The following is a 72,089-nucleotide window of genomic DNA, read 5'->3' as shown; positions in this document are numbered from 1 at the left end:
GTGAAACATCGTAGTTATTCGCAAACGTGACGTAGGATATCGAAATATGGCATGTTGAAACTTATCACTACCTGAATTAGTCATAATCCGTGTCGACATTATTGCCCATACCAAAGGGGACTCGTGACCACAGTCGCCCATACGACTTGAGTCTGTGGGCATGCGCACTGATGTCTCGCGCCGATAACGTAGTTTAGTTTTGAACTGTCAAAAGTGAAAGGCTAGGCTGCGAAAAGATAGTATTTTATTATTGGGCTCGCGAGAATAATTACCTACATATTAGTATTTTATATTTCACCAAAGCATTGCTATATATTTGTATCGTTCACCCAATTATTGTAAAATATGTCAATCCCATAAATAGTTACTTTTGCTGCACTTTTAGGATCACGTAATCATCCGCGAAACATCAAATAATAAAATTATGCTAACTTATGTCAAAATGCTTTTTCACTCAGTGATGCACTATTTATACGTAATTTCCGGTTAAAAAAAGAGCTTGTGAGATATATTTTACAAATTCTCACGCCATATAGGTATATTATCGTATGTTTAATGTTACTACCTACAAGCGTGAAGAGTTTACAATGCGAAAAAATGAATATGGTTGTATAGCTTAAAATTAATCAAAGACATAGAAAATGTATGTTATATTTTGACACATTATGACGTTTATAATATTATATCCATGGAGAATTAAAAAGTCGTAGGTGACATAACCTTACCTGATTTCAATTAAGATCACTTAATTGAAACCTCTCCTTTCTTTTGCTACTTTTGCACGACGAAGGACGTGAATTCATGTACCTATTTCCCGATTTCCATGTTTATTTTGATATTTCGTTTCGTATGTGACAGTGACCTTGAAAATCAAAATGTCAAAATGAATGAGTTTGCTCACGGAAAGAACATGGTAATTGCGGCAATTACCAATTTATAAACAATAAAGATGCCAAATTATTATATTATTCACAATGTTACTTAATACTCTGTTATCTTGAGTTCAATTAATTATGTTAATGTTTTATAATGGTTTGTAATGAATAAAAATACCTACATAAAAATAAATGTTATTGAAGACACTGTGTTTATTTTGTTAAATCTTGTTTTACAGTGTAATAATATTATATGGTTTCGCATTTATGTATGGTTATATTCTACGTACATATATCTATATTATATTATACTAAATCAATTGAATATTATAGGAATTATACACAAACATAACCAACAAAAATAATGATTTCGTTTGACATTTCATTTTTGATGTTTCATCTCTTAGACATCGATTTTCTCAGTTTTGGCGAGGTTGCCAACTGGTCACTCGCGAGTTAAAATAGTCCTTAGTGAGTGGCTTCCAAAATAGGTATTATACTATACGGCATGAAACGGGCGATACTAACTTGTCATACCGCACAGTTTTCACACACACGAGTCGATAGTTACGAATTCGGGCAGCTGAACCGCAATCAAAATATTTTGGCCCTTTTGATGTACGTGGTGCAGAACCAATGACATTTATATGGACGAATCATCTGGAAAATAAAATGACACTCACTTTGTGTCGGGTCTGCCGGATGGCGAAATTCATATTTTAATATAATAATATAATAAATTGTAAAAAAAAATCTACTAAACACTCCAAGAAAGATGGGATAACTTTTCATGTGTAAGTATTATTTATTATTGATAAAATGCCATTTTTAGATATTGACGAACGCTTATTCGATGCAATTCAATGACAGAACAATTTGACAGAAATGGCCGAACATTTTTACGCAGGCAGCGATGATTTCTCCGTTCCTATAAGGGCTCAACGCACAAATGGTGATTTATAAATTTGGTCCGTATTGTAATGACAGTAAGGTATATATTCGTTCAATTTTTCAAATATGGTAGTACTGTTTGCACCGTATTTCAGCTAATTGATTTGCATAAACGGACTGGTAATATTATTTTCAATTTATTATAAGTAATTAAACATATTTTTTGAAATCGTTTGTTTAATTTAAAATACTTTTTGTCGCGAAATCGATAAATTTATTGGGAAGTATATATTTTTATAATTGAATCGCTACAAATTAAAAAGTGAAATAATGAAGAAGGGAGAATAGTAGTATTATGTCAATGGATTTAGCGGTTTTATTGTCATTATTATCTCTCATTAAATTTTAGAGTTCCTCGCGAAGCAGAAAGGCGATTACATTGAACATATATACTTAGAGTATTAAGATGCGATCCATGTTGGACACCATCGGATGAATGTGTAATATATTCTGATCATTTTGATAGAAAACATTTCATCACGACAAGGAATGGACTTCGTCGATTAACAAAAGATGCGGTTGCCTTCTTTAGTGGTGATTATAAGATTGCATACAAATATCCAATTAATATTATAAAGAAATTTACTATATATAAATGCTATCATAAATTTACATAGTTGTTACAAAATGAATATATATACATAATATTGAAATACATATGAATACATACATACGAATGAATTTTGGCTGGTGATTACGCATACAATAATTAATTAATATATATATATAATATATCCTATGAGGTAACAAAACTGCGTCTGGGCTATTTTCGTTTTTAGACTCTATGAGCGTTTGGGAGACGAGAAAACGTAAAATTACATGAATTCAATACTGCGTCCGTATACCGGACGCCGAATTACAGTTGGACACAAGATTGAATGAAAGTGTCCTATTAGATGACGCAGTAATGATAGCGGGATGTATATATATTAAAATCATCAGACTTTTTCAGATGTAGGTATGTAATCACTTCCGTCGCGGCGGATATTCCAAATTCAAAATTTCTGATGTTTAATATTAAGTACCTGGGTACTTATTCATTTTGTAAAATGGAGTTCTGCCAAGTAAATGCTGACTGAATCATTAAATAATTTTATTGTTGTTTTAGTATATTGATATACAAACGAAAACACCATTATTGGAATTCGATAACGATGACGATTCACAAAATAGTGACTGTATTGAAAATCAAGCTAATGTTAGGGAAGTGGACCCGCCGATTGAATACCAAAGTGTGAATATGGATGATATGGATATCGGAGAAGACGCGCCAATAGAAATCCCCGTTTTAGGTGCAACACAGGTGAATATATTAAAATTAATAGATTAATGGTAGTTCCATAAATATTTGTACACATATTGCGACATAGGTTAATTCATTCACAATACTAATGATAAACTGTTTTTTATATATATTATATATATTAAAATCATCAGACTTTTTCAGATTTAGGTATGTAATCACTTCCGTCGCGGCGGATATTCCAAATTCAAAATTTCTGATGTTTAATATTAAGTACCTGGGTACTTATTCATTTTGTAAAATGGAGTTCTGCCAAGTAAATGTTGACTAAAATAATACATAATTTTATTGTTCTTTTAGTGTATTGATATACAAACGAAAACACCATTATTGGAATTCGATAACGATGACGATTCACAAAATAGTGACTGTATTGAAAATCAAGCAAATGTTTGCGAAGTGGACCAGCCGATTGAATACCAAAGTGTGAATATGGATGATATGGATATCAGAGAAGACGCGTCAATAGAAATCCCCGTTTTAGGTGCAACGCAGGTGAATATAATACTATTAATTGATAAATGGTAGTTCTATAAATATTTGTACACATATTGCGACATAGTGATACCAGATAAAGGTATCCCCCGGGATACTACCGCAGCCGACCGAAGCATCGGTTTTCCCAAAAGGACACCTCAGCCTACCTCCGCCCTAAAATTGTCTTTATGCAGTTCATTTCAGTCAAATAGCCATTGCAAATACCATTTAGATGACAACATTATTTTTGCCATAAGTTCTCTCTGGGTACGAACTATGGCAATACAGAAACCGGATGGCCGCAACCGCCGCCATCAGAGAGAGAGTTCCGCGGAAGGAGGGAGACGACCACTGACGCCTGGGTGAGCAATATAACCGGCCGGCGCCAGCCGGCTCGCCCCTCTTGTCCGCCAGCCCGTTGCCCCGAAAGGTCCTCGCAGAACCTCGCCGTGTCCCGCCATCTTGTTATTAATTAGGACGCCGCGAGTTGCCGATCCCGCCGTGTCCACTATTTTCCGAGTTTAGATATATCGCCGTATTCGCCATTTGTCGAGTTTGGATATATCGCTGCACGCCGCGAGTTGTCGAAATCGCCGTGTTCCGCCATCTTGTGAGTTCAGTTATCTATAACGGTACGCCGCGAGGGCCAACACCGCCGTATCCGCCATTTTTCGAGTTAAGATATATCGCTGCACGCCGCGAGCTGCCGATAACGCCGTGTTCCGCCATCTTGTGGAATCGACATTGTACAAGCTTGTCGCCTCGTGCCTGTTACCTCGTGGCTCCAGCGCCTGCGCCCCGTGCTGGCTCTCGCTTAATCTCAATTATCTCAGTCCATGTTAATACAGTTAATACAATAGTAATCTATCAATAAATGCCGACCTAACAATCCGTGTTTCAGTCTCCTGCCCCTCACTCTTGGCCTAAGCCCAGTGTCACGGCCCGCCGAATTCGTCTCACCAACGAAGGCCGGTGACAATAGGTTAATTCATTCTGAATATTATTGATAAATTGCTTATAAATATTTTTTTGTCCACGTTAGGGTATCTCAAAAATACTGGACAAACCTTTTTTTGAATTAAACAACGATGTGGAAGTAGATAAAAACAGTAGCATGCAAAAAAATGAAAAAATAAACATGACCATTTTTGAAACTCCTCGCAAAACCCGACTCAGAAAAGCTTTAAAACGAAAGTCGGAAGCAAATAAGAGATTTTTAAACAGAATAAGACTATTATAGCGACAAAATAACAGATTGAAGAAAAAAAATTCATCGTTGAAAAATATAATTGCAGATATTAAGAAATAGCGATATTTAAGCGAACGTGTCCAAACTGTCTACAAATGCAGAAACTGCAGAACTTTTTCACTGTATGTATTTAAAAAATAATAAAAACAAGAAACAACCTTTTAAGAAGTATCCGGTAGCCTTGCGAAAGTTTGCACTGACAATAAATTTTTACTCACCATCGGCGTATAAATATATAAGACGCGTATTTGACACGTGCATGCCGCACTCCTCCACGTTGTCGAGGTGGTATAAGAGCATCAACGGAGAACCTGGTTTTACCGCTGAAGCATTCGATTCTTTAAAACGGAAATCCCTTAGTAGTAAAAACAAAATTATATGTAGTATAATGGTTGACGAAGGCATCAAAAAATATGGGATGGGAAAAAGTACATCGGCTTCGTAAACATGGGGATGGGAGTGGAAGGTGATTGCCAACAACTAGCAACAGAAGCCTATGTCCTGTTGCTGGTTTGCATTAACGAAGAATGGAAGCTACCAGTGGGATATTTCTTAATTAATGGCCTTAATGGAGAAGAAAGGGCCAATATATTAAAAATTTGCTTGGAAAAATGTCATGAGGCTGGCATCGAAGCAGTATCAATAACGTTTGATGGTTGTCATGCCAATATGTCAGCCATGAAAATTCTGGGTTGTAAAATTGATGACCCAAACAATCTACAGACAACGTTCAAACACGCATCAACCCAAAAAAAAGTTGCTATATTTTTGGATCCATGCCATATGATTAAGTTAGTTAGGAATTGTTTAGAATGCGAAAAAATTATTTATGACAAAGACGGTAAGGAAATAAATTCGAAATATCTTGTGGAACTAAACAAAATTCAAGATGAAGCAGGATTAAATTTCGCGAATAAAATAACATCGAAACACATACTTTTCAGGAATCAAATAATGAAAGTAAAACTTGCAACGCAATTGTTAAGCCAAAGCGTTTCCACAGCAATTGAGCTATGTAGAGATACTTTAAAAAACCCTGAATTTAAAAATTCTGAACCCACTTGCCAATTTATAACAATTTTTAACAATTTGTTTGATATCCTCAACTCCCGCAACTTCAAACTAAAGGGATATAAATGTCCTATTACTGACATTAATAGGGTTGAGATTTTAACGTTATTAGAAAAAACTTCAGAATACATTTAATCATTAAAAATATCAGTCCGAACCAAGAAAACAGTAAAGATAAATAATATAAAACATATACAATATTCTGAATCGATCAGATCCATAATTGATAGCAGAAAAAAAAAGGATTCTTAGGATTACTTGTTTGCATAAATAGTTTAAAGAGTTTGTGTTATGATTTAGTAGATAAGGAAAAATATGTAGAATATATCCGTACGTATAAACTTAGTCAGGATCATATCGAATTATTCTTTGGTAATATTAGGAAACAAGGTGGCCATAATAACAATCCAAATGCTCTTCAATTTAAAAAGCATTCAAAAAGATACTCAATCACTTAGAGCTAGAACACATTACAATTTTAAATTGCTCGTCATCACCGATTGACAGTATAAATAGAACATCGGAAAAATATCGCTTTGACGATGGCAATGAGGAGTCTGAGATGTCATTTGATGAAACATTACATATGATGGCAATTGATCCAATATGCCAAAAATTAAACACGGATACTACACAACAGACATTCTCACACAACACGCATCAAATTATTTCTTATATATCCGGGTTCGTTGTGAAATGTTTACTAAAACAATTAAAGTGTGAGGAATGTATCACAACTCTTGTATCGCCCACTAAAATGTGGTTCCATAAACTAATTACTCTAAAAGATATGGGAAATTTGTGCTACCCATCTGATGATGTCTTCCAAACCTGTTTTAAAAGCGAATCTGTAATACGACGACTTATGAAAGAAAATGACGGAAAATCAATATTGCCAAAGCATACAATGGATCACATAACAACGTACATTTTGGCACTATTTGTGGGGTCAAATATTTTTCATTCTATAGATAATCATTCTACGTTACAACCTGCTTTATATAATCATAGGTTACACTTGATTCGAGCCATAATATGTAAGTATACAAACGTTAGATTACACTATATAGCAAAAATAGATACAATTAGGCAAAAAATAAATACTAAACGGCAAATATACAATAAATTATTACATTTTCAAAGCGTTTAACGAGTACAAAAAATGTGTTCTCCTCGTTTCATTTTCCTGATTAGTCCTAACTTTTTATGACGGCGTTTTTTTTTTTTTTTTTTTAAATATATTTACTTAGTTAATTGCATGCAGAACTATATTTTAAATTAAAGATATCATCTGTTTTTTTTTACTCCCGAATATTTCCATTTACTTTCTTCTGTTTTATCTGTTAACTTAATTATTGTTGTTCATTACGGTTATTTCTTCTTAGAACGCCATAATGAATCGTAATAGAATTGTTATCATTGTCATACTTGAATAGTATTTTCCACTTTTTATGTTTGCCAATAAACCGATACTGGTTTCGTTATTAATCTCATATCATGTGCTCCATTTACTTTTTATGAATATTTCTATTTACTTTCTGTTGTTTTCTCTGTTTGCTTGCTCTCTGAATTATTAAAACATGCACCTATAATATAACGTTAATCGTGTATTTTTTATAACTTGATTCTTGATTTTATTGTCATTTCTTGTTATGATTCTATAATATTTAAATAAACAGTAATAGAATTGTAATCATTTTCATGCTGAAATAATATTTTCCCTAATAAACTGATACTCGTTTTGTCATTAAAACATTTTCAACGGTCAATTTTCAGTTTCAAAATATTCTTATTAAACGCCGCGTCAAATATACCAAATTATTATATTGCAATTCAATAACCATCATATGTTATTGTTTAATCTCAAACATCTTAAGCAAAGATAAGCAATATGATCAAAACGTGAAAATCTAACTACATATTCGTTGATATTTATTTGTACACTGTATGGTTTGTTGGCGCCATAGCAAAGAATATTTTGTATGGACAAACAACTTTTCTCAAAACTACGTAATATTCGTATTTCTTTCATAATTTGGCGCCTCTCATAATGTGGCGCTCCTAAGCAACGTTTGGTCTGCTTATCGTGTATTTTTTATAACTTGTTTCTTGATATTTTTTGTTTTCATTGTTTATGTCATAGTAATTAAATTAACAATACCATTGTTATCATTACCATGATTTGATAATATACAGGTTTCGTTGTTATACATTTTCCACGGATCAACTTTCAGTTGAAAATGTCGTAATGATGAAACTGGTATCGCCTGTTTGAAAATAAATGTGCGAAGGTACATACGTCAAACATACAATAAAACATATTTTTATAACTTGTTTTTATCTCGAATAAATGGCGTTCAATTAAAATTTAATTGTGTTTAACTATTTTTTTTTTTTGTTATATTTATCTACCTCCGTTCTCTTATATTATTATCATAGGTACCTACTTACTTTTGTATTCATACTTCGAAACTGTGTTATTAATTGATAAAAGGCATTTATTTATTATACACGGCGCAACAAAATGAATAATAATATAAATATATAAAGTTATTAATTAAGGGCAAAATTCCCAGTTTGCGCCTGGAAGTGTTTCACTGACTTGCGTCGAATCTCCGAGAAGATTTAAGTAACCCGAGAATCTATTTCTAACACGATGACAGTAATACGCCATTACAATAAAGGCTATATTACTCAAAATTCTCGAAGCCTGATATCGTATGATGGAAATGCAACGTCATATGGTCACGTGACGTCTACCTATACATCTGTGAATGAGTTTCATGCACTATTTCTCATGCTCGCCGATATGAAATGAGTTGCCCATTTAATATGTCATTGGTGCAAAGTGACTCTCTGCGTGGATACTTGTTTTGAGACCGCATCATATTGATACCTCCACGTTTCTACGTGAATGGAGGACCCCTTTAGGGTAAAGTACGAGCGAAGATATGGATGCCACATTCATGGTTCTTATAGTCCGCCAAGCCAAAGTCCTTCTATCGCCGCTCTATAAATAAGATGCTTTGTATTAATAAACTATAAATGTTCAAATTACCAGATGGGCGAGATAAAGGTTGGTCACGCAAGATTAGTATGATCCGAGTCTCGAAGGGAATAATTTTAGTTTTTTTAAAAAACCATACCTAATGCTGTTCCTTTTGAGCCCAATTCCCCGAATTCAGTAACACGGCTACCTGGCGGGTAAAAAAACCCATGGCGGGTAAAAGCCGAAGGTACCCGCCGCGGGCCAGAATGATAGAGAGGGGTGAATGTTCGGGGGTAGATTGAGAGGGACAGCGATAAAACCAAAAAAAGGAGACATGGCCGCGGTAGGTGTCCAGGCTGGCAAGGCAGGAAGATCCAGCCTTCGACCCCTGACGGGCTTCGTGACCCGCTTAGAGTCGACTCTGTGAAAAAAATATAATTTGTGCTGTTTACCTACTTTCTTTTAAAACGATTTCTGTATCGACAGGAATCTATCCGGTTAGTCAAAAGTGATCGAGTACGTACCGACTTCTCGTATCAGTTAAGTGACGTGGCTCACGATCTGTTCATTTTTCGTTGTCTACACAAGGCCCATAGCTGTCTGAAGAATTTAAAAATCGAAGAAATTAACTCAGATAACCCTTCTATAAATAATAGTGTAGCCGAGCTATCACTGTGAAAAAAAATATAAATGAATCGACCCGTAAAAATTTAATTAATATTCAGCGATCTTTTGACCGACCTTTGATCTCAAATGTGCCTGTAACATTATAAGCTGTGAAAACTTAATAATTGTGAATTGTGTTGTGTATGTAACTTTTTGTGAACCCTAATTAATAATAAACACTGTTGACCTTTGCGTCGATTAATTGGTGCGTTCATCATTTTTATCACCCCGACGTCCTATATTTACACCAACTGTCAAGACCTACAGTACACTGAACGTGCTCTACCAAACTAAAAACCAGCTTCTATTGACCGCCCTGAACTATTTAAATCACTGAGCTAGTCGAAGGGTGGAAGCTGGTCGTGTGACTCACTCGTACCGACCGAAGGCACGCTACCAGGGCGACATTGACGCCCGGTCGACTGGAGAGTTGAGCGCGGAGGTCGGATCGGCGTGTGCGGCCCCGACTCCCCTCCCTACCCGGACTTCCGGGGAGTCAATACGATAGAAGTCAAATCTAGTTTCAGTTTAAATCTTAGTGTGTGTACATACTTTTAATAATAAACTTACATAAACAATTACTTTTGACATATAATTTAGTCCGTATGTGCCCATTACCCTGATGTGCTATAAACATTTTAATTTTATTATTATGGATAAATGGCGGCATAATCGGCACACTCTTCATTTATTTGGTAAATTTTTATAAATAAACTAATACATTTTCAAAAATGATATTATTAGAAAGTTTTATTTTTGCAATAAAATTCACGGCGTGCAAGGTACCGCCATACATATACATAATAGTAATAAAACCATACTTTTTCATTATTTATTAATCAATTTCTGTTTTCAAATTAACACATTTTAAGCGGGAAGGGTATTTCTACCCGCGCGCCGTACTGGTGCATGTCGGCGGGACGGGTAGAAATACCTTTTACACCGGCTCCATTTGAAGTGCGGGTAAGGTATTTCTACCCGATTATTGCATACGAATATTTTATGTCAACAACTTGAAAATGTTTCAAACTACACACCGTCGTTTCATTTACTTACACACACACACTCTTGCGCAGCCCATATGAGAGCTTGTACGTAATAAGGAAATTTGTTTAGAGTCAATAAATCGGCGAACTGTAATTCTGTAGACTATAAGAATGCTGAAACTAAATCCGTCTTCTTTTCACACTTGTTTATTTTTTGATGGGTGAGCAGGAAGACAACATTTTGTGAAACATCAATGTATTCTTTAAACATGGTTTGTTTGCTGTACTGTGAATGCGATTATATGAATATTTTTATGATGTGTGATAAATACATATGCCTCCTTCACATACTATAATATTATCCTTTGTGAGCGAGTGAAAAGACGACAATTCGTGATCGACGGAATGCATTCTTCGCACTTGTAATATTGTGTGGTCAGATAACGCTGGTATGCGAGCGGAGCAAAACCAATGATGTCTGTAATCTACTACAATCTATATTGAATATCAGTATTGAATTTTCAGTTTTGAAATACGGCGCTATAGAACGGGTGTGTTTTTACAATTGAAATATTATTAAATAATCGATATTTTATTTAATCTTTCAAAAATGGCTTCAGACAATTATGAAAGCGATGACGAAATTTTGCCGATAATTTATCTGCCTATTCTGGTGAAGATTTACCTGAATTAGGCAGCGACAGCGATAGTGAAGAGTTCCCTCGCACGAGAAGGGTACCAGTGATACCGTTACAAATCAGTCATGGAATGGTCTGAAATAGACAATCCACCGCATATTGAACCATTTTTAGGTAACATTGGTGTTTGCGTAGCACCAAACAATTCTGAAAATGTGATGGATATAGTTAGTTTATTTATTGGAGATGATGAAGACACTTTATTGGAGATGGAGATGATGAGGATGGGCACGACAATTACCTTCCAAACGAAAAAGGAGAAAAATACAAAGAGTGTCGGATTTTTTTCCTTAACACATTTGGCATAAAAGAAGATATTTATAAACGATGGACAAAACAAATGGACAATTTGGACACTTCCAAATAACTATATAGAAAACAGCACTCCAAGCAGTGTACATGAAGTATCATTTACCAAGGGACATCGACAAGATAAAATCAAGGACGTCAGGAAATGGCTCAATCCAATACCTTTAGTACCCAACCACTATTGTAGAGCTTCCTCCAATAGAAAGTATGGTGTTCGGATTCAAGCTCGACAATGTAAACGAATAAGATTATGAATTAAACATAAATAAAAAGGAAGAAGGTCGTATTGCCAAGGGTGAAGCTAAAGAAAGTGCCAACAGCAAAAGAATGGTCATCACCATGGATTTTCAAAGTGTTTTGCTATGTCCGAAGATATTAGCATCATCCGCATATTACAAACAAAAACTTCAACTTCACAACTTTACCATCCATCAGTTAAATGATGCAGATGTAATTCTTTATGCTTGGCATGAAGCAGATGGTAATATAACGGCCAATGAATTCACATCTTGCATTATTGACTATTTAAGAAAATTGTCCAACGAATACAAAGAAATTGTAATGATATCGGACGGTTGTAACTATCAAAATAGGAACAAGGTTCTCGGGAGTGCATTGAGCGATTTCGCAAAATCCTACAATAAAGTGATAAAACAGTTGTATCTAGAAAAATGGCAGACGCTGTGCATTCAACTTGACTTGGACTTGACCAAATAATGAATATATTGTTTAAGGAGAATTATTATTGTTCTAACTAATGTTGCCGTTGTAAATGAGGCAACTTCCTTAACTTGTAATTTCACCTAATAATAAAAAATAATAAACTTTAGAACATTACTTTAAGCCGCCGATTTTCTCACCTTCCGATTACATTGCGAGAATGCATTTAGCTCGGCCTAGACAGACAGCCATACAAAGTAAATTCTATTCATTACCATTTCTTTTAGATACTGATAATGATATCTTTTACATACTGGCACAATTCCAACTCACCAGATTACAGGATTACTGGAAAACTTATCGATTGTTCAGTATTCCAATATTCATTGGACAAATAATGTCAAGGAATCCATTTTTGTTGATAATGCGATGCCTTCATTTTTCGGATAATAATGAAAACAGAGATTGATGGTACATAATCGGTAGGCTTGACTTACTTAAAAAAAGTATGTCTTTCTGAATGTAAAACAACCTGTAAATACGACAACGCAGATTATTCATTAGAGCTTAACACACAATTATTAAAACATTTGTCAACCCCTGGTTTACATAAATATATATATATAGATAACATAAGAAAATATGACAAAAACATATATTATAAACATGTTAGGCACACAAGGTGTTCATTAACTTTAGACTAGTTTCACTGCAAGGAATATATCACAAGATTGTATGAACCAATTCTCATTAGTGACCTCCCATTTTTCTTGGCGTTATCATATGAACATAAATGAAAGGATCTAGTCATTAAAAATAATATGGACTCTCAGTAAACAAGAAGTCCAGACACTTGGGATAACACACCACGGTATGGAGAGGTGCATGGTGGGCATAGCCCGTAGAGGACAAAAAAACAAAATAAGTGGACAAGGCGACAAACAAGAATGTGTGATGTAAATTAACTAATAATCATAAATGCAGGACAGGAAGAAGAAACATTAGACAAATCTACTTCTTCGAAAGCTAGACGCTAGCGCCAGTCCAACGCACACAACCGAGAGGAATGCAATCAGCTTGTATCATTGTAATCAGCAATATTACTAATCTTATCGCCTAAAGATCCTAACATAACCTTTTGAACCAACATGACATGAGTAGGTACTATACAACCTTGTAATTCCAAAGCAGTGACACAATATCATCAGTCAGACATTAAATCCACATTTATTTCACAAACTTGTATGAATAGATGCATTAGTCTGCTTCTGCTTCCTCTGTGTCGTCATCGCCGTCCAGAACGAGTGGGATTATGTGGTACTCGATGAACATCTGATGCTGCCCTTCCTTTTCAATCATCTCCTGCACCAGCAACACTCCTCGAGAGTCACACTTCATAGCCACCTGAAAGTAAACAAAAAGCTCAAAGACTTGGATACATACTAAGATATAATGTACCAAGATATTTCTAAGAAAGAAGTCATAATTCCAGGGAAATAGCCGCCAAAAGTAGAGTAGAATAATGATGAATGTCACAAATACATGACCTATTTTCTTAGACTAATATTCTTAGTTGATTAATCATGCACAAGAACAATGCTGTACGGCACGTGCTGTTCATCGTTGTTCTCGTATAAAAATTTTATTCGCAAGAAAAACGCTATAAGGCACATACATGCTATGCTGTTCATCATTATTCTCCTACAGGAATTATTGCTTATTGATTTTTTAATTAAGGATTATTTTTATAATAAATTATTATTCAATTGTGTACCCTGTATGAATAACTACATCTTTGAAATAAAATAATAATTTTATTTGTTTTATTTATTGTATATTTTATTTTGCAAATGTGCCATTCATCGTTGTTCGTTCACACTCTACAATTAACCAAACCGTAACAGTTTGGATACGCTATGGACAATCAAACAAAAATAATACACATTTTTTCAGTCGTAATTATTTGTTTTCATTGAATTAAGAATACATAATATTACAGATGGTACATGCATAGTTAGTTTTTGTAAATTCATTAAGCCCTGCCTAATTCAAACCGTAATAGGTTAAAAAAAAATTATTCTTGAATCTATAAAATATCTAAAATTATTTATAATCTATTGACATAATTTTAGATATTTTGTAAATAGACGAATATTTTTAGAATTACGTATTTTGTCTTACGCAGGTTTAATTGAATTTTAAAAATGAACCAAAACCAAGGCCTGAACAAAAACGATGCATGAGTGCGAGTGAGAAAGTATTCGGCACCCTTACAATCTCTGCGAAACGCGCTAGAGGAAGATAAAAGGTCTACATATGTGTGAGCTAGTTTCCAAAAGTATCGCCGGCAAATCGGGGCGAAACGCTTCACATAGCGTCGATAACCTACGAGCTCGTGTTGCTAAAATTGTTATTTTTTGTGTTAAACATAAAGTCAGTGGTAAATATTTTTAGTTAATTAAGTAGAAAAGATGGTTCTGTGTGTTGTCTTAAAATGTGGTGTAGCCGTACTGATAAGGAAGAAGATGGTATTACGTTTCATAGGTAAGTTGATACATGTCCGTGATAATTTATTTGTATATTATTATATATTTTAATATCAGTGACCTAGTGTTTCTTTAAAATAACTTAAATTATGGATATCTTTATCTAATGGTTGCATTTTGACCGCTTAAAAATACTATATAACGTAAAAAAATAGAAAATTATATTTTAATTCTGAGCGTCTAGTGCGAGCACTAGCGAAATGGTCTATGGTCTCGAACATTGTAGACGAATGCGTTTGCTCGCCCACAAACCAAACGCAAGGCACGCGGCTTCATTTAGCAATGCAACGGGTTGCGTCTAGATGTATTTATAGTCTCAGACCAACACTATTTGCAATTTGTTGTAATGAAAACATACATATGACTGACAAACTTTAGTGTGCACCATTTATGTCAGATTTTAACAGCCTATTTCCACCCTTCACCACTGAAGTAACTCGAAGTACAATTACAAACCTGGGAAGCCATCGAGAGGGCCCTCATGATGAGCCGGAGGTGAGAGAACTTATAACGAAGGTTGACGGCTTCCTCGCAGAAAAAACTGTGGAACATGTCCGATGTCTTGGAAATTTCCACTCGGGACTCATCTTAAGGAAACAAGACAAAATTATCATCAATGTTAATACATAATATCGTCACCGTACTGGCAGAAGTTGGTAAGTAACATATTGATAGTTCTGAGAAAACAGCAAATGAAAATTTGAACTTTTAGGATAGAGCCTCTAGCTTCAATATATACGGTTTCGTTGATCGTTATAATTTCAAAATATAAATTGATTTATGCTAATCTGATACAAATAAAGTTTGGTATAAATAAATGAACAAATGATATTCATTTTATAGGTTTTTATTTAAAAGGTTGCACTTACAAAGTTTTGCTTCTCAAAGAATGAGTGCAAGTATAAGAATAGATACTAAGATGTGAATTAGAAATAACCAGTGGATAGATGAAATGAAATCAAATTATAATAAAATATCAACATTAACATGTAAAAATATTATAAAATTCGACATAAATGGATGTGAAATAAATAAATAAACATAAAAAGGTTGTCGATATGGAAACAATGTTTTCACAAAAAAAAAATCACAAGTTACAGAATCATTGGCACATTTATTTAAACAGAAAAATGTTGTAAAGTCACAATCAATCTTAAAAAAATTATTATAAAAATTAAACCACAAAAATATTGACTTAAGGTAAAAAAAATCTATATTTTCCTCGTTATCTTCTGTTTCCGTTTCTGGAAGTGTGTCCACCGGTAAACTTTTATACCATCCATGCAGTTCTGTTGAAATCATTCCTAAGTCGTTCGAGATCCTTTTTCTTAGCAATCGATATAGGAAGTAGACTTTGTTTAAATTATTTCCAGATTCAAGACTTCTTGCGGCTCTACTTCTTGTAATTTTCGTAAATATTTTTTTATATTCACCATTAAGATCGTATTGATATTGAATTATTATATTATTTTTCAAATTTTAAACATTTTATTTTTAGCCAATAAACTGTGTTTCTATCCTCATCTATTTTTCTATTACTAATTGTACCCTTGCGTAATGCGGCAAAATCGAAAATTTCAGAAAAACTAACTGCTTTGTCTTATGAGGGCGAGCAGATTTACGATTTCTCGTGGAACGGACAGAGCGGAAAATATTCAGCAAATCAATCATAGAATACCCAGACACATGTTTTTTCTATGTTCGATTGCGCTGTGGGCAGAATCTAGTTACATATGTGTATGACCTGATTCTAGGAATATTTGCTCGATTGTATATATTTCTGTGGTAGTTACGATATGTAGGAGAAGTGCTGCAATATTCTGATTTCTTTTCTATCCGCCGCATGTATCATAGAATAATCTCATGTAGTGAATTTCAGAAAGCAGCTGCTTAATCCAGTAAAATAAAGCACTTCCTCTTTTTCCATTCAATTTAGTCCAAGAGATGCAATATGCATCGTTTGGTGAAACAGCTTCGTAGACGGTCAAGTTATAAACATTATTTTTCCTTGAATAATACATTTGGGAAATTGAATTAGAAGGAATTTGCAAAATACTTTGCATGTCAAAATAAATGTAGCAGATATGAAATTACGATCTGTCTCGCATCGATTTTTTTATTAATTTTATCAATTTCTTTTGCTTCATTACATTCCACCTATCTCAGCTTATGACATTGATATTCAACCTCTAAAGAAGCTCTTTCTGTACCAATTGCATTTTGATACATTTGACAAAGAGTGCAGAGATCTTTTTTGGTTTATAAAACGAGAGGTTTTGAGAGGAGAGACAACTTTCTCGTCCTTATATTCAGCAACATTTATAACTCGTACACTTTAGCAATAGAGAGTGACGCATCGAAATATTTTTTCGAAGTTGTTTTCCGGCAATAATGTGATTCAGTCACAGGAAACTTTTAAATGTGATTTTTAACCCTAGTGACCGTTTCTTCGGGGGTTTTGTTTTTGGGGTGTGTTTTCCTCGTTGGTCAGGTTTTCCATTTAGACCTAAGGATTTTTTTGCCTTGAACGCATTTATTATAGGTCCATCACTAATGTGCAAAGTGCTCATAAAGAATTTTTGACACACACGATGAGCAGTTCCATTGTTTTCCAAGTAATATGATCTGGATAATTTATGATTCGGTCTAATATTCGCATTTTTTTTCGAACAGGAGAATTTTCATTAATATTATTAAGGTAATCCTTTTGTCTTGAATAATCTAAACACCAAAATGATCGACAAATCTCATTTCCAGAAAATAGGTATATTTGTGCATCGAAATCTACATGTATCAAAATTAACTTCTTTATGCAATTTGCCTGGCATTTCATGATCTCTTCCTTTCTTGGTTTTTTATGGGAATCCATTTTTACGGAGAGATTTATTAACGTTGAATGCCCAATTACTGACAATTACAGCGAACTGACATATACGTAAGATTGACGTTCGACACATTGCTGTCAGGCATAAATCAGTAAGTGCACACCTACCAACTTCTTCCAGTCTATTTTCTTGATAGTAAAGAATATTATGAGTGGCTTTTAACGGGAAGTGACTTTACTAACAATTGCTTGTGTATAATTTGCATTAATGTACTTACTGATAAAATAAATTGCTATTTTTGACAAACTGGAATAAAAATTTCACCTACTGAGTTATTCCAGACGAAGATTTGATACTCAAAAATCTCGCTGTACACTTGACTCATTTTTCTCAATTTTGTCACCTACCAACTTCTGCCAGTACGGTAATATATTCTATAGGGCGTCATCAATTTTTAGTTGAGGTCACAAAACTCTAGAAACATCTCCACTCCAGGCTTTTGAAGAATAGCGTCTTTGATAAAAACAACATTGATACAATAGTATTAATATGTATAGTTTTTGGTTTTTTGTGTTGCAACTCGGATGCTGTCTTCGAGATCCAAGCGATTTCTGTTCGTTGTTTTCAAAGGGAAAAGATATTGTACACAAAGGTAGGTAGGTTATTTGCAAAAGGCAGCAGCATATCAGTCATTTCCACATGACGCGTACAACTTTAAAAGTTGGACAGATACATATTTCCCATATTATATAGTAGACGTCAATTTGCATTGTTTTGGGGAATCAAATTTTTACCTCATTCCCCAATTCCTGAATTAGATGAATTAAATTATCTCTTACCTGAGGCCCAACTGTGGTAATGGTAAAATGCGGATAGTCAGGAGATATTTGCATCTGGATGACCTCGGAAGACTTCTCCAGGTCGCTAAGCACGGCCAGCAGCTGTGGTCCCTTAACCAGCAGAGTGGCTTGCTCTGACATGTCCTCGTCCCCTTTGAAGTACATCAACTCATCCGCTTCTTGCATTTTTATTTCACAGTCTGTCACCACATCGTCACCAGTCAGAGGTTCCAACCTAAATAAACACGATTTACTTAGCATGTAGATGGCATTTATATTCCTTTTTTTGAAAAGGGAGTTTCGACTATTTATGCAAAATTTAAATAAACATTGTTTGCACCAATATTGTCATAAAACTTTTACCAAATATTCCCGGACATATACCTCTCCAATCATTTATGTCAAAAGACACATCACCAATAATTGTTTAGTTACAATTCAACCGCCGCCACGTCAACAGTTTTCAATCGTAAACTCATTGCATGTTTATATAACTATACCTCTGCTTGTCCCACTCGAAGACGATAGATTATCCGCATGGGAGGCGAACTTAGCCTCTGAGGGCCTCGAAAATTGGGTAAAGTGAGCAGAGCATCTCCCACCTGGAGCCAGTCTCGGGTACCGTACATAGAAAGCCCCAAACAGACTGAGAACCATGGTAAGGCGCACCCGAGACAACATGGTGAAGTGGGGGTTCTCTGATGACCAAACCAGCATGTGAGTTGAAATGCAAATCATGGAGCACCTATTTTCATGCAAGGCTTGCCCGGTAAGCTGCAACTTCGACGAGATCCTACAAGCCGAGGAAAATGGTGTTGCCTTCGCTAACTTCTGGAGCGACACATTGTAGCTAGTGAAAACCCGACACGACGATGAAAACGAACATGTTCATTGTTGAACTGCGTTGCGCGACGACGTGGTGTCAGCAATGAACGTGTTAACCATTAGCAGAAACAAGTGCAGGGTGACTCGTCGCAAGAGCGATAAATATAACAAAAATCAAACCAAGTGTACGAGTGCGTGATCCGGTATCCAGCGGGATTGCTCCAGTAAGCCTTTGAAATCTTTCTTGGTTAAACCATATGCCTACGAATTGGTGAAGAAGACTTACACAAGGAAGAGAGGTCACCCGTTGCCCTTATAGTACATCTTGAGACTGCAATCCTCGGACGATCCGAAGATGTTGAGACATTCTGTTAGCACTGTTAGGTTGACTGAGAACTCCACATTGTACTTCTCGGGCACTCGGTATTGGTTGAAGTTGACCACAGAGATGTACGCGGAGGCCTGCACGCACTTACTCAGCTCGACCGTGAACTTGAGGCCTTGTTGCTAAGCACAGAACGTGGCCCACTGCTAGAGGATTAAAAAAATAGTTATTGTTGTATTAATGGCATAAACCAGCAATTTCCAAACTGGGAGACGCGGAGGGTTGCAAAGGGAGGTGCGAAAAGTTTAACACAATTAATTTAGCCACAGGCTGGCAATTTATAGAACAGCCGCTGGTTATAAACTACATAAAAAACAGTCCTATAAAAGGTTGTTTGCAAACCTGTCTGAAAAAATGTAGACTAATTTTATAATACTTCACTTCTATACTATTGAGAAGCGCACTGGCTATCTCGTGAAAAAATTAAATAAAAGGGTCAAATCATAATGTTGAAATTTGAGGCAAATTTGTTTAAGAATGATAATTTTGTTGTTAAACACGTCTATTTGGTTGAAATTTAAAAAAAATTGAGTGAATAAATCAATGCAAGAACCACTAATGATAAAGTGAAGGCATTCATAAAAAAAATGGAGCTTTGGAAAAAATAAGTTCGCTATGTTTCCACTTTTAAATGATTTCTGCGCCAGATATATTGAAGCAAACATAAATCTATTTACCGAGTTCTTGGTTAGTTTGCTAATGCACGTTTCACATTATTTCATTAATAGTAAAAAAAATCGGTATGTACTTATGTATGCGCGTTAGAAGATATATTTCTATGGCATAATAAAATTTGTGATAACCTAGATTCTTCGACTAGCTCTGGTGTGGTGATTTAGAATCAGGTTCACAAAATAAATAAAAGTGATTCATTGGTTCATCGAACTATCTGAATTATTTGTTTTTCTTATTGGTAGGAAGTTGAAATGGAGTGCCGCTGGTTTAAAATTATCTTGTTGCTTCATTCCGTATTTATTAATATTATTTACTGTTACTATTTAAATTATCTTGTTAAATTACACCTCAGAATAAGGAACGCTTATTGGAGCTCCGCTGGTTTAAAATTGTTTTATTGCTTCATTCCATGATTATTAATATTATTTAATATTACTATTTTAATTATCATGTCAAATTACACACTGTTTAAATTTGGTAGACGTACTGAGAAGCAACACGATGGTATAATGTTACATAGTTAAGTTCATAATAATAAAATCGTGGTTCTACTGCATTTTGCTGAACGGCCAACAATCCAGGATAATCCTAATTCTTCACTCAATACCAAATTAATCTTTAAAATGATTGGTGTTGAAAATTGAACAAATACGAGGGCATTGGTGACTAAGTAGAGTAAAATTTCAACTTAAATATGACAGAAATGTAAAACGGTTTGAAGCTAGATTCGGTTTATTATTTTATGACAATCCGGCCATAAAACGCGAATGTCCTCAAATATTACTAATATACAGTTTCATTTACGTGACACAACTTTAATGCATTGAAAATAACATGATATTCTCCAACATGTATTTAAATTTCTCCACACTCGAAAATCGCACCGCACCTACTTAGTCACACGCAGAAGCCTACCTCCCTTATATTCAACATTCGGCAGATAAGGTTTCATTCACAAATGATTCACATTTATTTCTGTTCCCGAACAGATTATTGATAAGTTATGTTCAAAGGACAGTAAAAATAGATTGCCATGATTGATCCTAAGCGGAACAAATAGTCCTCCACAGGTTGGAGATTGTATTAAAACTTTTTCTACGAGGAACAATAATTGATACCCATTTATTAGTCCAACCTTTGTTTTTATGAATATAATAATGACATTTAATACACCATGTCCATAGGATATACTCCAAGGTAGTTCAAATGCCTAAGAAACCTATATCCTTTCATACAAAGCAGTTAAATGTTTGAATCCTGATCAATGCACACATGAAAACTACCCATTTAATATACAGTCGAACCCGGTTACTACGATCTCGGACGTAATGAGGAGACATACGTTGACATTTTGGTTTATGATTTTCTCCATACTTATTCACTGTTATAAAGAGCAACTCATCGGATATAACGAGCTAAAATATGGTCAAAAAATTTCTTAAAACTGTTAATGTGTCAATCGTTTAAAAACATTTCGACCATAAGCAATAAAATACGACCTGACAGGAAGCCGACATGATCGCATAATGTTTATGACATTAGTGTCTAATTACCTACCTAATTGTTGAAATAAGTTAAAAGATCCAAGGTTTGTGAAGTCAGTAGGTACAATAAACAACTTTTTTTGTAGTTTATGAATGCCATGCTTGTTTCAGGGATTTTTATGATGGTGTTCAGATTTTTTATTTTCGACTTTTTGTGTTATGTGACCCCTCATTTAAAAATACCTATTCTTTGATATGATGAGTAACACTTATAACGAGCATATTCAGCCCGTCCCACCTTCCTCGTAATAACCAAGTTCGACTGTAATATAATTTTATATACTTACCGACCTCTTGAAAAATGGTGGCCTTCAGAACAAAGCAGAGCATCTTCACATTGTCGAGAAGCGCAGTAAAAATGTATTCAGGACCTCCCAGAAATTCATCTTGCATATCAAACATCATTTTGATGTTTTATAAATTAATTGTCTATGTGATAAAATGATTTTTTTGCTTGTGAACACTTCGATTGTTTGTAAGACAAAAAAATCAGGACCAAGTAGTGTTAGAGCCTGATGCAGAAACATTTGTCTTAACTAAGATTTCCTCAGGACAAAACACTATGCACAAACATCGTCCTTAGCTAAGATCATGTTGTCTATGGTTCACCTCGTCTTAAAGCTTCGTTCGTTTTTTCTATTGAAAATAATACCATATTGAAAAATTCTCTTTCCTATAGTTTAGGTAAATTATTTTATAATTGTTAAACGATGACAAAAATATGACAACTGCACTTTATAAATGCAATAACTATAAATACATATTAATATTTAATTATAATACTCTTATGTTTCCGTTGTAAGTCATTATACGTGATTCTACAGGCACCGCAAGATATTTTTTTAACATGGCAACACTCTTGTTTTTTGCACGGTATTACGCAGCAAAAAAAAAGAATAGGCCTGTCTATCCATTGAAAAAGTATCGATACATGGAATGGGTATCGTATTGAAAGAAAGTATCGTCCTTTAAGGAAAGGGTGGCCCACACAACCTGAACCGGGCCCCCACTCCCCAGGCCAGGATTTTTAAGATGACTTAGGGTTAAAAGCAATGTGACGCTCAATATTAGCGTTTTCAAAATGAATGCTGTATTTTGAAAACGTTACAAGTCAGTATTGTGTTTTAGTCAAAATAGTGAAAACAATCCTATAGGTATAAAAATAAATAGGTAGGTAGATGTAAAATATATTATTTTATAGCAAATGTTAACCGTTGTCTTTAAAAAAACTACTAACATTTATGTATTTAGGTAATATGAAGATTTTTGCACTGTCACTGTTTCTTAAAATGTGTCAAGCAACGTTTTCGAAATACAGCATTCTAATGGTGTTCGAGGTAAAATGAAGGATATTCACTGTATTTTTAGTGATTTTGTGTATTTTTTAATATATCTCTATATTAAAAGGTCCGCAGTCTCCATTCACTGCGGACCATTTAATTAATATTTAATTATCACATTTAAATAACATGCTAAGTATATCTGTCCACCTGATGGGCAACGCACCAGTTGCGTTGGACGCAGTGAATGGGTCATTTTTATACGACGCGAGTCGGTGTGTCAATTGTATTTACCATTGGTGAGCGTGCATAGTGCCCGAAGATGCCGAAAGGCGATACCCGTGTCGCAAAAAACGATTCAAATGGAATAGTACAAAACTTAAAACCATTAGAATTTATATCTATTTGAATTGTGGAGTTGTCAAGTATCGCGACATACGATAATAAAAAAAATGCTTCATACTACTATTGTTAAAATCGTTGAAATAAATAGTGCGCAGGCGACTTTTTTAGTATTAGAGCAAATTTGTGATGTGTGTTTATCTCACTTATCTGATTGACCCCCAGGCTAGAGCCCTGTTAGCCCCACAGGTTAGTTACTGTTTAGTTACCACACTGTTAGTTACATGTTTGTAATTATCGTTGTCAAATTATGGTTGTTTGCGAAGAATTATTTATAATCTTATTATATAGGTATCCATCGTTATCGAAAGAAATTATCAATAGCAAAATATCGATGTATCTTTCATAAAGTATTGATACTTCAAAATATCGATATTTTTGTTACGGTCCTGCACTCATGCGTAATACGGAAGGGGGCGTGTTCATAACAAAAATAGTCTATGGTTAAGGATTCCTTAACTCTATACTCAGGATTGTCTATAGTTAAGTCATCCTTTTCGGTGACTTATCCTTAGGAACGATTTCTTAGATTCTGCATTCCGCTCTTAGTGTTTTATTTAATTCTGAAGCAAATCATCAACTGCTTATATAGAATTCGTTATGGTATCATACTGGATCTGCGCAACACTCTGCTCCACGCACTTCCCAAGCACCCGCGTGGTACTCAAGGCGAGCACATGTTTGCACGTAAATTCCGACGCAGACATCAACACTTTGTATTGAAACGCAGGACACGGGCAGTAGTTTATCTTCCGAACAAGTCAATAGATTTGGTCCGAGTGTCCCAGTCTTGCGTTGGGTCTATTGATGATCTCGCATGCGCGTTCAAATATGCCGCCGAATGTTGAATAGAGCAGGACATCGTTATCATATACTGAAAAAAAAAACAAATCCAAATTAAGTAATTAATAGTTTTATAAAAAAATTTGACAAGATTTTATTTTTAAATTAGCTTCTACACACCAGCATCGGGAAATTTGTATGTATGCAGTTGGCCGTATCACAATTCACTGTGAGATGTTATATCCGAAATAGATGACTGTATAGTAAAGATCAAAACCGTAATAAAATGGAAAAAAATACAAGAAAATGGGTAGATAAGTAAATTAGAAATACAGTATACTCTCGGTAATCTGCCGCTCAATTATCTGACAACTACTATAATCCGCCGTTATTTTTACTAGTTCGGATGAGACGGGTTTATTTTGGAAACTTCTCCGTAAAACATACGTTCATCGCGAAGAAAGTAATGTACCAGGGTGGAAAGTGCCCAAGGACCGACCGCATTACATTAAAATTATGCCGTGCTCCAATGCAAACTGGACACACAAAATGAAGCTTTTGGTCATGGGGAAAGCCAGGAAACCTAAGCCATTCAAGAATATCTGCCTCACTGAACGAATGGTTGTGTCAAGTAGTAATTTACTGTTTAATATTTAGTTAATAAACTTAGTTTATAAATATGTATAATTTAGTAAAAACTTGATTTTGATTATAAATAAAACCGTAATTTGCTAGTACAAATTTCTCAGTAGGTACCTATAACATTAAACATTTTTCGCGAAATCATTAGGTTAATAAACAATGACTACCTACATGTTGAAAAGGTGTGCATTGGTGATGGAGTTGTGACCTAGCACCTCAATCACGAAAAACGGCCATTTTGAAAACGGATTGAGACAGGCAATGCGCACGCTACGCAAGCATTATGATGCGTTGATCTAGCGATCGAAAAAATGCGGTAATGAAAGTGTTTTGTTCAAACCAAAAGTTACAGCAGGCTGCAGGTTTTTGGTCTCAAAAGACCACATCACAAAAATATAATAAATGGGAGTACTATAAAATTACCAACTTTAAAGATGGTCCACTGACACGAGAGCCAGTCGCTGCAACATGTCGCAACGGCTTGTGGATGGGACTATTTCGACGCACCCCTGTTTACCTACGATGGCTGATGCAATTCATTTACTGTCGAATACCATATTTATATTACTTAAGCCTCAATGACATTGAGCTACTTTACAAGCTGCTTGTTGGCGAATTTACAATCTGCTTGTAAACTAGCCCAATGTCATCATCGAACAAGCTAAAGCCTAGTACCCACGTACGTTCTTCGATGGTTTTGCTCGATCGAGCATGAAGACTTGGAAGCATACTCGTCGTTGCGTCCACACAGTCGAACAACTCACACGAGCCTTGCTGGTTGTGTCCTCACTCAAATTACATCGAGCAAGAATTACAGACCTTCAATCTTTTTCGGATAGCGCAATTTGTTTGATGTCGAACAAAAAACCATCAGCCAAATGGTACACACGTTGAGACATGTTGGAATGAGCGTAAAACCATCGAGCAAGAATGTACATGTGTACTTACTATAACAGGCAAATTGTAAACAATCTACCGAGAAAAGTTGAAAGCCATTCAACTTTACACGTTACAAGCTGGCGTGTGGTCCTAATGTGTCTGCGCAGTAGAGCAATAGTAGCGACCTCCGGCAAAAAACGAGCTACTCAATACGCCCTACGTACCAAAGATATAGATTCGCAAGAGTCGAACAAAATTATTCCCGCTAAACAGCGCCATCTCTGAGCTGTACCTGAACTACGATCGAAAAAGCCCGCCAATTTTGAAAATATATTTTAATTAAAAATTGGATTATAAAATAACATACCATACACTCAATTATTATCGAAGTTATATATTTTTATTTTTCGTACTTATTTCTACAGTCATATTTAAATTGAGTATGTCATAAAGACAAACCCGATATTAAATATAATTGTGGAAATAAGTAAGAAAAATTAAAATATATAATTACATAATAATTAAGTGTATGTTATTTTATAATTCAAAGTCTTCAAGTAAATAATAGCAGTGAAAATAATAAAAGACGATTATTTAAATTACTTCATAAATATTATATTCTTCACATACATAAATTGGAACATCTCAGACACAAACCTATTGAAAACATATTCATAATATTATGTAGGTATTATACAAATAATATGGATAGTATTTATGTCGGGTTGAACAGGCAAACAGCTTGTAACTCATTTGATGCATCAGCTGTAGCGCGTAGTCGAGTCAGGTCCATTTGGATGTGATGAGAAGATGCATGAACGGTCGCATTCTTGAACTCCTTGTTACTAGAAAAAAATGTAAACAAATAATAATAACTCACTTCGTAAGAAAGGTGATCATGGTAAATACTAAGAGAAGAAAAAGCGAGACTTGAAAACGCAAGTACTAAACGATTAAAGAATACGTAAAAACTATTCGCCGGTACGTACGTATTACATTAAATAAAATGCAGAAATTAATGATGCAATCGCTAAACCGTAGACATTATAAAAAAGGCCATCTTTACCTATCTTAATGTTTTTGAAATTCCACAGCTTAGTGGCCAAAACCGGCCAATGCCGCCCCTCTGAATTGGATCTGACTAAAGGCTGCCCGGACCATTTTCTTGAACTCCTTGTTACTAGAAAAATATGTAAACAAATAATAATAACTCACTTCGTAAGAAAGTTGATCATGGTAAATACTAAGAGAAGAAAAAGCGAGACTTGAAAACGCAAGTACTAAACGATTAATGAATACGTAAATACTAATCGCCAGTACGTACGTATTACATTAAATTCTTTTTTCTTTTTCTTTCGACCACGTCCGATCTTAATAGGATCATATGGGCCTCCACAGAGTGGAGGTTTGTATTGACAGATTACGAGAAATGGATGTCAGCCATTTGCTCAACCTATTAGGTCCATACCCTGACACACACACAAATTGAAAAACAATATGTGTACTTGCCAGACCCAGGATTCGAGCCTGGGACCCATGGCGTTATAGTCCAACGGTTAAGCCTCTCGGCCACCGTGGGCGTTACATTAAATAAAATGTACAAATTAATAATTCTAACGCTAAAACGTAGACATTATAAAAAAGGCCATCTTTACTTATCTTAATGTTTTTGAAATTCCACAGCTTAGTGTTGACCGTTGACGGTGGTTTGCCTAAAAGTTTAAGTTTTCTATTCGCGATTAAACGGATCCATTGCCGTCGTTCATGATCTGCCTTCGGTAGGATGTAACAAGGCACACCCTTCACCTCACAGCCAGGCACCCAACAACTTCGAGGCACCTGAAATTTTTTGAATGACAATAGGATCATCATGTAGGTAACCTATAATTGGTTTGAAGTACACTTTTCATGGACTATTTTTTTATGACATAACATAACGAATAAAAGAGAATGATTACATAATTTATTAACATGCTTTAAACGACAGTTACGTGTGATAACTCAATGAATTTTTTTGGTTTAGTGAACTCGAATGACTCTAATGCTTGATTGAATTCTTAATATTAAGATAACAGTTACTGGCTATCGTTTTTATATCAGGATAAAATTAATGCATATAAGACGATGTTTTGTATTTGTAAGAATAGAATATCAGTCTGGAAGTCTATTGGTTTATATTCGTAAAATTATTACAATAGTCAGTATGCCAAATGGTTTGTCATGTAAGTATAATAAACACAATGCCAAAATACATACCGATATAATATTAATTCAGGGCAGTCGAATACTATAATCACAGATAACTATAATAACACAATTTTATTGATTGTATTGATAAGTAATATGTAGATATCATAAGATTTTTTAGAGCTGAAATAGTGAACACGTATATCTTTGAGTGAAATGACAGTTTGACGTTTGACAGTTATTTTTAAATAACTTCAGTTGCTAGAGTATGGTATTTGCAAAGACTTCATACTAATCAAATCCGTTAATTTGATTGGCTTTCACTAATCTGAGCATCGTACTAGCAAATCATAGGGATGGGCGAAATTAGAGATGGGCGAACGATTTTTTGTTAATTTACGGCCGTCATACAGCCATCTATGAGCTGTACATGGTACTATAGGCTGATCAGCGGGTATAATTTTTGTATGGCTCTTTCGCCCCCCTGGATACTTCTACGTACCTACAATACGCTAGCTTGTTGGCTTGAGCGAGTGGAAAGTTTTGTGTGTCATCATGACAATCCCACTAGCTGACTCGCTTGCTTTTAAATTCGTCAACAAGCAGCTTGTAAAGTAGCTCAATTAAGGCTTTATGCAGCGGGACCCGGCTTTCCCGCTTAATACCCATATAATATACAATACGCATGTACACATACACCCTACAAAGACTGCGTTTATAGAAGCCCAACAGCAGTTATGACAAAAATAGCGGGAATTGCCGTTCGGGATCAGAAAATGTTATGCATTCGTCAAATTTACAGCACCGGCAGTAAGATACGTCGCGGCCATGAACAGATCATAACAATAAAATCATCGAAGCGAGAAACCATTAAAACTAACCTTAATATTTAAACGTTAGCAGCACTTTCACAGTTTACATAGATAAGTAAAAAAAGACTGCGAAAAACAAAAGCAATGCATTTAAAATATTGGCAACTTACATTTGGAATCGGAGAACAATTTATTCTCCAAGGAATTCAGAATACCGGCAGCGATCTGCTGTACTTCAAAATACAACATGGCGATTATGGCGGGCTACAATTCACTCACAATTCCATCGGAGCGGACGGCCACGACGAACATCTTCAAACCAAACAGCAACAAACTGTTTGTTATTTTGTTTTTGAAAGAATACTTGCAGACAGTGTTGCCAAGTCAAAATTTTAAATTTCAGTAGAATGTGTAAAAAAAATTCAGTAGATTCGACAAAATATCAGTAGATTTCTGTTTTAGGAAAAAAAATTCGCCGCGGGCCGCAGGTTCCCAATTTTTCATAGTCGGCTTGTTTTTTTTAGGAAAATTATTTCGCCGCGGGCCGCAGGTTCCCTATTTTTCATGGTCGGCTCGTTTTTTTAGGAGAAAAATTTTGAAGTTCCCAAGTTTTCAAAGATGGCTAATTTTTTTCCCGGCTGGTGGGAATTTTGTGAAATGGAGAAATATCAGTAGATTTCAGAAAATATCAGTAGATTCAGTATATTGCCAAAAATATCAGTAGATCTACTGAAATTTCAGTAGACATGGCAACGCTGCTTGCAGAGTTGCAGCAGTGCTGCCAACAGATGCAGTGTTGCCATATTTTTGTCACCGAAGTATAAAACCAAAGAGATTGAACACATAAAAACTGTATTAGGCAAAGGCAAATTAGGATTCGAAAGAATAATGCAAATGGAAGTATTTTATGTTTAATAGCAAGACAAAAAACACAATATTTTGAACAAATCAACACAAATATGTGAAAAAATAATTACCTGCAGTTAATTACAAACCAAAAAAACTTTATTATATTACCTACATAACTTTAATAGACATATACACATGTGTATTTTGACATATCTTCTTAATATATAAAAATCAATGTTTGTTTGTTCGTATTTTATGCGCCGCCATACCGTTTATCCGATTGCGATAAAACTTTGTCAGCTTATTGCTTGCACTTGCGCGAAGGTTATAGGCATAGTAACTGACAAAAGGTCATATATATAAAAATGAATGTCTGTCCCGTATGCGTTCCTATACCATTCATTCGATTGCGATGAAACTTTCGTGAGTTATTGTGTGTACACCTGCGAAGGGTTCCGAATTAGAAAAAATATCGTTTTCTTCTGAATTCTATCTCCTTCATTCGCATGGTTCATATACAATTCATCTGATTGCAATGAAACTTTCGTCAGTTGTTGTGCGCATACCCGCAAAGGTTTCTGAATCAGAAAAACCATCTTCTTCTTGTTCTTCTTCATTCTATTTTCTTTTATTCGTATGGTTCCTATACCATTGATCCAATTGCAATAGAACTTTCGTCAGTTGTTGTGCCAACACCCGCGAAGGTTTCTAAATTAGTTAAACCATCTTCTTCTTCTATTCGTATGTGTTCCTATACCATTCATCCGATTGCAATGAAATTTTGATCAGGTGTTGTGCTCACGCCCGCAATGGTTTCTGAATTAGAAAAACCATCTTCTTCTTCTATTCGTATGCGTTCTTATACCATTCATCCGATTGCGATGACACTTTTGTCAGTTGTTGTGCGCACACCCGCGAAGGTTTCTATTTTAGTATTAAGTATATAAAATACAAAGTTTGTTGTTTGTTTGTTCCGTCCAATTTTGAATTTTTTTACTACATATTAATACTATTAATAACGTTTGCATATTTTGGATTGTAATTCAATTTAGGGTTCTTTTGTTTGACCTTTACTCCTAGAATTATTTTCATATTACCATATTGTATTACACAGATATTTTAATATTTAAAAGATATTTACTTATTATTATTTTTTAAATATCTAAGATAAATGTATCCATGAAGCGACCTTGTGCGAAACAGGGTACTTCAGCTTGCTTTTTATAAAATTACTTGTTTATATAAACCTATTAGACACAAAATACAGGTACCTATGTTGAAAATTTGATTAAGTATATAGTTAATTACCAATATTTTTTTGTATCTATTTGCATAATATTATCAGAAAACCCCTGCACATATTATTATATGAATAATATATTTATACAAACAAAATATAACATTACGAAATTGCTACCTGCCTACCTATATATTATACTCCATTACATACTTCATATAAATAAAAAAATTTAGATAATAGGAATCATCGAGTTTCAAAAAGCAATCTGGAAGGTTTTTCAAGTTTCGAGTAAATCATGGAAAACGATTGTGCATGTCACATGAAGCATTAGATGTATTCTTTTTTTGTAACTGTCTTCAAATGTGTTACCTACTAAATGTGATATAACTTTTTAATTTGTATGCAGATAACTTATAACACAAAATATATTCGTTTAAATACTGTGCAGAATGGGTTTTGAAATTCATTGTCGAATAGAGTGGATTCTGAATCTCACTTTTATGAACAGAGTTGTTTTTGACACTCACTTTGCTAAAATAATATAGTGCTGAAATTCCAGTGGTGCGTCATGTGATTTTAAAGAATATAAATTTATGTTAACTACTTTTATCATGAAATTAAATACCAATAATATTTGAAATTTAATTTAATTATACGTTTCAATTTTTTAAAACATATTGTATGGAATTAATTAAGTACCTATTTAAAAAGAACTAAATCGATGATTTTTTTGGCAAAAAACGCTTGGGAGTTTTCACATATGCTAGACTTAATCAGGATGGAGTAAGGGATGTTTTTATAGATCAGAAAATAACACGAAAAATTAAAGTATCTAATCATAATGAAAAAAGTCAGGGATGCATATGGGTTATTTACCAAAAATTACGCGGTAACACGGATTGAAGTGTCAAATTGTGTTTACCTTTCTTTGCGTTGCATACTTCTTGTAACTGGGTTCCTTGAGGTTACAGGAAGAGAATTCGTAACACTTATCACATAACCATCCATTATATACGATTGAAAACGACAAAATATCAATAGCAAACTTGAGCGATTTACCTCACCAAGTATAGATTCAGTACTGCGGCCATATAGCATTTTTGTATGAATCGCGACTCCAGCTGATTGGCCGATATCCAGCGCTCGAAATGGACAGAAACGCACCGGAGCGCCGTTGTGGTTCGTGGAATTCCAAAATATACCGTTCCGGCTCGTGGATTCATTTAAAATTGCGTTGCGGTTCGTTAGATTGAGGTATTTATGTGTGAATGTATCTTTTAAAGTTTTTCTCAAAATTAAAAATTAACGAAGTTATGTCATGCCGGGCGTGCAAGGGTTAAAAATAAAATTTATGACATCCCTAAATTTCTTTCAATTTTCTTTTTTGTGTCGATACATCCGTGTCTAAGTGCATTGTCTAAACACTCCAAATAATTGCATACTTACATAAAAAAAAGTAACTACAGCTGCAAGCTACAAAAGAATTGTGCCTTTGCTGACAATGTTTGAAAACCTTTTGTACTTAAATAACTTAAATTCAATAAAAAATAAAGATGTCACCTACATATTTGTATAATAATTTCTAAAGTATGAAATATCTCAGTACAGTCTCGCTTTTACCTTTGACTGGTATGCATTGCGAATTTACTTACCTACTAATTTATTACTTATATTTTATTGTGAGTGATAAAACTTATTTATTTTCATCGCCATCTAATCGCCGTGTTAATTTTATACCCACGTCTATTTTTGCGGGCAAAATTTTCGGTGGTAAAATTAATATGATAAAGTTTGGTAATTTAAATCGTACAATTCCGCTAAAATCTACTTATTAGTGATAATCGCTTGTTTTTTAAAACATTTTGTATTATTTAAATTTGTTCTCTTGAAATTTGGTTAAACATCTCAGCAGGCGATACCTTTCTATATATTACATATAAGTATATTTTTTGTCGTTGGTATCCAAACTGATTTAACATATAATGCTGTTGACCAGTGGCCACAAGCAGAATTTTTTCGTTTTGAAAATGATAAATATGAGTGGATATTTATAAATTTTATGAAGGTTTAATTAAGTAGTATGTACTTCGTGTAAATCTGCTAAAAAATTAAGAATTCACTCCGATAAGCATTTAAGATCGACAATACAGTTGAAACAGGGTTTTCTGATTCAATGTCATTTCGACAATTGACTCGACGTGTTAAAAATATTTATGACGTGTCGTAAACCCTTATTTTTACAATGAGTAATAAATAAATGCACCATTATGCCATTTTCCTACAAAAATGTTTTTGGTATGAAACTATTGAATAGCCTACCGTAATTAGTTTATTTTTAAGGGACCTTTCTATTGTGTTATTACATACGTTGTAACTTGCTACTTTAAAAATAATAGAAATAATAGATACCTACTATGTAGAGAACTTTTAGTTAATTTTTGTTTGTAAATTTGTTTAAAAAAAAAAGGAATATCCTCCAATAAAATTTTATTACTATCATAATAATAAATTATTGTTCTGTATTATCATTATCCATCACCGTGGCAATAATAATGACTATAATGAGACTAGGTAAGGACAAACATCACAAATTGAATCGTTTAGTTTAAAATACACTCACAAATTAGGTAAGTATGTGTTCAGTGCGGACAACAAATTTAATAATTTTAGATGGTAGTCATAGATTAAATAAATACGGTGGTAAGTTCTTTAATCTGTGGTGGTAAGTGTACGTATATTACAATAATGGTAACCAAAGCATCGTCATTGTAACATATAGGTCATGGTCTCCACAACGAGGGGCTGAAAGGGCTCTAGCCTGGGAGCCCGTGCTCAGGAGGAGCCCGGCGAGGCGAATCGACCAGATAAGTGAGATAAACACACATCACAAATTTGCTTTAATAGTAAAAAAAAGAATTTTCTTACAATACTATTATTTATAGTTATGTGGTTATACGAAACAATTCTTAATTGTTTATCAATACTCGACATCTCCATAATTCGTATGGATGTTTTAAAATATACAATAAAACACTAAATATACAGATTATTGTTACCCCGTACATACTGCCTTTATTCTTAGCGATAAGAAGGGGGCCCCACCAAAGATCCTAGCCTGGGGGCCAGCTTCACGATGTGGGGCCTATGGTATAGGTTAATACATACACTACAATATTAGTCCTTATAATGTTGAATATAGGTAGGTACCTACTGATTAATGACAATTTTATATTATTCTATAGGAATCGTGTTTAACAACTCGAGTTGCACCTTCCGTCATGTTTTATCTTATATAATTAATGATACTTCTTCTTCTACCCTGTCATGTCCTAATATTGGGGCATAGGGCAAGCATTGGCGCCACTTCCCTCGGTCCATCGCCATGCGCCTCCCGCCATGTCAGACCTGCAGCAAATAGGTCGCTTTTGTAGCACCGCTGCAGGGTGAGGGAGAGGCGGCCACGGCGATGGAACCCTTGAGGCTGTGTCACAAGGGTACGAAGTGCCGCACTCTTTGGCGGCATCCAGAATACGTGTCCCAGCCACGTACATCGTCTCTTCGTGATAACTTCAATCACCGAAGGCTGCTGTGCTCACGAACTCGGGTATTTGTAACGCGGTCGTACCAATGTACCCCTAAGATTCGGCGGAGACATCGATTCTCAAAGCTCAAAAGCCGATAATTAATGATACACCATTGGTAATTTAAAATGCTATAATTACGTAGTTTGGTGATGATGGCTTGAAGCTTTTCTTAGTAGTAGGTATGGCGTAATGGCCCTTATGGTGGAGAAGGTCCAAAAGAAATCTTTGAGGATCCTTTGTTTGAAGCTGTGTGGATGCCATCCATGGCTTTATCCGATTGATTTATCTTAAGAACGCTTACACACTGTGTTCAACCAAATCGCTTCCGATATTGGTATATTCCTCCTGCGTGAGAACGAGTTTATGTGAACGATTTATAAATTCTTAGTTTGATAACTTCTTAAATAATTAAATGGCGTAGTTAGCTTTATCGGTATACTGATATGTACTGTATACATTTTGTATTTACTCGTCTATGTATAGGTACTTACTATTTTTTCTAATAGTTGCTGCATCTATTTCTTTATTTTTAAACACTATTTTAATACTATTTCTTTAATTTTTTTAAAAATATTCTGTGCTCGTCTTGAATCTATAATCTGTAAAATTTGTTATATGTAAATTAATTTTTAATTTGAATCTTTATGGTAGGTATGTGGATATGTTGTTTTTTAAGTTTAATTAATTAACAAACTGAGCTATCCCAAATGAGACAGTAATATAAGTTATAAACAGTGACGAGTGGTGGTAGAAGTAACATGCCTGCTGATTATGAGTGGTAGATAAAGTAAGAGTAAATAATAATACAATTCTTGACGGTATACTTTGTTGAGACGAGGTTCTTTCGCCTGCGGCGCTGACAATCCTTGCCCACTTGCTCAATATACATCCGCGTAAGAAGTTCAAAGTTTATTGTTGCATTTATACATCCAACGTACGTACATATGTAAAGAAAAAAATTAAGCATACCGTTTTTTCGAAAAATTATAGAGCGTTCCTGTTCGTGAAATTTTCCATTTCGAGCACTGCCGATATCACTTTGCTTGAAAAACGTAAAAAAATCCGTTGACTTTGGTTAAAAATGAAATTTCCTGAATTCTTCGGTAGGTAAGTGTTTTGGTCAGAAGAGGTACCTAAATAAAAAGGGGTCTCAGAGTTTTTTAAAATTCTCCGTTATTTTTTTTCGTGAAAAACAAAAAACCTGGTACATTTTCAACAGAATATGACAACGCGTTCTAGGTACCGATATGTTTTCCCCAAATACTATCATTATGGAGGCTCTGTGCTATAATTTCACTATGAAAAGATGGCAACATAGATATGAAGCATAGACAAATCGGACGATTTATGTTATCTATGGTTTTGTTTTTTGTTTGTTTATTCGCTTTTTGTATGCATTACGAACGAGAGTTTGTTTTTAGTTTGGTGATATTAAAGCTGTTTGATTAATAAATTGAATAAATACGTGAAGCAAATGGAGTCGCAGAGCGCACACAAGGCTGGTCCTGCAAAGGTGATACCGCCAAAAGAACGGATTCTTCGGGTCAAACAGGAGGAACTAAAAAACGATAATGGCGTTGATAAAGACTTGACCGGCAGCTTTGAAAAACGTGTTTCGGGAAGCGTAAACGCTGTTGTCATGCAAGTGACAGCCATGGAAGCAGGCGATAGAGAGAGCGGCTTTGGCGAGGACACACCTAAAATTGAGAGTTCTTCAATTACGACGCCCAAAGAACCAAAAACAGGTGTCTATTATGATGTTATTTTTCTATAATTTAATCATGATGGATTCGTGTGTAAGGTACCCGCGGTTATCACGGCTGACGACTATAGTCCGACAAGATAAAATGGTACATTACGGTTATACCGGACACGATACGCGAAGCATTTAACAATTTTACAAGTTAAGGGCTTGCGCAGACAGAGCGCGGTCAGGCGGTCTGCGTTCCGCGTTCGGAGTTCGGCGTTCTTTGTACTGTATGGACTTCATACTGTATGGGTACACAGCCGGCGGTCAGACCGCGCCGGTCAATTGGAACGCTGGAGTTCTGGAGTTCTATGCCCGGAATTACAAAGAACGCCGTACCTCCCGTCCAGTCCCGTCATAGATAAGTCCCGTTGCAATAATGTCGTCTGAGAAATTGATTGATTTAGTGAGAGAGAGGAGATTATTGTATGATCTCAGTGACATCAATTATAAAAATCGTCAATTAAAAGGCGAAGCGTGGGTAAAAATCGCCAAGGAAATGGGAACCAGGAATGGTAAGTGAAAAGAATATGTTTTTATTATCACTTTTATTGTTTGTAGGTTATGGATACATGAATGAACAATATCTCGGTATTATTTACCTACAGAGCTGTTTAATGATTAAAATACGAAATAAACTCTTGGTATTATTTACCTACAGAGCTGTTTACTGATTAAAATAAACTCTAGAACTCTAACCTAACTGCATACACTGAAAAAATGCTCCTGCTATTTGTTAGGTTATGGATACATGAATGAACAATATCTCAGTATTATTAACCTACAGAGCTGTTCACTGATTAAAATACGAAATAAACTCTTGGTATTATTTACCTACAGAGCTATTTACTGATTAAAATAAGAAATAAACTCTTGGTATTATTTACCTACAGAGCTGTTTACTGATTAAAATACGAAATAAACTCTTGGTATTATTTACCTACAGAGCTGTTTACTGATTAAAATACGAAATAAACTCTTGGTATTATTTACCTACAGAGCTGTTTACTGATTAAAATACGAAATAAACTCTAACCTAACTGCATACGCTGAAAAAATGCTCCTGCTATTTGTTTATAGGTTATGGATACATGAATGAACAATATCTCGGTATTATTTACCTACAGAGCTGTTTACTGATTAAAATACGAAATAAACTCTTCCCTAACTGCATACGCTGAAGAATTGCTCCTGCTATTTGTTGGTTGAAAAGACGTCAAGGCCTGTGCGTTGTGAGATGAAATATGTTCTTCTTCATTTATATCAAGTTCTCCTTTTACTTTAAGGTAGTTGTGCAAGCAACAAGCAGCCTTGACAATATCAACCACAGTATCTACATCTAATTCAAATGCTCTTAAAAATACCCTCCATTTTTGAACCAAAATACCAAATGTACTCTCTACTATACGTCTTGCACTACTAAGTCTGTGATTATAGTTTTTTACTCTTTCATCACGAATAGCTATATCCGTTCCAAAAGGTCTCATCAAAAATGTTTCCAATTTGAAACCTCCATCTCCAATAAAAACGTGAGGCACTGGTTGTATTCTACCTGGTAATGGTTTTGGCCCAGGAATGTCCCATTGATTGTTAATAAGCTTGCCGTAAAAAGAAGACCTTTGGAAAATTGTGCTGTCACTATCTTTTAGTGGATTGTGTATTTTATCGATTCACCGAAACAATATTATACACATTCGTGTAAATATAAAATATGAACTAGTATAATCTTTTCTTTTGAATAAATTATTCCCTTTAATGGACAGTATTAATTATCTATTTGGTCATATTTTTAGAATACGGTAATATTTATATAGGTATTGATTTTATATACAATAAATTTAAACATGCCACAAAATTATATTTACATCAATCATAATAATTAATTACTTACTATGATATTATTAAAATATATACTTAAATTTTATTTAGATTTACCGACATTGTCATTCACAATTAGGTATATTAATTTATGTTGTGATATTATTAAAATATATACTTAAATTTTATTTAGATTTACCGACATTGTCATTCACAATTAGGTATATTAATTTATGTTGTGAACGTCTTAAATTAATAATTTGTAACCAAAATTTGTACCAAAGATAACTGTATGGCCGCCATTACGTATTAACTGGCATGTTCAACCTGTTACGAAAACTGTACGTCTGTGGCGGCCTAATGGCCTCTTCAGACGCTTGGCTGGGAGTGAGGTCTTGCAGATAATATCGCTTGGCCTTGCTCGTCCCACTCCCTAATGGAGGCTTCTTCATGTTACGGGACAAGCAAGACTGCAGATTCTGCCATTTTTCTTTGCATTCTGAAACTGAAATATAAAATATTATATACCAGTATGAAAACGTAATAGAATTGTATTTTACAGGTATGTGGTGGCATTTAAAACGACATGATACGCATGGGGCTTGAACTTTTTTAGCATTGCCAACCGTCCCTGAAGCTCCAATATATTCCTTTCGGGCATTATATCCCTTCTTGTATATATTTTTCGCCCAATTGCCTTCATTGTGCATACGCTTAGGTGTTCTCTTCTATTGTGACATTGTCGCATATACCTAGCTTGTTCTTCAGAAGTCGTTGGTAGTACTGAAAGAATATTAAAAGTATTAGTCCATGAAATAAAAAGATATCAGTGGCGAAGGCTCCATACTAGGCGATTATTTAAAGCCTACCTTCTAAGAAAAACAATATATCTTCAAGTATTTAATTTATATTAAAATAGGTAAGTAAATAAAAAATATGTATGCAAAATATAAAACAATTAGGAGTCATCCATCGTCAGAATTTAGAATACCGCTTAATTTAGTTGAAATATTATTGAACTATCAGTCATCGTTCGTTCAATAAATTTAGGCATCTATTATATTAACTTATTTCTTAAATTACTTATTACTTGTTTGTAAATTTTATGTAGATCCAATTTCCATAAGTATTATACCTACATTTGTTAAAATTCAATCGTCTCTTATTTCCTCCTTATAATATTACTCACTAAAATGAATTCGAATCTGGAATTATGGCGCCCAGGTTAACTTAATAATTTTGTTCTTAGTTTTCATTCTTTTACCAGTCACTTTATATATTATACGATCGGCTTTTTTATAGTCGGTAGTTTTAAATTCTTTTAAGGTTGATAGATTACGCGTCAAAGTGATAAGTGACACAATTACCTGCGCCCTGTTTTACCGTCGTCTCATGCGAACGGCTGGCAGCCAAGGCGTCAAGTTAGCTTCTTTATTACTATATTCATATTCTCTATCTTACACATTTACTATATTTTGTAACTGTGACATCGAAAATCACAATTACAAAATTCTATACATAACAATATCCAACAAAGAACTAAGAAAGAAATTGAACATACAGGGATTTTGATAAATAGCTTACCATGATGCGTATAATAGTCAGTCAGTCCTTCTTATGGTAGAAGTAGTTGGCAACCGCTGCTTATTTCTTGAACTGTGTTTGAAACGACAAGGCAACTTATCTCACCATTACTCGCGATAGACACTAACTCTTCTGTAACAATTAATAAATCTTGCTCTACAAACTCACACATACAATAACTTGAATAGTAAGACGGTATAAAGATTATCAGATATTTAATTAAGGGGGAAGGTGTTCCATGTCAGCTATTTTCTGGTATTTTCGGAGGTTAAGCCTGAATCTTACGTAAGATTTATAGAAAAACTATTTATATAATTATGAAGCTTATTCATCGGCAAATATTTATGTTAAACATTTGATAACTGCATAAAGTATTTTTATGACGTAAAATAATATTCTTTGGAACCTTGAAATGTAATAATTGATAACGAAGCCATATTTTTGTGACATTAATAGACTGTGTTGATAACCGTTTTTTCCACTAAATATTATGTCAAAACGTTTATTATAGATAGCTTTAATGTTATCAAACATAATGTAGTAAAATATATTCAGTATAATTATAATATTTGCAGTTTCTGTTCCCTCTAAATCTAACGGAATCGACTAGACATTTTGTTATTAAAATATGCTATAATTATAGACATTCCAAATAATCTAAAGCTACGTATCAGAAGGGTTATCATTAATCATTGAATAAATGATGAAACATCTTGTTAATTATAAATTTATAATACTAAATAGTGAAATATTTTAAACGACAATTTCCGTGAAATTTTCGACAAGCTAATCTTCCATTAGAATCGCCTACGAACTGGCGCATGATGTCTAGTATTTATAGCTCGTATTATTTTCACTGTATATGTCCAAAAAAATACGCCAACACACTAGTATTGTACACAAATTTGTTTGTAACACTAAATGCTACAAATTGAGCACAAAAATAGGTTAAATAAACGGATATTCAAGCGTATTATAGCAAACGTAAAATCATTTTGACAGAAGGATCGGAAAGCAAAAAAAATCTGAAGAAATTTGTGTTTGCGTAAATTCTACGTAATGTCATACTAAATCATACATTCTAATTTTTAACACTGTTGCAATCTATTTTGCCTAATATTGCAACATAGCAGTTAGTTTTCTGTCCCTTTCTACAACTATCTCCCTCTTCATTCAAAATAATTATGATTGTAGTAGGTATGTATTTTATAAATTGTGATAGATTTTATTTTATTTCAGTGAAATATATCGGGTCGTCCAGTATTGCCATATCTACTAAAATATTATTGGATTGATATTTTAGTAAATAAGTGAATGAAGTTTTTCACCATTTGTATCTACTATTAGTTTTACTATTTTTATTTAATAAATAATACACATGAGGTTTTACGAATTTCACATTTGTTATTAAACATACTTACATAATTTAGAACACCCCAAACACATCGCGAAGTAAAAATATCTATATTTTTTACTTAGCCAAATTATGAATCTACCTAGGTTAGGTACCTACTGATATTTATATTACAGAAAATTTAACTTTTACTAAATTATGAATTTGCGAGATTATAATAATACAGATGATTTTAAAGAATACTTTCATCAAATAATAACATAATAATGGATGCCTGTACTTACATAATATTTTCCAATGAAATATTTTTTTCTTTTAAATTAACTTTAATTTCGAAAGTTTAGTCTGGCAATACTATGAACGTCATTTATTTCAGCGGGAATGCGAAATTTTCATCCTAGGTTTTTGACATAGGTACCTAACAATATTATCACAATTATTTATATCGATTGTACTTACAAAAAATGCCACGAACTCACTATCCGATGGCTGGAAGTTCCAAAAAAAGACGTAGGAGAAAAGATGGAAATATTAATACATTAAAAACACAAAGGTTTGAAATTATCATTTTATAATTTGACATAATTATACATAGTTGAAAAAACCACATTTCACAGAAAATTTTGGTTCACAATATTTATTTATCTTGCAAAAGGAAGTTTTGCGTATTACTTATTAATACACACAATTAAGTATAATGATCATTTGTACTTATATTATGTTTGTGCCATGTCTTATTCGAAATTAGTGTGTCTGTGACAAAAATTATAATCTGGTACAATAATTAATAGCAGCTATACATTTTGTTTTCTGTTAACTATCTACTAAACTAATATTTTTGAATGTATTATAGTATTGATATATTGCCGAAGACTATGCCTGAGCATGGAAATCCTCAAAGCATACTACCTGAACCAGAATTTCATCCCACATTTGAACACGAACACGAAGAATTTATTATAGAAAATGAAATTGAAGATTCAAGCCCTAAATTCCGTGTAGAAGGCCGTAGAATTATAGACTTTTCATATTTTTTCCAACAACTTCAATTAATTAGCCACCATGATTCTCCATTTAATTGTAATTTATCACATTTAGAAATTTTTGGGGAAAATCGGGATAACTTTAGTAGTACATTTTTTATTCAATGTAAACTTTGTGGTAAAAAATTAAAATTATATACCACTGAAATGAACAAAAACAAAATGAATCTGTGTGACGCATTTGTATCCAGTATAATCAGTATCGGCAGTGGATTTTCAAATCTGGAAGAAATGTGTTCAGCAATTGACGTACCATCGATTACAGCAAGAACATACAGAAAGAGTCAACAGAAGGTGTACGAGTGGTTTGAAGAAACCAAAAATAAGAGTATGGAAAACGCTGCGAAAGAAGAGCGACAACTTGCAATCGAAAATGGTGACGTCGATTCTTCTGGTATTCCCATGATATAAGTTGTTGCAGACGGCTGTTGGTCGAAACGTTCATACAGATGCAATTATTCCGCAGCATCTGGCGCTGCCACGATCATTGGTCAAAGAACCGGAAAGATTTTGTACATGTCAGTGAAAAATAAATATTGCGATTTGTGCGCCAAAGCTAAAAATAAAAATATCCCTGCTCAACAACATAAATGCTTTTTAAATTACACCGGTCCGTCAGCTGGAATGGAATCTACAGCAATATTAGAAGGCTTTAAAGAATCTATTAATACACATGGATTGATTTATTCAAAATTGATTGCTGATGGAGATTCCAGCACATACAAAAAAATTCTTGATTGTCACCCATATCCGAATGTAACTGTCGAGAAAGTTGAATGTAAAAACCATTTAATTAGAAATTATTGTGGCAAAATAGAGGCATTAACCAAAGACACAAGATATCCCTTGAATGTAAGAAAAATCATTGCGTCAAGAAAAAGACGTCTGCGGAAAGCCGTCATAGGTGCAATCAAGTATAGAAAACTACAAGATAGTACTTTCGAAGAAAAGGTTATCGCTTTGAAAAAAGATTTAATTAATGGACCGCACCATGTTTTTGGAGACCATACTTCTTGTCTACCATATTTTTGTACAAATGAACCAAATACAGAGGACATGCTTGATGTAAATTATGTACCAGCATTAAAAGAATGCAGTCTATTTTCTCAATTAATGATATATAATTCTCGTTTGGTGCTAAATTCAAAAAGTTTAATTTATAATTTTTCTACTAATATTTCAGAATCTTTTAATAACATGATTGCAAAATTTGTAGGCGGCAAGAGAATTAACTACTCTCAAAGACAATCGTACATGGGACGATGTGCAGCGGCGGTAATCGCATTTAATACAAATAAGTTACATTGCACAATTCAAAAACAAGTTTATAAAAATAGCCCAAAAGCCTTCATAAATCGCTTAGAATCAAGAAGGTTGAAAATAAATAAAAAAAAAATAGGAAAACCTTGGCGAAAACCAATACATTCTGTTCCTTTATCTAATCCAGATTATGGAGAGAGTTGCCAAAAACCTGATATGGACAAAAATCAATATCAATTGTTAAAAGAAACTTTTTTGAAAAAACTCAAACTGACAAACTATGAGAGGAGGGATATAGAAAGACGCACTGTATTACAATCTGAATGTGCAGAATGGCTAGAAAGGCGACGAAACCTTCTTACTGCCTCTGTTTTTGGAAAGGTGTGTAAGCGGCGAGAAAATACAAAATTTGGGCCTTTGGTAAAACGTTTATTATATAGCCAATCATTAGCCAACGTGAAAGCGGTAAAATATGGTAAAGAAAATGAATCAATAGCTTTACAACAGCTTAGTGTACAAGAACGAATTAAGATTGAGAGATGTGGATTGTTTATCGATGATGTGTATGATTTTATCGGTGCAACGCCAGATGGCATCAGCGATGATGATACAATTATTGAAATAAAATGTCCTTTCTCAGCTGCTGGAATAAGTGCAGATGAAGCTATTGTACAGAAAACAAATAAATTTTGGAAAGTAGATAAAGACAGGAATATGGTAATAGATAAAAATCACGATTGGTACTTCCAGATTCAGGGGCAGCTTCATATTACTAAGAAAGATGTCTGTTTATTTGGAGTTTGGACGGGACATAATTTTCCTGTTAAAATAGAATTAATCAAAAAAGACGAGACATTTTGGATTGAAAAGATTGAAAAAAAGATATATCACTTTTATATGAATTGTCTACTGCCAGAAATAGTAGATCCCAGAACCAGTAGATCTATGAATATTAGAGAACCAGAAAGGCTGACTTTCTAAATTTTTATTTTAAATTTTATTATGCTTAATATATTTTCAACAAGTCTATATTAATCACTATTTTATAGTTCATCAAGATATATCTAATTTACTAATATAGTTTACTGTTACTAGACACCCACAACGAGTGTAATTTTATGAAATTCAAAATAATATGTATACTTACATCTAAATAATGATACCTAAAGATCTTGCTGGCGATTCCACTGTGCCATATTTTGTATAAGCATTCGTCTCTGCAGCCGTGGAGTTTGGTCCCGTGTAAAAATTACATTTTGTTCTCAAGGTCAAAAACCAAATTGGTTGTGCCAATGGCTTATAACCATTCCTCATAAATTATTATAACTGATATCACCTCATAACTGATCAGTGCCATGCACGAGTTAACTCGCGGGATCTTTTAAACGTCATAACTTCTGAATGAACTGTTTGTGTATATTTTCTTAACAATATTTATCATTTTAGTGTGAAAAAATTCACGTTAAACATGTTGATTTGGTAAATTTTCACAAATATTTATCATTCTATTCTTATTTCATATTTTTTAAGGGATTCATTTTATTCCAAAAATAACTGACCTACAAGTACCCACCTGGTAAAAATTGGATTTGGATTGGATGGAATTTCCTAGTAGATTTTCCAACTAAACAACATGACGCTTTCTATATATTATTTACTGTTAGTTTTGAAATTATTGTATTTGAAATAAATAATGTATCAATAATACACATAGAAATCAATAGATATATAAAATAGATATCACAGTTTAAAAATCAGAAAGATCAATGCATATTACCATTGTTTATGTTACAATATAAAACAACATTTATCATTGAACGTAGGTACCAAGAAAAATAGACTTCATTAAAATGTGTCAATATAGTATATACCCGATATAATTATATAAATTATTATATTGTTAATTACTCTGTGGGGTCCATATATACTGCTTCAATAGTAATTTAATTTTGTACTTGATTTACTTATTATATGTACAAATGTAATATACTTACCTACTTATTAGGATATATCTTGGTGAATTTTAAAATAAGAGGAAATTAAATGGAGGTCATCGTGTCTAACTATATGTCAGCCGTTGTTAAGTCTTATATAAATATTTATACATTATTAAATTGTTTTTCTGTTTTTTATTGATGTAAAGACATGGCATGTATTCAAAGTAATAACAAATTAGCTGTGTACTATTTATTTAACTTATATTAAAACCCCAAGATTGATTTCGTCTTACGACATATTTTATTCTTCTAAGTTTTACTATGACATTGTAATATGAACCATGGATATAGTATAGTACTTAAAAAAATCAAAACTGGTAATATATTATTTCAATATTTAATTGTCAATTTTCATTTGAAGTCAGCATTTAATTACTGGTATAACACATAATTATTAACTGATATCTACAACTTCAGATGGACAAATTAATTGATATATCATATTATCAGTTTTCATTTCCTTTCAACAATGTATTCATTCTAGCAGCTATTTTAAATATCTTACTAGTTTTTATGTCATGGCACCTTACAAAGGCTCCGAGCAACCGTATACTGAGCTTCGAGAACAGATGTTTACGACGGATACTGGGTGTGCGGTAATTTTAGAAGTAACGGGAGATAAAAGAACGCACCAAATAGCCTCCCATCACGCTGAGAGTGAATACGCAACTTTGTACCTGGCCCGGCCACGTGCTGCGAGTGCCTGAAGAGAATCCCAATCTGGTTTGCCTGTTCTTCAAGCCAACCGGATTCCGGCGTCCTGGATGGCCACTAAATACTATCTATATAGCATATCTGGCGGAGTTACGGGCTGCTAGTATGACCTGGAACGATGCAAAAAACTAGAGTGACAGAGATTCTTGGAGGCGCCGCATTGTATCCATATGCTGCAACTAAGATGCGGATATAGCCGAAGAGAAGAAGTAATATACAGTATCTAGAAAACTTAAAGCCTTTGAAATGTGTGTGTATAGATACATGCACCTTTCATTGGTGTTGGAAAGACAATTTTTCTAATATCAAAGTGATATTGAGACTGAAAAAGACAAGACTTGGAGAGTAAGCTCTACCAAATGACATACCTAATATGATACAAGTAACTGATATGCACAATTATATTATATTTTATATTACGAATCAAAATAGCAACTTTTATATCATTAGGTATCGATAATAAATTTAGTGCAAAAATGTTTTTATAAAATTGTTTTATTTTTTAAACATTAGTCACTTTATATTTACCTTGTGTAATTGTACTATTAAATCTATAAAATGGGTGTATATGCTTGATGGTCGACGTCATAAATCACGCCATGCTCGAATCGTACGCCGAAAGTTGGATTTATTTCATTATTAATTAAAAGATTTATTTCATTCCATCTTATTCATATGAAACCGTCGACAAGCAAAGATCTCGGTAAACATTTTCTCCATCTGCAAAAAACATAACATAGGAACTGTTAATAGTGTGATTTTTAATCTTTTATAGTTGGCGACTGTTTGAAGAGTGGTAATTAAAACGGATTAGTGATAATACAAAGCATCAAAAAAGATTGATTAACTAAAATAAAGTAATCAGGTAGGTAACATGTTTAATAACAACTAGAACGCCTTAGATTATATCAAACAAATATATATGAAATCACAGGTTTTATATAATTCTGGAATGAATGTAACTAACCTCAAAAAAAGGATTGTATTACGTCGGAATTATGAAACATTGAAAGCATGTATAGACTAAGAAAACAATAAATAAACACTTGAATAATATATGCAAAACACACAGAATACTACGATAGTAATAAATAACATAATATTGTACTTACAGATAGTGTTTCTTATTCCTGATATAAAACACAATTGTTTTAGGTACCTTGCAATTTGTAAACATAATATTTGACACTTTTGACAGCAGAGAGATTTTTGTATTAGTCTATGGCCAAAAATACGGATTTATTTGGCCGGCTAATAAAAAGATTTTAATAAAGCAAGAACATTTTAAATATGCGACAAATAAATAAAAGTATATATAATATAGTTGTTAAAAAAATCTGTGTACATTATAAAATATATTTAATATTATAAATACATATATTTTTTAAATTTATGTTATAATTTGTAAACGACGAAGCACGTCAGCTAATACGCATAGTAAATGTTTAAACTTCGGTAATCAAATTCGAATGTGACAGAAAGAGAAAGAATAACTTTTTAATCATATTAGCATGCGTAAAAGAGATGTAACATAATATCACTTTCACTTTAAAAATCATACCTAGTATTCAATGTCATAGTTCAACTTTAAATGAAAAAACAGAAACTCTAGGTAAGCATGTGTGCCCTTAAGTAGGTAAAATTACCTAAAAATAATCTAGGTGTACTTGAATATTATTATTGACAAAACTTACATGGTAGTACTTGATAAAAACGAAATAAAGATAGAAAATGAAGCCACGTGATGACAATCAATGTCAAATTTACATTTTGAGGTTAACTTATTGATTTACTACTTATAATTACTAATGTTTTGCCAACCTCAATAAGTTAACCTCTAAATGTAAATTTGACATTGATTGTCAAACACTAGTAATATCAATTTAACTCACCAGATCCATCAGAATTATTAATCCTCCGGGATTCACTTTAATGCCAATTCCATGATACGGTTTGCTCTTCCACTCATTTTCGGTATTTTATTTTATATTATATAGACGCCAGTAAGCTCCACAATATCAATACTTCGTCTTCAGAAGAGGAGCTGTCAAACGACATTTTGCAACAACGTTCAGAATTATTAATCCTCCGGGATTCACTTTAATGCCAATTCCATGATACGGTTTGCTCTTCCACTCATTTTCGGTATTTTATTTTATATTATATAGACGCCAGTAAGCTCCACAATATCAATACTTCGTCTTCAGAAGAGGAGCTGTCAAACGACATTTTGCAACAACGTTCAGAATTATTAATCCTCAGGGATTCACTTTAATGCCAATTCCATGATACGGTTTGCTCTTCCACTCATTTTCGGTATTTTATTTTATATTATATAGACGCCAGTAAGCTCCACAATATCAATACTCGTCTTCAGAAGAGGAGCTGTCAAACGACATTTTGCAACAACGTTTGTATACGAATGGAACGCATATTGTTGACCGCCACCTGTCTGCTGTCCCTGAACGCTAGCGGTCAGCGGTAGGTTGAATGCAGAACTCCGACCTCTCTCTGTCTGCGCAAGCCCTAAAAAAAAACATAGCTGTGATTAGCAACCATTTTTCCCACATACCTGCGAGTATTAAAAAGCTTGAAACTCAAGGTTTGCCATTGACTGAATCTGTTCAGTTAATGAATAAAATCCGCTAAATGAACTCCACATTGCCAGAGGTATTCCCGCGTAAACTTAGAGAAAGGTTTAAAAACATTTTGAACAATATTCCACACAGGCTTTGTACCTTTGTGAAATTCTGAAACTTTTGCCAGAAACAAGTGCTAAATAACATAGCATAGCTAACATAGCACCCAAATTCAAATACTGCCCAGTTACCTCAGTGGATGTGGAACGGTCCTTTTCCACTTATAAAAATATTTTATGTGATCGAAGACACAATCTTACTATCGAACATTTGGAAAAGTACCTGATTGTTAACGTTTACAAGAGTAACAAAATGTTAAATAATTGTTAATTAATAAAAATTATCGTCAATTTGATTTTGAAATAAAAAATTAGTATCTTTTTATTATTTAATATTGCATATTTTGACATTTTTTGACACTTTTCATGCATATTTTAAGCTTTTTATGTTGCATATAATCCGGTCTCTAATGATTACTAATACTTAACATGAAGGGTAAACAAATAAAAGTAAATGCTTATCATGATAGTATAACATATATTATGCATAAATCGATTCAAGCATAATCGTATAAATTGAGTTGTTAAACATATAATATATGTTATTTTCATTAATAATCTGCGTCTGATGTGTATTTACTAACGAGACTCTTGAATTCGAAGTTGAATTCGAAATTCGAATTATTCGGTCACTAGTGCATAGATTTAATGTCGACAAATTCATTTTTCGTGACTAAGAAGATAAAAGACAGCCTACTTTTTACCTATGCATGCAATGTTGAAATTGGCATTTCTTCACGCATGAATAAAATTCGTACAGAAATACATTGTATTTCAATTATCTGTGCTCCGCACAGGATAACAGCACATAAAGAAATCTATTGGGATAAGCATTTTTTCTAATCACAAATTTAACTATGATGTTGACTTAGTCAACCTATGCACTTGGCTACGTTTATACTCACAATGAATGCATGAACTCTCTAAAATATTGACTTTACAAAATAATAAAAATATAATTTGGCTTATTTTTGATACTTAGTGGTAAAGTTCTTTACCTTTTTGTCACACACATAAACCGTTTTATTAACTCGGTTTATTAAAATACATATTAATTTCAGACTGCGTTCATGAATCTCTCATGGATGGCCTTCTGGTGGAAGGTGGAGGCCGAATTAGGGAAGAAGTCACCTCCGAAAACGAAGAAGGAGAAAAAACCTCTGGCGAAGTAGAAACCTCCGGGGATGAAGAGACCTCCGGCGAAGTAGAAACCTCCGGCGTAGAAGACGCCTCCGGCGAAGGGTACCTTTTCTTTTATTACATTAGTGTGTATTTCAATCAAAGGTATTGAAGAAAACTTTCGCTAGATGGGAGTCTAAATATAAATAAAACTGGAGCAGGACTAGCTGATATTCATTTTGCATTGTAGATTAGTTTGTAGCAAATTTAATTATTTTTGCACACATCTGTCACAAGCATTTCAACCAAATTCAGATTCACTGAAACAGTCATTATTATTCTTATCAGTGGCGGCCGGTAATTTTTTGGATTGTAATTTTTGAGGGTGCGCTCGAAACCTACCTTATTGAAAAATGAAATCAATTCGGCGTTATTTTTGATTTGACAAAACGTTATTGACATTTGGGAAATTACCTGTATATTTTATATTTTTAATAAAACATGTTGCGAGTTACTTAAATCTTTATTGGATTAGTTTTAAGAAACGAATGCATCTCTTATAGTAGATAAATACCTCTTACTTTTAATATAAGCCATCGTATTCTATATAAGTACATTATCTTTAGCAATTTGTACACTGCATGAATAATGATTATTATTAATCTGAACTTTGTGAAATAGTATTAAGATTTATTAGCTTATCATTAGAATTCATGAATTAATAATTTTCTATACTTATTATAAATAACCCACATCATTTCGCGTTTAGTCAACACACAGGATAATGAAATATTAATTTTTCCAGAAATGCGGTAGGTACCAAAATTATTTTTATCTACACTGATTTAATTTGCAGTACACATAAATCAAAATATCTTACCGACATTCTAATATATTTCTTACCCATTTTAAATTTAGAAAATAATGAATTTTATTGTATTTAGTTTAACAGGCATTTTACATACGAGATTGCTAAATATTATACTAAACATAATTTGAGCGTGAACAGTAAGTCGCAGCGTCTATAATAACATTAATAACAAACCATAATTCAAATCTGTAATTGCTCTCTACTCAGAACAATATGATGTCATTTTACCCGGTCGGCGCACGATATTCTGGAACTTACGCATGGCAAAAACTATTAGCACGGTTTAAGTTGTTTTTTAATGGCTTTAGTTCATACTAAGCTTTGGGTTCATTTTAAGTAAACAAAATATATTGCCGGGGCGCAAACGATTACAGTGAGGATGACGTATACGGTATATAGTGCCTGTATTATCGCTGATTGGGAATGTGGGCACATCGGTTTATGGTTTGCATTACAATAAGTGAGCGATAATATTAAAAACCTATGAAGAAAAAATATGATTTACGATGTTGAACGATGTTTCATAGCGATGCAAGCAGTGCAGTGCACTTGTATAATGTTAGACCAGCCGCCGCTGATTCTTATATATCATTATAAACATAAATTATTATTACATATGCTCAATTCACGAAGTTGCCGGATCCCCGTAGTTTTTATTTATGTTATGGCTCTTGTTCTGGTGGGAGCGATGGACGTCTTCTTTCAAGGGCAGACAAATGCATTTTTTCCAAATATAAAGTGGCACACAGAAGTAACTAAATTCATTCCTCTGTCAGTTTCACCTAATAGAATCTACTATTTGCTTCTGTGGCGAATTGCACATCCTCTGGGTGTGTTCCTATGTGTTGACTATTGATGATGTTTTCATAATACCGTTTTTTTTTTTAGAGCCGAAGGGACAAGTGATGACGAAACGGGAATCCAAGCACCAACAGATGGTAGATAATATAACACCTAATTTATTGTTTTTTTTTTTAATAAAATTGATGCATAAATCAATTATTTGCCATATCGACTACCTCATGGAATAACACACTAACTCTAAATTATCAATTTTTCAGGAGAAAATAAAACCATTCAAAAAAATGTGTAGCAAAGGCAGTTTATTGTATGCAAATATTATTTAAATTATAATTTATATCTCTAAATAGCGAATCATTTAAACAGACAATCAACTTTCGCAAGTCATTAATTTAGGAAATAACACTCTAAATGTGTTTTTCCACGTTATGTTTGACTACTAAAATATTACATCTAGATTTGGTGTGATTTTACCCGTTTATATTTTTTATAGTGAATATAATAATTATTATCTATACTTGGTGTGTTTTTTCACGTAATTATTTTTTTTTTCATACAAAAAAATACCACGTAACTTATATATATATTTGTTTTGTATTTTTTTCCATGCTTATTCTAAACAATAATCTTAAATATCTCGACTTAGTGTGATTGTTCTTTTGAATTTTTACGAGGAATGACACACTATGTGCTCTTGGTGTTTTTTTCTCGATGAATTTTTATACGGAATATGAGATTTTTTAATTAAACAATATTTTATCGCAATAAACTGTATTTTAACCATTCAGCCAGTTTCAGGTAATTGTTTTACATAACATAATTATAGTAAGATAAATTGGAAAAGGTTCTTAATGAATATTTCACTAAATATAATATTTTATGTAAATTATGTTTGCCTTGCAGCACTGTCAAGTATATTGGTACATACATAGATAAAAATTATAAACGTTATATAAATAAATCTTCTTTTATATTAAGTGTGGGACAACTATCAACTCACATACAACTGTATTCTTAAAATTAGATTAAAAATTTTACTTATATGACTTATATCTAATACATATTCATTGCTATGATACAAATTACAATGATAACGCTAGTACGTAGCCTAACTCTTATTATTGATGAAAAATATTAGCCTAAAGTTTTAAATTTTGATAAGAGTTTAATCCTTGCTTAGTGATTCCAATAACTAATTATTTTATTATGAAGCTAAAAATTCTACAATGTTATATTAATAATCAAAGTGACCTAAGTGATTACATTTTTTTTTAAAACTAAAAACTAAGCTATACATTATTACCTCGGTTAATTCGCCCGCTCATTCAAGGTTATAGAATTTGAAAGATAGCATAATACAATTAAAATTATTTACTCTTGTGAATTTTCTTCTGATCCCACACAATCAACTGTTAAGTTTTTGTAAAAATAATGATAATTATTAGGTATTGCACCAGCTGTACAAAGACTCATTAAATATTATTTATGTAAGGGTTTACTTATGGGGATCGGTTTTGTGTAGGCTTTTTTCAGTGTTTTGTTTTGAAAAGTGTTAACTGGCCGCCTTTTAGTTTTTCGGATATACTTCATATTAATAGTTTGATATGTACTATCATAATCATACCGTAATTTCAAGAGTCCACAATAATATCCAACGGGAATGTGGATATCTTTTACCTTGTTCCAACATACGTTGTTTTTATCTTGATCGAACGACCAATTTCTTTAATATAAACTTATAAACCATATGTGGGATTCTTTTTTAGGAAACATATTAATATGTTCAATTACACTATTTTTTGTTGCTTCATTGAGTGCATGAGGACGGTTGTTGTGCCTGCCTTGATTATCCAATAGCAATTCTGACTCTTTCAAAAGCACTCACCACTTAGTTTCGTTTTTTTGTAATAAAATTCTTTTGACTATCGTATTTATCATAAAAGTATAATAAAAATAATTATCAATAAATATGCAAAAATAGACAAGTATTACGTACTTATCACAAGTTGTCATTGAATCGAAACAAGAAGAATAATTAATGTAGGTTGTAAATAATTAGAAACTAAAGGTGCAAATATGCATTTATACGATGGTTACGATAGGAAGTTAGTAAGTTATGATAGGAAGACGTTATAGATTATAGTATATATGAGACACAGAATAATATAAACATTGAAAATCCTGTAGAGGCCAATAGTACCGACAGAATATTTACGGTTGAATCATTTATAATTATAACCTATAAATGTGTTGTCTGAAGTAGGAGATTATTAAAGCTACATAATATTATTTACCTTTATTGTTCCCATCCTTTATTTTATTTGCCTCGAGCTAATTGTAATATTCGCCGAGATCTATTTGGAGATATATTAACTAAAAATGATATTAATATTATTGTCAGCTGCCGAGAGTTGAAGATGAAAGTTTAATTAGTGTCATATTCCATGGTGAAATCATATCTAAATGATACACTAAAATGATTTGTGTAGAGAGCATGCATATTTTTCCGAGTAATATCACACCAACTCGGTATAGTGTCATATTCAGTGTCCATAAAAAATAATAACAATAACTTGTGATAACAACTACAGATGGATTATTATTCCATGTTATTTAAGATATTACAAAAAATGTTATAAAATCATAACTCTACTTACGAGTATTATTTTAAACAGTATTTTTGGTGTTTTCGAGAAAAAAATCCAAGAAAAAGTGGCTGGTGTGCTATTTTTTTTCTATGCAACAATGGCTCAACAAACATAAAACACACTATTTTGAGTTGGTGTGTTATTCCATGAGGTAGTTGATATCAGTAAGTAAGACAAATTCAAAAGTACATTACGTATTCAAGATTTTGCTACATGCATATTAATAGTAAATTATTTGGTTCATTACAAATTGAGAATTAAAAAATAATGTTCACAATTTGACAATCTCTTTTTTATTTTCATTTAGATGAAACCAAATCACCCAAGGATATATCGTCACTGTTCTGGCAGAAGACACTAATTCGAAAAAATGACATATTGAATTATTTATACCAAAATGTTCCTTATTTCAAACTTTACCGTCTGGAAACCTTCTTAATAAATAAACCGTGTTTATTTTAAAGTCATCCTTCTAACGATTATTCAATAAACTCACATGATAGACCATTTCAAACATTTTAACAACTTCAAAGTCAAATTACTCAAAACTAGTATTCTCCAGTTAATGTGTTCTGCCAGAACAGGGACGATATACGATATGACAGATAAAAAGAAAATTGAAAAAAACTTGGTTTTCCATTAATCCCTTTCGACTTTAATTTTCAAGGCTATCTCGCAGACTTAAATAGAAAGAAGCTGGAAGAACTTTTTATGCTTACAATATTGGAGGCTTTAAAAGCTGAAGTCCTCCAGAATCTGAAAACGATGCAGGAGAACTTCCGAAATTCTCTAAAGCAACTGATGGATTTGACAAAACAAATCAACGACCTGGATGCTATCATAATCTCGGTGTTGAGCGACAATACATTGCCGCCTATGAAACTGACACACTCTGTCGGCCTGCAGGTTGGAGATTCTTTCACTAATACCCCAAAGCCTCCTGCTGCAAGCGCAACGATGAATGTGATGACAGGAAGGCCGCTGAACATATTACAGAATTCCGTCCCTGATAATCGCAAACCGGCAGCTGAAAAAAGGCCAGCCATGGTGATCGATCTGACCAGCGATGAACCGCCTACCAAACAACCGAAAATGAGGACATTACAAGAATAACCCACCCCCCATTAGGCCGCTCAATCGAACCGAGATTGTCCCGAAGATAGTGCAACCTGCCAACCAGATAGGAGACATCCCGATGAACCAGCCCGAGTTCTTTCAACAGCATTAATACAATATCGGTATCAATACGACAATAATCGGCCCACGTAAAATAGCTCCGGCCGGCATGAATCAGCAGCTACGAGTCATTCTCTACCGATATGACAGCACAACCGTTGAGCATGCATCATCCCGCTCCCTTACCTCAAACACCGGTTGCTGAGTCCTCATGAATCAATTTCGTGCTACTGTCATAACTTAAATTGAACGTAGTTATGCAGAATGTACCCAGTCCACAATAATGTCGAGCTAAGATAACGGCACTTTAGCAACAACATGATATTAAAAATGTATGTAAAATGTGAAATTATGAATACTATTTTATTTCAAGAATAATTTTTATGCAGCTTGGGTATTTTCAGCAGAACGTAGAGAAAACCTTCTCGTATCTGATCCATATCATATCTCATTTTTTGTGTGGACTGGCTACTTTCTGCATAACTATGTCCAATTAAAAGTCTGACTTCTGGTTTATTTTGTTCATTGTGACGTTTTAGGGTGAAGGTATATCTAAGTTGACCAAATAACTTGCTTTTGCGTGAAACTGGTTGGTCTGTGTTGAATTTTAAGTTTACTTGTGTTGGCTGAAATGTGCAAGCGTTTGCAGAGACTTTTCATTCCGTAATTTACCACGAAATTGATATAAGATATGTAATTTAGCATGTAATTGATGTATGTTACTTAACGGCACACATGCGCCACGTATGTCAAAATGGAGATTTTATGGTATTTTCAGAGCATAACCCTGGACATACCTTAAACGTTGTAGATAATCTTTTTATATAATTTTGAAGCCTTATCCTTTATATTTATTTTAAACATTTGATGACTGCATAAAGTATTTTTATAACATAAAATGTATGTTTTATCACAATTGAGTGGTCAAAGACAAATAGCTTATAATCAGTATCTTTAGAATTATTTTCAACTGTGTTAATCGTGTCCATTTTTTGAATAATAAAATGCCTAATTCTTGTCAAATTTTGGATCAGAGAGATTAAAAAATATAATTTTTTATTGTAAATATTTCACTATAAAATGTTAACATTAATTTTACTAATGGTTTTGTAAATGCGTTTAAAAATTATAAATCTAAAAAATCTTAACACCACTGCGCATGGATGTACTGAAATATGACTATATTCTAAAGAATACTATTTTATGTAATAAAAATACTTAATGCAGTCATCAAATGTTTAAAATCAATATAAAGTATAATAAGGCTTCAAAATTATATAAATAGATTATCTACAACGTTTAAGGAATGTCCAGGGTTTTGGCCTGAAAATACCATAAAACCTCCATTTTGACCTACGTTGGGCATGTGGGCCCTTAATATTATTATTTATTTTTCATTCATGCCCATGTGTGTATATAAAAATGTTTATTATGGTGCTGGTATACAAACTGCATTGCAAATTTTTTGTTTTTTGTTTATTACAGAATGATTAATCTGCATTTCCATTACCATGTGCTATTAATTGTTTATTGCTTTAAAAAATGAGAATCACAGATATGTGATATTGTATTTTTTTACGTGTTTTACCCTTTATGGGATTCATCGTTAATTCAATAATAAACGGGAACGTCTGGATGTTAAACTGTAAAATTTCATTGTATATTGTTAAGTTCATTTGAACTAAATTAAAAATAAACACATTTACTTAAAAAATCAATGCTTAACATTGAAATGAGCATTTGGTTAATATTTTCAAACACCATTACCTTAGAACATGCTATTTTGAGTTGTTTCGCAAACTTTTCCTGTGATGGAACACTTAGCAAATCCTAAAATTTTAACGGAACACGTTGCTTATTGCTTATTTTGGCGCACATGGGCCGATAATATTAATATTACCAAGTTATTGCTTCCGCTTATTTCTTTATATTATTATCTTACAATTAAGAATGCTGCGTATTCATTTTTAAATAAGTTTATTATAAGCACTCTGCTAAGCATGTTTTTATTGTTACAATTAGATTATATTTGTTTCTCATGCCCTGTATGTACCTATATAAAAATGTTTTGTATGGTCTAGATCAGGGGGGGGGCAAACTTTTTGGATGGAGGGCCAAATTCAAGAATTAAAAATGAGCGGCAGGCCGCAAGTAAAATACCATTTTTAGATATACACTATTTATTATGACGAAAAATAAACATTACAAAAAATTAATGAGAAGAATGAAACTGATGTACCTTTTTTAACATTTTTTTAAATTCAGGTGTTAATTTTGTAGTTGATATTCTCAAAGCTGCTTCTAAATGGGCATCAATATCTATTGAAATCGATATTCAACGTAGAAAATAGTGGTTACATAGTGTGAGACGAGACGCAAGGAAGACGTACTGAGATAATACATTTACGAAACAAGAAATTCTTCAAATTTTAATCTATTGTCAATATTTTTTAAAAAATATGTAAAAAAAAGTTATTCGTAATCAGAAGTACAATTAATGATGGCGGGCCGCAAAAAAATACCCGGCGGGCCACGCGGGCCGCAGTTTGCCCCCCCTGGTCTATATATATCTATTGCATTGCGATTTTCTTTTTTAGTTTATTACAGAATGATTAATCTGTATTTGCATTATGATCATTACTTTTGTTTATTGCTTTAAAAAATGATAATGATATTGTATTTTTTTAAGTGACAAAAATAGTGTTAAGATAATATAATAAAATGTCGAAATGTTTATTTTGCTTTTCTTAAGGGCGGACATGCTTAGCGTAGGTCAAAATGGATCTTTTATTGTATTTTCAAAGCATGATCCTGGACATTCCTTAAACGTTGTAAATAATCTATTTATATAATATTGAAGCCTTATTATCCTTTATATTTATTTTAAACATTTGATGACTACATAAAGTATTTTTATTACATAAAATAGTATTCTTTTAAACCTCTCGCTCTAATGTTTTAGAATATAGTCATATTTCAGTACATAAATGTGCAGTGGTGTTAAAATTTTTTACATTTATTAATTTTTAAACGCAGAGATTATCAATATAATTTTGTATCGTAAATATTTCACTGTCGACAATGTCGACATAAATTATACTGATGGTGTTATAAATGCGTTTAAAAATTAATGAACTTAAAAAAACTTAACACCACTGCACAGTTATGTACTGAAATATTACTATATTCTAAAACATTAGAACGAGAGGTTTAAAAGAATACTATTTTATGTAATAAAAATACTTTATGCAGTCATCAAATGTTTAAAATAAATATAAAGGATAATAAGGCTTCAAAATTATATAAATAGATTATCTACAACGTTTAAGGAATGTCCAGGATTGTGCTTTGAAAATGCAATAAAAGTTCTATTTTGATCTACGCTGAGCATGTCCCCCCTTAATACGAATGGTCCCAAAGATTATTAGTCAGTCTTATTTCGTATTTGCCATAGGCAGAAATATTTTATTCAGCAGTTCCAAAAACTGATATAAATATATAGTATTGTAGTATATTAATAATTATTATTATCACTTAGAGCCGGGCCACACCGGGCAACTCTAGACTCGAGACCAGTCGCGAGACCAGACTGATTCTTATTATTGACTGCCTCTCTGGTCGCCCGAGGAGACCAGTTGCGCGACTGGTCTCGAGACCAGAGTCGCCCGGTGTGCCCCGGCTCTTAGTGCACAACCAAAAGACTTAGATGCCTATATTATAAATAAAGCCAAAATCCAATGTCAAGCCTGGCATACTGGTCATAGTTTAGGTCACAATTTCAATTTTTTAATAAAAAATATTTTTTGAAAAAAACCGTGTTTATTTATTTCTTTCAATTAAAAATATATTTTTTTAAGGTAAGATTTATTTATTTATAAACAGTGCATGCATCTTAAAAGAAAATTTATTTAAAATATAAACAAATCAGTATGACATACCTACCTACATCAATTTATAGAAGTTACTGAATCCCAAAGGAAATACTTAATTATTACGAATAGTAAATAGTAACACTTCAAAATGTTGATTCCATCCGACAGATATTTTCAATTATTTAATAATTAATTAATATTTTTTTGGATTAGGATGAAACTGGTTATATGTGTAAGATGTACTAATAAAATAGTAATTAAACATTTTGAACTGTTAGTCATTTTTAATATCATTCCATCAAGATTTAACAGTGAAAAATTACTAATAAGTTATTTCAGGGTCAGTTTGGTTTTATTTATAATTTTAATAGAATTTCCATGCAATAAAAGGTTTTTGAAGTTATACTTCTTTAGGCGCGTTTGGGAAAACAGATACAAGTGCATTTTCAGCGTGTGACAAAGTTGCGCGCGTAAGTGTAACGCATTAATTTGGCATGGGACGGAAGTTTTGCCCGCTGATGCGACATAATTTATTTTGCGCGGCGACGTTTGGGTGTTCTAAATACTGGAGGTTTGTAATTTTCAGCTGTGGCATGGGCTGGTTGGGTAAAGACTGAATGTTGCAACTTTTATTATGATTATTCATTTTTCATTTCGGTCTCAAGCGTACATGCGCATAGTCGTTCTATACCTACAACCAAGTAAACATAACCAATATTGTGTCATAATAAAAATGTGTATTTATAAACAAATTTCTGGAGACTAACATTCTACAATGTTAATTTATATTCATAAAACTTTATTTATATTGGGGTGTATATTGATTTTTCATTGTAAAGGTTGTGTATCAAGATTTGAGGCCATATTTATGAGTAAAATTATATATCAATAAATAAATAAATTTTGTGAATGTTGAGTTGGTAAATAATTCAAACAATGGTATGTTGTAAATTTACAATATTTAGATACTTCATACACAAAAATACATATTTTTACAGTTTAGGATAATATTTGTCGTATATCCTATGTCAATTTATTTATTAGCGGTTTATAATAATTGAAAACAATAATAATTATTATGTTTCATCACAAAAGCCAAATCGCATTTCAGTTAAACCATTAAAAAATAAGCTATGTTTTACTTTTGATTTGTAATAAATTATTATTGTTAACGAAAATAGGTGTTCAGTCTGTTTAAGAAAAGATGGTTGAAATAGTGGTTTGCTAAATTTTTCAAACACAGGTTTCGAGATTTTTTCGAGAGAAGGTAAGTACATTCTGCAATAATATTTTGTTTTGTTACACCAAAGATGTTTAACTTCTAACGCGAGTATATAAGTAGACACACCGATTTTTTTAATATATATCATTGCAATATTCTGGGACTACTTCTTAATCTTGCTAAGTAATTTAAAAGACTTTCAATATTATTTGACCGTGACACTTTGTGACCATGCGTTAATAATCCGTACCAAGTTTTTTCATGCGTTTAATTATAATTGTAATAGTAAAATATGATTTGAAAACTATATTATTGCGCTCGAAAAAGAAATAATTTTGATTAATATTTTCCTAACACAAAAGTAATAAAAAAAACAGTGACATCTTTAAATTTAGTACATGAAATATGATTAAAAAAATCATATGCTATGCATCATTCATTTAACGGTCGTATGTTTTGGTCGGCGGTGGACTAATATTATAACTTTTGAGAGCAGTGGTGGTTTTCTGTGAAGCAGACGATTCGTTGAAAAGTATTGACATCTTAGTTTTAAAAAAATAATGGAAGCATTCAAAATCCTGATAACCTACCATATTATTCCAGACTTCCACGTACCTAAAACACCACTCTTTGAGATCATATTTTAACGTTTGAAACGATCAGAGGAACTCGTAAGCTGGAAAGCTATATTGATATTACTGCGTGTTCCAACGCTCTGCTCACCAGAGTTGAAAATTGGAGAGTATGTCGTGATGCAGCGTTGGGATCCGACCACAATGCGATTGTTTTTTCATTACAGGCTGCAGATAGCTACGCTGCAAACAAAACTTCAAATGTCAATCAACAGCGACCAGGTTTGTTTAAGACGTCCAAGGCTAACTGGATAGATTTTGGGCTTGCACTTATTTCCCAGATTCAGGATCGCGGTATCACTGTAGATAGTTTGGATAGCGTCACAGACGCACATGAGCTCGAAAACATTGTCAAAGAATGGTCATTAGCGAACGAGACGGCATGCGAGAGCACGATGGTGCGCTCTTCGGGCGAAGGATTCCAAAGAAAAAGTAATCCATGGTGGAGTCCGAAACTGGATACACTGAAGACGGCTTTTAGAGTAGCAAGGACAAAATTTCGAAATTCAGGCGTGGTTCGACGGCCGTTAACTCAACAGATTTTTGAAGCCGCAAAGAATAAGTATGAAACTGAGATTGCGGAAGCGAAATTAGAAAGCTGGAAGAGCCATTGCTCGGCTCAGGGAAAAGAGAATGTATGGTGTAGTCTTCAGAGATTGCTCAAAAGTAAGGCGTTCAAACCCCCTGAAACTCTGACAATCAACGGTCGCATGACCTCTTCGGCTCTCGAATCTGCAGAGGCTCTTCTTGCGTATTTTTTTCCAGAAGACAGTATTGCAAACGAAACGGAGCAACAGACATTGATCCGAAATGCCGCCTCGATTCCTTCAGAGGAAGATGACGACGAGAACTTCACTCTCGAGGAGGTCGAAAGAACAATGTGGCTGTTCAATCCAGCTAAAGCTCTGGGACACGACGGCTTCACGGCGGATATCTGTCTCAATTCATTCTTAACTGTTCCTAGCATAGTTGTCGCTATTTATAATGCTTGTTTGCGAATTGGTCATTTTCCAAAAATCTGGAAGGTAGCTAGAGTGGTGGTCATTCCCAAGCCGGGAAAGGACGACTACGCTAACGTCTCGTCATATCGGCCCATCGGATTGCTGCCCGTGTTCGGTAAAGTACTCGAAAAATTATTTATTAATCGAGTTTCCTGGAAACTTCAGACTAAACATCTGCTCAGCGAATACCAGTACGGTTTCACCCCTAAAAAGAGTACTGAAGACGCGCTTCATGCAGCAATTGATAGAATCAGGGGGGCTAACCGCGATGGTCAGCTCGTAGTGGCGGTATCTCTCGATATCAAAGGCGCGTTTGACAACGCATGGTGGCCATATCTTCTTCAACAATTGAAATCTAAAAATTGTCCCGCTAACATTTTCAGGCTCATCAAGAGAAGTCTTCGTCGAATATGCTGGAGCATCTGCTACCAAAGAGACATCAAAGGGATGCATACAAGGTTCGTCTTGCGGCCCTGTACTGTGGAACATAGTTCTCGACGATCTTCTCTCTATGCCGTTTCCTGAAAGTGTACACGCACAGGCCTTTGCTGATGATGTATTGCTAATTATGGAATCCAAAGAACTTGGTTCTCTAGAAACCATGACTAACAGCGTGCTGGAGAGCGTCGAGGCCTGGGGAAGGGAGGTCAAACTGTCTTTCTCCGCGGAGAAAACGAAGGCCTTATTCTTTACTAGGAGGCGCGTCTCTCCGCCTTCGCTGGTGATGAATGGGCAACCTCTATCTTTTTCTAGGGATTTTAAACTTTTGGGGGTAGTAATCGATGACAAATTAAATTGGTCAAAGCACGCGGACAGCATCTGCAAAAGAGCAGCGGTGACTTCGCTCAAACTAGCAAGAATGGGCAAACCCACATGGGGTGTATCTTCTGAAGCCCTTCAAATTCTCTACACTTGTGCTATTGAGCCTATGATCACGTATGCGGCCAGCATATGGTATGAAGCTGCCAAACGGAAAAACATAGCAAAAAAACTCAATACGGTTCAGCGAGCACTAGCGATACGAATATGCAGAGCTTACCGAATGGCTTCGCTCAGTTCAACGCAAGCTCTAGCAGGACTTATGCCTCTAGATTTACGTTTAAAACAAATCGCTCTCATTTACAGAGCTAAAAAAGGCGAGGAGGGCCTCCCAGGTTTTCTGCCTGATGACAGGCTTTACGAAAAACCGGTGGACTATAGAAGGCTGCCACACCCGGCTAGACTATTTTCTGAAGTGGTTTCTTATCCTGCAATGTTGGAAAGCAACGAATGCAATAACATGCCGATTTTCACGGATGGGAGCAAAATTGATGGCGGTACTGGTGCAGGGTTTGTGGCATACATTAATGGCGGTGAGATAGCGGCTCGTAAGTACCGCCTTGCCAGCTATTGTACGGTAATGCAGGCCGAACTCTATGCCATTCATTGCGCTCTGGAGTGGGCAGGCTCAGATCCAATCCAACGTAAGCTCACCGAAAACCATAGTATTTGTATTTATTCGGACTCCAAAAGCTCAATCCAAGCAATTGGAGATCCCTTGTCTACTAATCCGATTGTCTTTTCTATTCACAGCGAGTCCGCAATACTGAGACGGCGCCACCCCGAGGTGCACTTCAAGTGGATAAGGGGACACACCGGGATAGAAGGAAATGAAAGAGCTGACAAATTGGCTCGGCATGGTGCCTCTGAACCCAAGACCGCGATAGCTTATGACAAATTTCCTCTGAGCTACGCGAAAATTACAATTTCAGATATGGTGAAAAACGAATGGAACTCACGAAACATAAACTCATCGACAGGGGATTTGACCCGAAAGTTTTTACCTTAAATTTTAGCAGCACGAGACGTCAGGGTGCATAAGGGGCTGTGTTTTGAGATGACTCAGATTCTTACAGGTCACGGAGTCATGCGAGCATACCTGCACCGGTTTAAAATAACATCTGATGGAAAGTGTCCATGCGACGACGGAAGCGACCAGGACGTCCTACATTTACTCCTAGATTGTCAAATCTTTAGCAAGGAGCGGCACAACCTGAACTTTTTATTACAGATGGCAGATGCGGACATTCGAGACCTTCCGGGGACCATGGCAAACGAGGCCGGAAGAGATGCACTTTTTAATTTCTGTATTGATGTAATAAAAAGAATAAAAATAATAAATGGTGACATGTAAAGACGATTCATGCCTTTCAGATCCAGTGACTGCAATCATATAAGATAGGATAAGTATATGCTCAAAATATCAGTCCTATGCGACATTTCTTTTACCACGGGGAAAAAAAAAAAAACTCGACTACAAATCGCAGTCCAATGAATACGACAAAATATTCATCAGAATCACCTCCGCCTTGCGCTACTAAGAATTTTCCAGGGTTTTTGCAAGGCGGTTTCATAGGCCCTGGCCGAATTTAAATTAGCAATACCCGATGCGGGTAGAAGAACAGTTTTCAATAAGGCATATTCTCTCAGCCGGCACAATTTTCATTTGACTAGCATCAAGTAGAGTAGTTTGCGTGACAAAGTCCTTAAGAAACCTCGATAGTAAATGCGAGGTATCCATGAAGGCATCTAGGAAAAAAAAAAAAAAAAAAAAAATCAGATGTTGACTAATAAAATAAGTCGGTGGTAAACAACAAATTTGCATTCAATTTGAGACTAAAAATGTTCTAAGTCTGCTCAAGGGATTCATGTGTTCTAGTTTTTTCAAAATACTATAATTTTTACATCTTTGAATTATAAAATGACACATACTGGTGAAAAACTGTAACAATACGTAGTTTATGAATGCCACGCTTGTTTCAGGGATTTCTATGATGGTTTTCAGATATTTTATTTTCGACTTATTGTGTATGTGACTGGTCATTTAAAAATACCCATACAAGTAACGCTTATAACGAGCAAATTTAGTCGGTCCCATTTTCCTCGTAATAACCAAGTTCGACTGTATTATTAGGGTGCCGTGATATAATTTTTGTACACTATCGGTACTGCGAAATAAGTTTGAAAATTACTGCTTTATCAACACATTGTTGGCAGGATACGGAAAAATACAGGATTGCATATCAGTGCGAAATTCCAAACCACAGCGATTGAAGGGGAGGGGGGAAAGTATATTATGTATAGTTGTAATGTAAATATTGTTTACAAATAAATTACAATCTTGTTTCTGACCAATATCTACACTATAATTTGAAGACTATATTTGTATGTTTGTACCGTCCTTTGGTTTTTCTTTATACAAATCCACACGTGCAGTCGGATTCCGACATAATTTGGACACTAGATGGAAGCCGAGGAGCCGGAGTGCATGGTCGGCCGTTGCACCCCAGGGACAGTTCTACGGTTTTTGCGGAAAAGGAGTAAGGAAGGGCCGGTCACGGCGACATCCGGACACATATCCTAAAATTAGATCAAATGATATTCAATTGTATTGATAAATTAAATAAATAGATAGGTATGTAAAAAAAGTATTTTTAGAATATATTATAACATTTTCATCCTAGAGCGTTATAAAGCGTAATAATAGGTATACTCTATTACTCTAGTCTACGAGATTAAAAAGATTGAGTAAACCTATAATTAATATGGATAGAAATTTTAATAAAGATTCATTACCCGTAGCGCGTTCTGCTCTCCCATATACTGCAGAGTCCGTGAATGCTGCTCCCTGATGGATTCTTGTATCAGGGTCAAAATGTCATTGTGAAACAATAACATAATATTTCTGATTACATTTTGGTGCATTCAACTGCCCGCCATTATGTATTCCTTTACATAAATAATTTTATTGCTCATTATGGCAAAACATTTTGAAAATAGCCGATGTACTGGATTATTTGTTATTTTTTATTGTATTTTATATTTATATTAGGTATAATTTTTTATATTTTATTATGAATGAATTTTATTTTTCATTTAATATTATATTGTTTATGTAGGTAGGTACTAAAAAAGAAAAAAAAATATTTTGATTGTTATTAAAGTATATGCATTTTTTTTGACGAGGGGTACTCAGTGTTACGAAAATTATTGAAGGGGTACACAGATGTCGAAAGTTTGGGAAACACTGCTATATTCCAACAGAGAACCTAGTGGAAAAATACGAAGCTTGCAATATGAGATTTTTTTTTTTGATAATTTACAATTTCAACTGTATTAATTAATAAATCGTTACTCTAGTTTTACTTTTGTGAAGCTCCATTTATGGCGAAATTGACTTATTAATGCAGTTCATTTTCTTGTGTATAAACGCATCGAAATCATTAAAAAATATTATAGTTTTCATTAGAAACAGGTATTTTTTCAAAAAATGTCCAAGAAACCATGGTACACAACAATCGTAATGAAGTATACCCTCCAATGTGAGGGCCATAGAGCGCCGAGTATTGTTATACAGTTACCATCGCCTCTACTACGTGATTGGTCAACGGATGCTTTATCCTTTTCTAATATTACTGTTGTCTAGCTTTATCGAATACGTCCTCAGTACACATTTGAAAACGTTTAATTGAGCAGTTAGTGCGTTTTCTAAAATGTCTTAGGATAACAATAGTATTAGATAATATTAACTCAAGGTCCATTCTTTTCCATTCAAAAAATAAGGTCATAATACTTTTTAGTAGAAAACTTTTTGAATGGCACCAATTTCTATCCGTCGATAGTATTATTATTTTATGTTAGTTGAGTTTTTCTGGAAAGAGTGAATAAGATATTTGGAAAAATAGTAAAATAGACTAATTACTAGGAAATGGGGGAGAAAAGGGTAAGTACAAACATTATAAGCATAAATCTTCACACATTTATTCAAAGAGAATTACAGTACAATTCCATAAATATTTGTGATACAAGGATTTAAAATAAATTGTAATATTGTATGATGCATGTGTCAAACATGATTATTTGATGTGTGTCAATTTTACTTCAGTATATTAATACAATTATTATGCAAGAATAATTATTCCACAAAGCACTATTTCGTGCAATCGTTAAATATGCATGCATAGCAAAAAGTATGCAAGCATATAATAAAATATAATAGGCACAATATTTTCATATATATATATATATGTATACAAATACAAATAGTTTTTTTTTGTTGATATTTTAATGTACTAAAAGGCTTTGCTTATTGTTTCATATCTACTTTAAATGCTATACATATCAGCCGGCGTTGGGAGTTCAAAACAAAATTGTTTGATCAACATCTTAAAAATATATAAATATTATATCAATTAAAACATCCCATGCAGATATTTTCATTTCTGTTCAATGCTGCAAAAAGAAATAACAGGCATGCATGCATGTTGATTAGAGGTTGTTTTTTTTTTAATTTTATTTTATTATATGGTTTGAAAAAACACTTTGTTATTCTAATGGCCAACTAATCTTGGCTAACGCTCTTTCTCTTTCAACTAACAACAAAAGCAACTATGAAGGAATGTTTGAAAAGATTCTCTTTGATCCTAATTAATTAATATCCTGTCATTACAGTTACAAACATAACTCTTACAAAAAAGCAGTTGATTAACTTTAGGGGAATGCAGGACATTTGATTTACATCTTATTTACAAATATCAAATAAATTAAAATATTGTTACAATAATTAAGGAATAGATTTAATTCATTTGGTACCTACTGACAGTTCACTATATTTTAATATAATATATGAATTCAAAAATTTTCACAGATTACATTCTATCTTAAAAAACCGAAAATCCAACATAATATACGTACATATTAGATGTGTAATTTCTCACAATATTTAATGATGTATAACATCTCAGACCAGCCAAAATCATACGAAAAAAATGTGTAAAATATCAACGACATACAGAAACTGATTATTTAAAAAATATATAAAGAAATGTTCACATGAGTATATTGTTGTAATTTGAAAATACAATTGCATAAAGAAGCCAATATTAAAACCATCCAGTTACTCTCGACACTCAAAGCCATTTAGCACATGCATATATTGATTTGTGGACTTATCAGTTTTCGAAAATGACACCCTATTACTGAATGATACTAGGTAATACATATAATATTTTTATAAACAATTTGATCATTTTATTTTAACAAATCTCCTGTGAATTCGCTTTAATTTTTTCTTTTGAACTCATTTATGAATGCTTCAAACTTGATAGTCTCTTGCTATAATATTTTCATAGATATATTTACACTTTAGGAAAAATTAAAAGATGATAATTAATTGGACAATGTTATATGTAAGTATGATTTATATAAAAAAATGAGTATGTGGCAAGCACACGCTACAGATATGAAACTTTTTGTTTTGTTCACCATTCTCGGATATGCTGTTTTTCACGATTAAGCGATTTCTCATTCTATATAGGTGGTTTTGTACGTTTTCATCCGCTATACTCTTTCAATCTGTCGATCAAATGCAACGGATTTCGACTCAATAGTCAACACAATTAATTATTTGGCGAAATGTAGTTTTATTGGTGTATCAGAATGTCATATACTTATCAAGAAATTCTGGCAATATTCTAGAATCGTTAGATGCTAGGATTTTCCTTGATGATTTTTACATTCAGCATAAGTGATATTCTCTCTATCATTTAAACGTTCACTTCATAAAGCTATTAATGACAGCTACTTACTGTTGATAAACATTTTCATTGAATAATAATTATTTTTTCCGACCATGTCCGATCCTAATAAGATCATATGGGCCTGCACAGGGTGGAGGTTTGTATTAACAGATTTTGTTTTTACGAGAAATGGATGTCAGCCACTTGCTCAACCTATTAGGTCCATACTCTGATTCAAACACAAATTGAAAAACAATATGTATATTTGTCAGACCCAGGATTCGAACCTGGGACCCACGACACTATAGGCCGACGCTTAAGCCGCGCGGCCATCGTAGGTGATAATTTAATTTAATTATTTAACCATCCAAAAATATGATGCATATATGTTCCATTGAGAATTCTAAATTCATTGCACAGATTACATAACATATTTAATAAAAACCAATTATTCCATTTATCTGTACATGCATAATGCAGTCTAATTAATAATACCTATGCCAAAATAGAAATAAACAATAAATTATAAAAAAGGCTTAAGTAATATATAATAATATTATTTATGTAAACCAATAAATTCATATCTAATTATTATGTATTATAAAATCTTATCTAATAATAGTAATATGTAGTGTCATTCATTTTATGGTAACCTATTATTAAAATCTTAAAGAAATAAATAACCATAGCAAAATATAATAATAGGATATAATAATATGTACTTCATTGCAACTTTATTTAAATATATGCAATTTTTAATGTTACCATAGGCCCTTTATTCCCCTATTTAAATAAATCTAACAATATGTTGTATGTTATAAGTATAGGGAAGTAATGTGTTTACTAAATGCATTACTTAACAGCTATTGTTGGACAATGAAAATGCGATCACTTTAATATACCTAAGTATTTGTGTTCTTGATATTTCCTTACATTAAATGCTACCATTACAAAGTGAAATTAACATGAAAAGCAGGTTTAATATCCTGTGACTTAGGATACCATCAGAATGTTCATTACACATAGACAAAAATAAAAGTTTAAATAAAATAATATTTTTTTCATTCAAAACCCAGTTAAATTTTACTTGATTGTGTAATCTTGAACTAATACAGTATAATATTATGACATACTGATAAAGTGATTTAAGGAAGCAAGTAAATAATTCTACTATTTTTCATTTAAAATAATTTTGATTGACTATTCACATTATGTGGAATGTCAGAAAAGAATGGCTTTGGCAATAAATAATTGTGTGATGTTTTATTTATATTTTTATCCCTTCAGCACATTGTTCATAATATCAATATTTACTTATTTCACTAACTTGACTAGTACAGCCAAATAATTACCTTATAGGGCTAATGAGAAAAAATTATACAATTTTATTTTACCTTGTTTTTTAAACTTTAGTAATGAACCGAAAACGTTTACCTAAATCCATTTCCGATACTTACCTACTTTAAAAAAACCCTCAAATATATCCATTAATTTAGAAATGAAGATACAATAATTCTTGTATATAAAAATGGAGTCATAAATTGATAACTTTTTATAGTTGTTAATGTAGCTAGAATGGTGCCATGTCTACAATATTATAGTAAAACCTATAGTTCTTACGAAAATTTCTGATGATTTTGTTGACTTTTTATAACATCTATATAGATAGCATGGCGTATTATTGATACCAAAGAAACTTTCCTTTATAGAAACTATCAAAATATGATTTTATAGACGGTGTTAATGAATGTTCAAAACTTTTATGAAGGCAGCAAATTAACCAATTCAATACAATTATGATATGATGATTATATACTTTAATTGCATAATTTCATGAAAGTCCACAATCATGATGAATAGGTATGTGGAATTTAATTTCTATAGATATTCGTTGAATATTGTATTGTCAAAAAATCATTCCTACATCTTTGATTTATTATTTTTCTATTTAAAAAGTTTCAAGATCCTATGCCCTATACATTTGTCGCAAATCAAATTCATGTAACCTCAGCAACTCAACATTAGTTATTACACTTACGTATAAACCATAAAGGTATTTAAACATTATGCAAACTACTTAGGTAGATAAACAAAACGCAATAGTGTATAAAATCATATCTGGATTCGAGAGGTGAATAGGCTTATTACAATAACACCAATATTTCAGAGAAGGCTAAAACGAAATTTTGTTATAGTTTTTGATAACTCAGTTTACCTCTAGGGTCCAGAAATATAATTTTAATACAATTGAATAAAATTATTTCAACCATAAATAATTTTATTCTTCTTATGTTCCAAAGGATACTTTTACAGTAGAACATCATATAGATTCTTGCATCTATATAGTAATGAATCAATTTTTAAATACATAAATGGGTAGAAAAAATAATTGATAAGTGTTTTGTGTAATTTTATTACGAAGACTTGCCTCCACTCTGCTAGGCAGCATCCACAGATGTATTGAGAGATAAATATACTACACAACAAACAATGTACATAGAGTTGTCAATTATTTGACATTTGATTTACTTTTTTGGAAAATTACAATTATTAACTGGCAAAAAACACTTATATAATACTAGGTGTTTATGTAATTGTTAACCATAGATTAAATAAAATATTATGTATACATGATAAAATACACATTCTGTATATTGCAGGCATCTATTCAAAAAAAAAATCAGATTTAACGAAATACAATGAAACTATTATTTGTAGGTAATATTTATTTACCATTAAATAGTTTTCCCCCCAATATTTGAGCATACCAATGAAATATATTACTTATGCAATTTTGTATATTTATGTACTTAAAGAAATATTTAAATGTTAAGAATCCCAAATGCAAGATAAAATAATTTTAAAATTTGAAATAGTCTTAAAAATTTTACTTCTCTGTGTCATATGTAGACTTTTTAACTTGTTTTATTAGATAAAAATATCTATAATATAGTATGCAAATACGTCTACATATATGGAGAAACTGATAATATTTGCTATGATTTATGTTTTTCTTTAGATTATTACCAATATAGAGAGCATTGGCAAATACGTATCAGGAAAGAACTGATTCCAAGATAAATTAAATACCTATTTATCCACTGTTAAAATATCATTTTATCTTGCCTTATGAGATGCAATACAAAAATACAAAAAACTTTCTTTCATAATAAATAACTCATACTATTAACAGATTTTATAGACATGCCAATATTAATTTGCCAATTTCAATCAAAGCCTATATTTGAAAGTGTTGAAAATTAAAGTTTGCCTGTATTTTATGAAAAGAAATACATTAATTTATTGGAGGTAAGACAGCGTCTACTGCTGATGATGTCCATACCTGGTCACGTGGTAATATACTAAGTATAGATATCTTTACTACCTATTCGTAATGTGTACTTTGGTCATTCTTTTTTTTCTTACTTCAAAAAGTATTGTAAA

The 72,089-nt window shown here is 33.3% G+C and overlaps 2 protein-coding genes and 2 long non-coding RNA genes across 4 annotated transcripts; 1 reads left to right on the top strand and 3 right to left on the bottom strand.

Moving 5' to 3' along the window:
• Positions 1 to 13,491: 13,491 nt before the first annotated feature.
• On the bottom strand, positions 13,492 to 18,630 carry LOC147079483 (DNA repair protein Rad1-like). The gene is made up of 3 exons (XM_085960789.1): positions 18,445 to 18,630; positions 15,237 to 15,362; positions 13,492 to 13,638 (listed from the first exon to the last, which is right to left on the bottom strand). The coding sequence occupies exons 1-3, from the start codon at positions 18,628 to 18,630 to the stop codon at positions 13,492 to 13,494; spliced, it is 459 nt and encodes a 152-aa protein (XP_085816915.1).
• A 7,825-nt stretch (positions 18,631 to 26,455) lies between these two features.
• LOC147079482 (uncharacterized) lies at positions 26,456 to 29,185 on the bottom strand. Its single transcript, XR_015069252.1, has 3 exons — positions 29,029 to 29,185; positions 26,926 to 27,698; positions 26,456 to 26,704 (listed from the first exon to the last, which is right to left on the bottom strand). It is a non-coding gene; the product is annotated as an uncharacterized LOC147079482 (long non-coding RNA).
• A 6,712-nt stretch (positions 29,186 to 35,897) lies between these two features.
• Positions 35,898 to 55,433, top strand: LOC147079480 (uncharacterized). The gene is made up of 4 exons (XM_085941421.1): positions 35,898 to 36,276; positions 49,808 to 49,988; positions 51,625 to 51,674; positions 54,853 to 55,433. The coding sequence occupies exons 1-4, from the start codon at positions 36,006 to 36,008 to the stop codon at positions 55,296 to 55,298; spliced, it is 948 nt and encodes a 315-aa protein (XP_085797547.1). The 5' UTR covers positions 35,898 to 36,005; the 3' UTR covers positions 55,299 to 55,433.
• LOC147079481 (uncharacterized) lies at positions 45,553 to 46,650 on the bottom strand. The gene is made up of 2 exons (XR_015069724.1): positions 46,577 to 46,650; positions 45,553 to 46,158 (listed from the first exon to the last, which is right to left on the bottom strand). It is a non-coding gene; the product is annotated as an uncharacterized LOC147079481 (long non-coding RNA).
• Positions 55,434 to 72,089: the final 16,656 nt, after the last annotated feature.

Source organism: Rhyacophila brunnea, unplaced genomic scaffold, assembly GCF_057557595.1.
Source record: "Rhyacophila brunnea isolate RB1 unplaced genomic scaffold, BYU_Rbru_1.0 scaffold_1, whole genome shotgun sequence".
NCBI classification, from domain to species: domain Eukaryota; kingdom Metazoa; phylum Arthropoda; class Insecta; order Trichoptera; family Rhyacophilidae; genus Rhyacophila; species Rhyacophila brunnea.
Note: the sequence above shows the minus strand (reverse complement) of the source record. Positions and strands in the feature narration are given on the sequence as shown.

What these genes read in the sequence shown, in the direction of transcription:
- LOC147079483 (XM_085960789.1), bottom strand. Translation starts at nt 18,630, where the DNA reads ATGCAAGAAGCGGATGAGTTGATGTACTTCAAAGGGGACGAGGACATG. An exon ending in TTACCACAGTTGGGCCTCAG is followed by an intron (nt 15,363 to 18,444) that starts GTAAGAGATAAT and finishes CCTTAAGATGAG; the next exon opens with TCCCGAGTGGAAATTTCCAA. An exon ending in CCCTCTCGATGGCTTCCCAG is followed by an intron (nt 13,639 to 15,236) that starts GTTTGTAATTGT and finishes GTTTACTTTCAG; the next exon opens with GTGGCTATGAAGTGTGACTC.
- LOC147079480 (XM_085941421.1), top strand. Translation starts at nt 36,006, where the DNA reads ATGGAGTCGCAGAGCGCACACAAGGCTGGTCCTGCAAAGGTGATACCG. An exon ending in GCCCAAAGAACCAAAAACAG is followed by an intron (nt 36,277 to 49,807) that starts GTGTCTATTATG and finishes TATTAATTTCAG; the next exon opens with ACTGCGTTCATGAATCTCTC. An exon ending in AATCCAAGCACCAACAGATG is followed by an intron (nt 51,675 to 54,852) that starts GTAGATAATATA and finishes TTAATTTTCAAG; the next exon opens with GCTATCTCGCAGACTTAAAT.